Source organism: Leopardus geoffroyi, chromosome A2 (assembly GCF_018350155.1).
Source record: "Leopardus geoffroyi isolate Oge1 chromosome A2, O.geoffroyi_Oge1_pat1.0, whole genome shotgun sequence".
Lineage (NCBI taxonomy): Eukaryota > Metazoa > Chordata > Mammalia > Carnivora > Felidae > Leopardus > Leopardus geoffroyi.
Genome location: NC_059331.1, coordinates 117,451,758 through 117,523,846, shown reverse-complemented (window position 1 = coordinate 117,523,846; position 72,089 = coordinate 117,451,758). Strand labels below are relative to the sequence as shown.

The 72,089-nt window shown below is 38.8% G+C and overlaps 1 protein-coding gene and 1 long non-coding RNA gene across 4 annotated transcripts; one reads left to right on the top strand and one right to left on the bottom strand.

The window, feature by feature from the left end:
* Positions 1-17,293: 17,293 nt before the first annotated feature.
* LOC123606573 lies at positions 17,294-23,188 on the bottom strand. Of its 3 annotated transcripts, XR_006716343.1 has the most exons (4): positions 23,033-23,124; positions 22,307-22,924; positions 18,905-19,211; positions 17,294-17,443 (listed from the first exon to the last, which is right to left on the bottom strand). It is a non-coding gene; the product is annotated as an uncharacterized LOC123606573 (long non-coding RNA). The 3 variants fall into 3 exon arrangements; XR_006716342.1 differs by having other exon boundaries at positions 22,307-23,188; XR_006716345.1 differs by having other exon boundaries at positions 22,695-23,188.
* Positions 23,189-23,285: 97 nt separating this feature from the next.
* Positions 23,286-67,891, top strand: CA2H7orf31 (chromosome A2 C7orf31 homolog). Its single transcript, XM_045495116.1, has 10 exons — positions 23,286-23,387; positions 24,050-24,202; positions 34,678-34,854; positions 45,917-45,988; positions 48,038-48,067; positions 51,105-51,286; positions 55,606-55,694; positions 63,018-63,192; positions 63,485-63,576; positions 67,010-67,891. The coding sequence occupies exons 2-10, from the start codon at positions 24,069-24,071 to the stop codon at positions 67,829-67,831; spliced, it is 1,773 nt and encodes a 590-aa protein (XP_045351072.1). The 5' UTR covers positions 23,286-23,387; positions 24,050-24,068; the 3' UTR covers positions 67,832-67,891.
* Positions 67,892-72,089: the final 4,198 nt, after the last annotated feature.

Here is a 72,089-nt window from a genome sequence, read left to right as displayed (position 1 = left end):
CCAACGCGGAGCTCGAACCCACGAACCATGAGATCATGACCTGAGTCAAAGTCGGATGCTTAACAGACTGAGCCACCCAGAAGCCCTGAGGCTCATTTTTATACATGAGAAGTAAGCTTAGAGAGAACTTTCTGAAGAAATGTGAGCTAACAAGTGGCCAAACCGAGATCTGTCTGACTTCAAAGTTTGTGCTCTTCCTTCTCTATCCACCATCCCGTCCACCACCACAATCACCTTCAATCCGGACCCCAAACATTGTAAGCATTCAGGAAACATTTGTAGAATTAAGCTTTAAAAAAGAAAACATGAGTGCACTGGATCTCAGGAATAAATCCAGAGTGTTTTATGTACAGATTTTATAAAGAGGGAGGGAGGTAGGAAGGGAAAGAAGGAAGGAAAAAAGACCAGAGATTCCGGGACAGCTTTCACTTACTTGTTCCTTAAAGTATCTACCTTAAGAATAGGTAAGGAGGTGCCTACCTCATCACTAATGAATGACTATAAAGGGTAAAAAGATCACAGAATAAGTTCTAAAGAAACATTAATTATTATTTTTTTCCCCCATAGCAGACCAAGTGCTATTGTTGATGACAAAACTCAACTACCAGTTTCTGCTTCAGTGGGAGAACCGAACTGGTCAAGAGAGCTGCTAAAATATGTACTCATTGGCAAGTGGACTGGGGGAAAAAAGTATTGGTAGGTAAACTCATCCTGATAGATCTTTCACTCCCTAGGCTATTTGCAGCCTCTTACAGATCTCATTCATTAACTGGGACAAAGCAGTAAAGGCATTAAAATTAATCAGAAGGGGGGCGCCTGGGTGGCGCAGTCGGTTAAGCGTCCGACTTCAGCCAGGTCACAATCTCGCGGTCCGTGAGTTCGAGCCCCGCGTCGGGCTCTGGGCTGATGGCTCAGAGCCTGGAGCCTGTTTCCGATTCTGTGTCTCTCTCTCTCTCTCTGCCCCTCCCCCGTTCATGCTCTGTCTGTCTCTGTCCCAAAAATAAATAAACGTTGAAAAAAAAAATTAAAAAAAAAATTAATCAGAAGGAAGTGTGCCCTACCCTACCAACATGAATCATAGGTATATCCGGGTGTTACAAGCCTTCCCCTTCCTCTCACCTAGACTGATGTTTGTCACTAATCACTTTGCTTTTTGGAGTTCGGCTGGAACTAGGAAAATATTATGCAGTGAATGTCTGTCCTTCTTTATTATATCCAATGTTTATTTGAACTTACTATGTATTAATCTGGCCCTGAGTTCCTAAAATGCTTATTAGATATTACACATTTTATTCATTGTTGTGAGAAGTATTAAAAAAAATCAGGGAGATTTTCTTTTTCTTGTGGTAAAATGTACACAACATAAAATTTACTACTTTAAGCATCTTTAAGTGTACAATTCAGTGACATTAAGTACATCTCAAAGGTGTCTTTTTAAATAGTCTAGCACTGGGGCGCCTGGGTGGCGCAGTCGGTTAAGCGTCTGACTTCAGCCAGGTCACGATCTCGCGGTCAGTGAGTTCGAGCCCCGCGTCGGGCTCTGGGCTGATGGCTCGGAGCCTGGAGCCTGTTTCCGATTCTGTGTCTCCCTCTCTCTCTGCACCTCCCCCATTCATGCTCTGTCTCTCTCTGTCCCAAAAATAAATAAACGTTGAAAAAAAAAAATTAAATAGTCTAGCACTATTCTCTAATTATACTCACACTAATAATACCTAAATAACCGCATCCAAAGCTTTAGCATGGCTTTGCCTACCCAAAAAAACTCCCATCAACAATAAGGTTGATGTTTTTAGAGATGCTGACTCTGACAAACCCTTATATTATTTAGTAATGTCGCATTTTTCACCAGAACATTGAGTTTTTTCTACATTCCCATTATGCTTGTCTTGAAAGGAGGCAATTGTTGCTAATCTTTTTTTTTCCTCCTGATCTACTTTATCATCTCACCAACTCATAACATATATGTGTTCTGTCTGGGGCCAGAGCTAATGCTTCTCTGCAAATACCTGAAACAGTAAAGGTCTCTTTTAGCAGTCAGGTATGAGGAAACATTTATTTCAGAACAATAATGAAAATGAAGAGTTTGGTTAGTTTAATTATCTTAAGAAATAAAGAATGGTCAACAACCATTCATATGCTTGCTATTTTATAGCCTTTTTCTTTGAACCTCAGGGCTCTAGCACATTCTTCCTAATAGTCTATTTTTCTCTTTCGTATATCATGAAGTTTTCCTCTGATAATATAACACTAATATGTATAATTCTATGCTTAGGAAGTGGGAAGTATTATCACCCATTATTTTCTTCCTTAATATAGGAACTATGAAAGAAGTAAAACAGGAAAATAGCTGTTAGAATCAGGAGTGGAATTAAATTATAATGGGATCAATGTGAAATTAATACTCTCTTCATAGAGGTAGAGAAATATTACTTTAATCCAGAAAAAAATTATCTCAAAATTTATTTCTCACCAGATTTCCAGGAATTGGTATATCGTGGTCAATAAAACATAAAATTATTATTTCTCCTTCTTAAAATATGCAACTATAGTAACTGGCTACAGAAATACACCCACATAATTTTCAAACCGCTTTTTAAAAAAATTTTTTTAATGTTTTTATTTATTTTTGAGACAGAGAGAGACAGAGCATGAGCAGGGGAGGGGCAGAGAGAGAGGGAGACACAGAATCTGAAGTAGGCCCCAGGCTCTGGGCTGTCAGCACAGAGCCCGACACAGGGCTCGAACTCACAGACTGTGAGATCATGACCTGAGCTGAAGTCGGACGCTTAACTGACTGAGGCACCCAGGAACCCCTCAAACTGCTTTTAAAGTACCATGAAATATAGGGGCGCCTGGGTGGCGCAGTCGGTTAAGCGTCCGACTTCAGCCAGGTCACGATCTCGCGGTCCGTGAGTTCGAGCCCCGCGTCGGGCTCTGGGCTGATGGCTCAGAGCCTGGAGCCTGTTTCTGATTCTGTGTCTTCCTCTCTCTCTGCCCCTCCCCCGTTCATGCTCTGTCTCTCTCTGTCCCAAAAATAAATAAACGTTGAAAAAAAAAATTTAAAAAAAAAAAAAAAAAAAAAAAAAGTACCATGAAATATCATGTAGCTTTTCTCATGTAATTTAAAGCTCTGAAATATAACTGATACTGCAAAATTACTTTTAACCACTAGAGGGCAGAAAATGCTCCACACTGTACATAACTATTTTCGTCTCATTTTATTTTATAAAGTTTATTTATTTTTGAGAGAGAGAGAGAGAGTGAGGGAGAGGGGCAGAAGGAGGAAGAGAGAGAAAGAGACAGAGACCGAGAATCCCAATCAGGCTCCACACTGTCAGCACAGAGACCGACACAGGGCTCTATCTCAGGAACCATGAGGTCATGTCCTGAGCCAAAATCAAGAGTCAGATGCTTAACCAACTGAGCTACCCAGGTGCCCCTTAACTAATTTTAAATTCTTACACCAAAACAATAACCACCACCACCACCACCACAAAAAGTCCTTAAGAGCCTCTTGTTTTATACTGTACAGTATTCTGTAACTTAAGACTCAGTTAACTTAAACCTAACATACAACTTTAACCTAATGTAAGACCACCTCAATTCAACAGTTTTTAGGAGGCCAAAGTAAACAGATTTCCAGCCTCAGTCCAGCTATGAGTTAAGGATTATTAGCAACAGAGAATCCATACATCCTTAAGGAAAAGGAAAGTCCTAAAATAACAACAAACAGAGCCAAGAATCAGCAAGATTCTATGTTAAAATACCTGCAATGAAATGCAAAGGTTGTATTCATTATAAAATTGAAATAGTCACTGAAGTCCCAAAGTGATCAAATATTAAAATATTTACATTAGGCCATTTAATATCTATATGTACTTTCTTTAGCCACAAACCGACTGTAGATCTACTTGAGGCAAAAATGTTTTTAGTCTCTTCTTAATATATCTTTTGGATCTAATTAACTTTTGCTTCCCTCCCAATTAAGCCATTTGCATTTCAGTAACTAAAGTGTTACTTTGTTTGATTAGAAACCATAACCTCTTCACTTTTTCACTCTCATTAATTAAAATGCATCATGCTGAATTAAGTCATTTGGATTTCAGTCTGAGTGGGTGACATTTTAACAACTGCCCCTTCAACCTTCTCTCTCTGTCAATCTTGGCCATGTCCTACATCATAGGACAGCGGGAGGGCAATGGTGGCAGCCTGATAGAGGATTGGGGCAGGCACGGAGCCAGGGATTATACATCACTCAAGTCAGTGATTTCTCTGATGCATGAGCCTTTCACTTGCCAATCAAACCGGATAAGGCTTTTACCTTGTAGGATTATGCATGACCTTACTCAAGACACTAAATCATTTCTCAAGTCTTGTTTCTTACCCTAAGCAAACCTGCTCTCCCCACCTTTCAGGTCTATGGGCACTGATCACTCTAACACTAATAAGCAGAGCACAGTGGTACAGAAAAGCTGAGGGGTAAGTCAGGGTATAGGTGTTACTTCTTTTAAACTAATGAAAGCAACACACTTCTAAAATCGAGGCTAGTCAGAGAAGAGAAAGGCTTCTGTATTATTGCCTATTAGTGGAAGTTACAAACTGGTAAGTATGAAAGAAGCTTCTAACAAGTATAGCTGCCCAGTAATTGATCTGACGGATAGGGGCCATGGAAAAGTGTGTAAGCAAAGACTGGATGATTAAACACCAGGAATATCACAGGTATCATTTCTGCATGGACTGTCAAGTTATACTAATTGGCTTCCAAATTTTGAGTCTTCTTTTAAGATTAATTATATGTTTAGAAAGAAATAGGTGGACAAAGTTTAAGAAGTCAAAAGAATTCTACAGGATTTGTAATTAGGGTGACTGCATCCCCGTTTTCCAGGGATAATTCTAATTTAGGTTTATTATCCTTGTGTAATTTTAATAGTGCCCCCCTTTCACTCATAAAAGAGCTCCAGCTGGATGAAGAATAACTGTTCCAAGCCCAACCTCATCCACTTCCAATTTCTATTCCTCAAAAGCAACTACTTCCAATTTCTTTAGGATTTTTTCTATATGTTGTCAAATTTCCAAACAAACAAGCATGATTATAGTATTTGCATCAATTAAGAAGTACCTGTGGGGGCACCTGGGTGGCTCAGTCAGTTAAGCATCTGACTTCGACTCAGGTCATGATCTCCTGGTTCATGGGTTCGAGCCCCACATTGGGCTCTGTGCTGATAGCTCAGAGCCTGAAGCCTGCTTCGGATCCTGTGTCTCCCTCTCTCTCTGCCCCTCGCCTGCTCATGCTCTGTCTCTCTCTGTCTCCTAAAAATGAATAAGAATGAATGAATGAATGAATGATTTTTTTTAAAAGTGCCTTTGAATTCAAAGATGGGTGAGGTGGGTGGTATCACTGACTTAAACAAATTGAAAGAGATTCTGGGGAGGTTTGAAGACTTATTAATCAAAGAATGACTTCTCTTCCTTCACACCGTTGGGATTTTATATCCATCCAAACCCTCAACGAAGTGCAGGGATAAGAAAAGTAATGACAGGCCATGTGCTCCATAGCTCCCCAGAGAGTTAGCCAAGGTTTTGTCAGGCTTGAGACATAGGCAGACTTCTCCCTCTGCCCAGTCCTGCTTCCTTTCCTCCCTTCCACAGGTGTTGATTTTTAACAGACACCTTGTACCCCAAACTCCCTCTCAGCATCTGCTTCCAGAAAACCTAACCTACAGCAAATAGGTAATATGTTCAAAATTCAAAGGGTACAAAAAAGGAATATGGTAAAATACCTCCCTCCCTCCACTGAGTTTCAGTTACTAGTTCTCCTTCCCAAAGTCAACCAATGTAATGTTGCCCGGGTTCTTGTGCATATTTCTAGAAATACTTTGCATACGTAAGAAATGTTATGTGTATTTGCAACTACGTGGATGGAACTGGAGGGTATTATGCTAAGTGAAATTAGTCAGAGAGAGACAAAAATCCTATGACTTCACTCATATGAGGACTTTAAGAGACAAAACAGATGAACATAAGGGAAGGGAAACAAAAATAATATAAAAACAGGGAGGGGGACAAAACAGAAGAGACTCATAAATATGGAAAACAAACTGAGGGTTGCTGGAGGGGTTGTGGGAGGGGGGATGGGCTAAATGGGTAAGGGGATTAAGGAATATACTCCTGAAATCATTGTTTCACTATATGCTAACTAATTTAGATGTAAATTATAAAAAATAAAAGATAAAATTAAAAAATAAATAAACATTAAAAAAAGACATGTTGTGTATACATATATGTATATATACATGATTTATAAGAAAATACATAATTTTCTTTCATTGACTAACAAATAGCATACCTTGCAACTGTTCTACACTTAGATTTTTCCTCCCTTCAGATAGATCTCAGAGATTGCTTCAAGACAATAAATAAAAAGTATCATCACTCTAAGGGTGCCTGGGTGGCTTAGTCATTCAAGTGTCTGACTTCAGCTCAGGTCATGATCTCACAGTTTGTGAGTTTGAGCCCCATGTTGGGCTCTGTGCTGACAGCTCAGAACCTGGAGCCTGTTTTGGATTCTGTGTCGCCTTCTATCTCTGCCCTTCCCCCACTTGTGCTCTGTCTCTCTCCTCTCTCTCTCTCTCTCTCAAAAATAAATAAATGTAAAAACATTTTTTAAAAAGTATCATCACTCTTTTTAATGGCTGCATGGTATTACATTGTATGGATGTAATATAACTTGGTTGATGGACATTTAGGTCATAGCAAATCTTTTCCTGTTACATACAAGGCTGCACTGAATGCTCTGTGTGTGTGCTTGAGCCCTGTGTGTGTGTGCATGTATGCAGGAAAAATTCCTAGAAGAGGAATTCCTAGTCAAAATGCTATCAAATCACAATTTTGATAGATGTTGGTAAACTGCTTTCCATTTATGTTGTACCAATTTAAAATCCTGCTAAAATAAATGAGAGGCTATTTCCCCCATACACTTCCTTTATGCACACCAATGAATTAATAAAGTCCAGTATAAAATATAAGCAAAAGTAGAAATTTTAAATGTTGGGATAAAAAATATAGAGGTTCTAATATTTTTCCCATGCCCTATTGGATCATCTGGTTCCATCATGAAGATGCTTCACCCTTCTTTGGAATCTAAGTTACTAAACTGCAGATTTTCCGAGATCAAGGATCAGACATTTTCAGCTTTGCATCCCCTACGGTAAAAACACAGTAGTTGTTCAATTGACATTTACAGAATAACAGAAATAATGGAAAAAAGAGAAGTCTGGTAAGCAATAATGATATAAAACCTCTCATTTTAATGTGTATATTTTACCACCAATATGTGTTAAGAGTTGTGTACATATATATATACAGTTCATTCTTGAACAACACAGGGGTTGGGGTACCAACCCCCGCGTGGTTAAAAACCAAAGTATAGGGGCGCCTGGGTGGCGCAGTCGGTTAAGCGTCCGACTTCAGCCAGGTCACGATCTCGCGGTCCGTGAGTTCGAGCCCCGCGTCGGGCTCTGGGCTGATGGCTCAGAGCCTGGAGCCTGTTTCCGATTCTGTGTCTCCCTCTCTCTCTGCCCCTCCCCCGTTGATGCTGTCTCTCTCTGTCCCAAAAATAAATAAACGTTGAAAAAAAAAAAATTTAAAAAAAAAAAAAAAAAAACAAAAAACCGAAGTATAACTTTTGACTCCCCCAAAACTTAACTACTATTAGCCTACTGTTGACCAGAGCCTTACAAGTAATATAATCAATTAACAGGTACTTTGTTTGTCATATGTGTTATATACTGTATTCTTAAATAAAGTAAGCTAGAAAGAAGAAAATGTTATTAAGAAAATTGTAAGAAAGTACTGTGCTGTGAAACATTCTTATATAAGTGAACCAACAGTTCAAATCTGTGTTGTTCAAGGGTCAACAGATAGTAGATTGATATTGGTAGATGTAGTAGATATTGGGGAAGTGTATGTGTATGTGTGTGACATATGTGTATGACTAAAACACACGAGTAATTCTCAAATTCTTTTTACTAATTCCATTTTACACACACCACATTTTCTTTATCTATTCATTAGTCAATGAGCACTTACGTTGTTTTCATGTCTTGGCTATTGTAAATACTACTGCATGAACATGGGGGTCTAGTATCTTTTTGAAATCATCATTTTATTTCCTTTGTATATATAATCAAAAGTGGAAATGCTGAGTCATATGGTGGTTCTATTTGTAATTTTTTGAGGAACCTCCGTATCATTTTTTAGTGGCTGCACCAGTTTGCATTCCCACCAAAGTGCAGAAGTTTTCCCTTTTCTCTACATTCTCACCAGCATGTGTTATATCTCATCTCTTTGAAAATAGCCATTCTAACAGGTGTGAGGCCATTTCTCACTGTGGCTTTGATTTGCATTTCTCTGATGATTAGTGATTTTAACCATTTTTTCATGTACCTGTTGTCCATCTGAAGGTCTCCCTTGGACATAATGTCTATTCAGGCTCCTTGCCCATTTAATAAGATGATTTAGGGGGTTTGCTTTATTGTTGTTGGTTTTTGTTTTTGTTTTTGCTATTGAGTTTTATGAGTTCCTTATATATAGGATATTAACCCCTTATCAGATATGAGGTTTGCAAATATTCTCTACCATTACGTAGGCTGCCATTTTATTTTTTTTATCATTCCTTTTGCTGTGCAGACCTTTTTAGTTTAATGTAGTGCCCTTATTTATTTTTACTTTTGTTGCTTGTGCTTTTGTGTCATATCCACAAAATTGTTGCCAAGACCAATGTCAGGGAGCGCTTTCCAGGTTTTCTTTTAGGAGTTTTATGGTTTCAGGTCTTAAGTCATTAATCCATTTCAAGTTAATTTTTGTGAATAGTATATAAGGGTCCAGTTTCATTCTTTGTGAATATCCAGTTTTCCCAGCACCTTTTATTGAAGAGACTATCTTTTCCCAATTGATTATTCTTGGCTCCTTTGTCAAACAGTAACTGATGTATATGCATGGGTTTAATTCTGAGCTTTCAACTCAGTTCTGTTGGTCAATGTGTCTGTTTTTAGGCCTATACCACACTGTTTTGATTATATAGCTTTATAATATAGTTAGAAATCAAGACTTGTGATGCCTCTGGCTTTCTTCTTCTCAGACTTGCTATGGCTACTCAGGTTCTTTGGTCCTTCCATACAAATTTTAGCATTGTTTTTGCTATTTTTGTAAAAAATGCCATTGGAATATTGATAGAGATTGCATTGAATCTAGAGAATCTAGATCTACTTTGGGTAGTATGAATATTTTAACAATATTAGTTCTTCCAATCCACAAATATAGGATATCTTTCCATTTACTTGTGTCTTCTTCAATTTTTCATCATTGTCTAATAGTTTTCAGTATACAGATCTTTCCACCTGCTTGGTTAAATTTGTTCCTATGTATTTTATTTCTGATGCTATTGTAAATTGGATTGCTTTCTTTATTTCTTTTTAGATAATTTATTTCTAATGCATAGAAATACAAACAATTGGGTATGTTGATTTTGCTTCCTGTAATTTTACTAAAGTCATTTATTAGTTCTAACAATTCTTTAGTGGAGTCTTCAACATTTTCCACACATAACATCATGTCATCTACAAACAGACAATTTTATTTCTTCCTTTCTGATCTGGATTCCTTTTACTTCTTTTCTGTGCCTAATTGCTCTGGCTACGACTTCCATTACTACATTAAATGGAAGTGGTGAGAGTGGGAATCTTGTCTTTTTCCAGATTTCAGAGGAAAAGTTTTCAGTCTTCTACCATTGACTGTAATGTTAGCGTTGGGCTTGTCTTCTATGGCCTTTATTATGTTGAGGTAAATTTCTTCTATATCTAATTTGTTGCATTTTTAATCACGGATAAAAGTTGAATTTTATCAAATGCTTTTTCTGCATGTACTAAAATTATGATATGATTTTAATCTTTTATTCTATTAATGCAATATACCACATTTATTGATTGGTATCTGTTGAACCATTCTTGCATCCCAAAGATGAATCTCACTTGATATCATGGTATATGATATTTTACTAAGTTCCACAACTTAGCTTTGTAGTATTTTGTTGAGAATTTTTGCAATTATATCTATGAGGGATATTGGCCTATAGTTTTCTTGTCGTGTCCTTATCAAGATTTGGTACTGAGGTAATGCTGGCCTGGTAAAATAAGTTTGAGAGTGTTACCTCTCTTCTATTTTTTGGAAGTTCAAAAAGGATTCGTGTTAGTTCTTATGTAAATGTTTGGTGGAATTCACCAGTGAAACCATCTGGTCCTGGGTTTTTCTGTGTTACAAGGTTTTTGATTACTGATTCAATCTTCTTACTTATTATTGATCTTTTCAGATATTTTACTTATTTCTGATTCAGTCTTGGTAGTTTGCATGTTTCTAGGAATTTATCCATTTCTTCTAGGTTTTCCAATTTGTGGTTGTACAATTATTCATTCTTCATTGTAGTTTCTTATGACCCTTTGTATTTCCGTTGCATCAGTTATAATACCTCCTTTTTCATTTATAATTTTATTAACTTGGGTGTTCTTTTTTCCTGGCTAGTCTAGCTGAAGGTTTGTCAATTTGGTTTATATTTTCAATGAACCAACTCTTAGTTTTGTTCATGTTTTCTATTGTTTTTCTATTCTCAATTTAGCCCATTTCTGCTCTAATGTTTATTATTTCCATTCTTCTGATTACTTTGGGCTTAGTTTGTTCTTCTATTAATAGTTCCTTGAGGAACTAGTTAGGTTGTTTATTGAGGTGTTTCTTTTTTCTTGATGTACTCATTTATTGCCATAAACTCTTAGAACTGTTTTTGCTGCATATTATACATTTTGCTAATGTTGTGTTTACATTTTCATTTGTCTCAAGATATTTTTTATTTCTTTTTTATTTCTTTTTTGACCCATTCATTGCTCAGAAGTGTACTTTTAATTTCCACACTTAGGAATTTTCAAATTTTCCTTCTACTATTGATTTCTAATTTCATACTATTGTCATCAGAAAAGATACTCAATATGATTCAACTCTTCTTAAAGACTTCTTTTGTGGCCTAACATATGATCCATTCTAGAGAATATTCCATGTGCACTTGGATGAAATGTTCTTTATATGTCTGTTAGATCCATTTGATCTACAGTATTGTTCAAATTGCTATTTCCTTATTGATTCGCTATCCATTGTTGAGAGAGGGATATTAAAATTCCCAGCTATTATTGCATTGTTGTTTATTTCTCCTTTTAGTTCTGTTTGTATTTGCTATATGTATTTAGGGGCTCTGATGTTAGTTGCAAAAATATTTACACTTGTCTTATCTTCTTTTTTTTCCAGTCTTTTTTTTTTTAAATCTATACCAATCTACCAAAGTTCCCTCTTCCCAGATTATTTTGAAGCAAATCCCAGATGTTATATATTTCATCCAGAGATCTTTTAACATCTTTTCTCTGAAAAATAAAAACTCTTTTTAAAAATTAAACATAACCACCATATCATCATATTCAAAATTTAGAAATAATCCCTTAATATCAACTATTTACTAAATGTTCAACACTCTCCATGTTATATAAAAATTTTTATATACTTTCTTTATTCACCTGAGCATCCAAAAGGAGCTATATATTGCAATGAGTTGCTATTTCTTCTAAGTCACTTTTAATGTATGTTTCTCTCCCCTCTGTGCCTTCTTTTTTTAATTTTTTTCCTTATAATTTTCTGTAAAGAAAGTGGGTCTTTGCCCTACAGCATTTCCTAAGGCCTGGTTATTGCTGATTGTATCCCCATGGTGTTATGTAACATTTTCTTCTGTGTCATGCATTTTCTGTAAATTGGAAGTTGGATCTAGAGCAGTCGTTCTCAAAAGTAGCCCATGGGAATCATCTAGAGGAGATCTTAAAAATCCTGAAGCCCAAGCAAGTTCCAGACCAACTACATCAAAGACTCTGGAAGTGAAACTGGGACTCTGGGATTCTTTAAAACTTCTCAGATGATCCCAATATGCATATACTTATTATATCTTCTTGATGAATTGACACCTTTCTCATTTTTATAATGACCTTGTTTCTTTTGACCATTTTTGGCTTAAAGTCCATTTTGTCTAAGTAAAGCTATGCCTACTGTCTTTTGATTATCACTTGGTTAAAATATCTCCTTCTAGCCCTTCCCTCTCAGTCTATGTGTGTCCTTAAAGCGAAGTGAGCCTCTTGTGAGCAGCATATCACTGTATCTTTTTTTTTTTTTATCCTTTCAGTCATTCTATATATTTAGATTGAAGAATTTAACCCATTTATTTAAAAAAAATTTTTTTTAATGTTTATTTTTGAGGAAGGGGCACAGACAGAGAGGGAGACACAGAATCCAAAGCCTCGAGGCAGGCCTGAGCTGTCAGCACAGAGCTTGACGTGGGGCTCAAACCCATGGAACCACGAGAACATGACCTGAGCCGAAGTCACATGCTTAACCCACTGAGTCACGTAGGTGCCCCTAATCCATTTATCTTAAAAGTAATTATTGGTAGGTAAGGACTTACTATTGAAATTTTGTTATTTTTTTTTCTCTGACTGCTTTGTAGATTCTTTGTTCCTGCTTCCCTTCTTACTGTCTTCCTTTGTGACTTGATGATTTTTTTGTGGTAGTATGCTTTGACTCTTTTACCATAATCTTTTATGTATCTATTATAGGTTTCTCTTTGTGGTTACCATAATGCTTGCACAAGATATCTTTAAAGCATCCTATTTTAAGCTAATAACAACATAACTTTGATAGCATACAGAAACTATACTTTTACTTCCCCCACCAGCCTCACATTTTAGGTTACTGATGTTATAATGTACATCTTTTTATGTTGTGTATTCAGTAATATATTATTGTAGTTATGGTTATTTTTAATATATTTTTTTAACTTTTAAAGTAGACTTATAAGTAAATTATGCACCACCATTACAACGTTAGAAAATCTGACTTTGACTATGTATTTACCATTACCAGTGACTTTTACACATTCACTTGTTTTTATGATGTTAATTAGCAACCTTTTAGTTCAGCTTGAAGAACACCCTTTGGCATTTCTTGTAAGTCAGTCTAATGTGATGAACTCCCTCAGCTTTCATTTCTTAGGGGAAGTCTTTCTTTCTCTTCCCTTTATAAAGTATAGCTTTGCCAGGTATCGTATTCCTGGCTGGCAGTTTTTTCTTTGAATATTTTGAATATATCATACCACTCTCTCCTAGACTGCAAAGTTTCTGTTTAGAAATCTGCTTATAGTTGTATGGGGCCTCCCAGGTACATGACAAGTCATTTTTCTCTTGTTGCTGTCAACATACTCCATCTTAAATTTTGACAATTTAATTATAAGGTCTTAGTGTAGCCCTTTTTGGGTTCAACCTATTTGGGGTTGTTTGGACCTCACGAATCTGGCTGTCCATTTCTCTCCTCAAGTTTGGTAAGTTTTCAGCCATTATTGCTTTAGAGAGACTTTCTGTCCCTATCGCTTTCCTTTCTCCTTCTGAGATTTCCATTTTACTGTTTGTTTTGATGTCATCCTGTAAGTCACATAGGCTTTCTTCACTTTTTTTCATTTTCTTTTTCTCCTCTGACTGGATAATTTCAAATGCCCTACCTTTAGTTCACCAACTCTTTCTTCTGTTTAGTCAATTCTGAATTGAAGCGCTCTATTGAATTCTTCAGTGCAGTCATTATATTCTGGTTCTAGGATTTCTGTTTGGATTTTTTATGGTTTCTATTTCTTTGTTAAACTTTTCATTTTGTTCATGCATTGTTTTCCTAATTTTGTTTAACTGTTTGTTCTTATATTTCACTGAATTTCTTTAGAGGGTTATTCTGAATTCCTTGTCAGATAGTTCATTGATACCCATTCCTTTAGGGTCAGTTATTGTTTCCTTTAGTTATGTTTCCCTGATTCTTTGTGATCCTTGATTTCTTGCATTAGTATCTATACATTTAAATAAGTAGCCTCTTCTCTATACTTTACAGGTTCAATTCAGCAGAGAAAGACCTTCAACAGTCAGCTCAGCTTGGACTGAATGGGTCAGCTGGTACAGACTGTGAGCAGATGGGCTTACTATCAGGGTCTCTAGTTAAGCGAGGCCACTTCTCATGCTCTGAGGTTGGCTGGCAGGAGGGTGCCACTGGTTGAGTTCTAGGCTTGGGTAGGCTTCCTTGCTGGACTACATATTAAGCAAGGTAGTTGGGTGGGCTCTCTTATTGGGTGGGGCTGTTGGCTGTGCTTCAGTCAGATGTGGTCACTAGCTGGGCTCTACAATCATCTCTGGTAAGGTGAGGTCACAGGTTATGTTCCATGGCAGGGTGATGCCACTGGTTGAACTCCACAGTCAGGCAGGGCTATGGGCTGAGCTCTACAATTGCTTGTAGATTGTAGATTAGATCTCAGACTGTTCTGTCCAACTGGATGATGCTACTGACTAGACTCTGTGCTCAGGTGGGAATGCAGGCAGAGCTAAATAGTTGGTCAGGTTTCAGGCTGGTTCCTGTGATCAGGCAAGGCCATAGGCTGTGCCCTGAAGTTGGGCAGGACAACAGGTTATGCTTCATGATTAGGTAGACTGCTGGCTATGCTCTCTGATCCAGAGAGGCCTTGGCTGTATCCTGCAGTAGGATGGGTCCAAATAGTGAACTCTGAGGTCTGGCAGGTTCACTGGCTCAGTTCCCTGCTGGGCAAGGCCATGGACTTGGTTCAGCAATTGGGTTGGGCTGTAGGCTGGGCTCTGCAGCTGGATAGTAATGTAGGGTTGGCTCCAAGCCTTGCCAGGGTCACTGTTCACGCTCCCTGGTTATGGGAGCAGATCTATACTTACTTACTCCCTGCCTGGGAGCCTCCCATCTCTGCATGGCTGTAGGATAGACTCTGTGGCTGCCTGGATTTCCTGATCAGGCAGGAGGCTATACTCAGCAATTGGGACTGCAATGTTGCTTCCCTGCCTGGGGATTAAGGGGCATAGAACAGGCTCAACAGCCAGTAAAGCCTGTTAGCTCAGGACCCAAATCAAGTAGAACTGCCAACAAAGTTCCCTGTCTAGACTGGTTTGGCTCTGCAGATGGACAGAGCCACTGACTGGGATCTTTGCAAGCAGGAATAGAGTTTGCCAAGTTCTGAGCTTTGGCTGCTGTAAGCCCCACCATCTTCTCCATCTCTATCTTATCCTCAGATTCCCCCAGTGATCTCTGTGAGGTAAGACCCAAGTGGGCTTTCTGGGAAGCATCCCACAATGCTCAGAAGCTGGATGTCCACCTTGGGTTCTATATTTTTTCCCACTGGAGAAACTATAGGCCCTGGGGGGACATCAGTGCAGCACTATGCCAGTGAGAGAAAGACAATACAGTCAAAGTGCAGTCACTCCTACTCTCCTAATGTGGTTTTTCTCAATCTTTATGGACATGGGAGGTGCTTCAGCCTTACCCCTGGGTTCTGCGATTTTTACAATGGTGTCTTGTCTATGGATAGTTGCTAGTTGGTCTTCTTATATGGGGACTGAGGTTTAAAATGGCCTATTGATTATGTCACTCTGTCTGTATTTAAATAAATGGTATGGTGCTTTAGATCTCACTGTGTTTCTTACTTTTTTATTCAACAGTTTTTTCTTTTCTATGTGTGACACAATATGAATAGTTAGGAAAACAGAAACCAAACTAGGCATTTCAGCAGAGGGAATTTAATATAGAAAAGTGATTACACAGATGTTAGAGGCCTGAAGGAGCAAAAAAGAATAGAAAAATAAAAAGAAATAATAATGACAATAAGCTAGGGAAGCAGAGGAAAAATCAAGGGTTATCAAATCCTGGAAGCTCATGAATCTTAGACTCAGATCTATGAGGGATCTCAAACACACAGCAAAACTCCAGGAGCACTAGCAGAGAACAGCTGCTGAGGACACAAGAACTGAACAAGGATTCTGGACACTGAACAGTGCCAGGAACACACTGGAATTCAGGCTAAGCAAGAGTGGAGACTTTGGTGAACACTCTGGCAATTCAGCTAAGGCCATTTCATAAAGGGCAGGGGGGGGGGGGGGGATTGAAATAGACCCACCCTAAAAAAGCACTCTAAAAAAGCATAAAACCAAGCCTCATATATGCTGGTAATTTAACTCCTGCTAGAAAAAAATTCAAAACTCTTTAAATACCAATAACATAATCCACAGGATGATTCCAAAGTTTCTTACTTGAAAGACTAACAGAAGTAGGAGCACCTAAGTGGCTGAATCGGTTAAGCATCTAACCCTTGGTTCCAGCTCAGGTCACGATCTCACAGTTTTGTGGGTTCAAGCCCTGCATCAGGTTCTGCACTGGCAGGACAGAGCGTGCTTGAGATTCTCTCTCACCCTCTCTCTCTGATCCTCCCTCACTCAACATTGTCTCTGTTTCTCTCAAAATAAATAAGTAAACTTAAAAAAAAGAAAGAAAAACTGACAGAAGTAGAATTTGAACCTAAAGGAGATTTAACGGAATGGCCAACAGCAGAACCTATCCATGACTGTGAACTAAAATTGTACCATTTTATGATGGGCTAAATGTTTTTTAGGAATCAAACCTTTCCTATGCACAAACATATAAAAGAGATTTTAAATTGACAGTTTCCTATCACATTATGGTGTTAATAAATAAACCAAATTATAAAATAAAATAAAAACAAAAAAGGCTTTCCCTATTCCCAATATTCAACAAGACCTTACTAGCTTATCCAATAGTAAATACTCAACCCAACTCAAGAGATTTACTTAGCACCTACCTATATGTTTCCAGAGTTATCTAGCTCACTGACATTGGTTTCAAGGAGGGGACATCCAAATAATTACTCTTTTCATGAGTATTTAAGTACTAAGTACTAAAGGTAGGCACTGGGAACCCAAAATGAAACAAAAAATACGATTCCTGCTTTTCAAGGTCTCCTACATTACCGAGAGAGGTAGACACACAAACCAAAAGGTACTGCAACATAAGTGCTGTAATACAGAGGCAAGTACTAAGGGGGGGAAGATAAGAGGGCACATTTAACTTTCCACAGAGAAGAAAAGAATATCAGGATGGCAGAGAAGAGCATAGCTTTAATGTCCAGACAAAAGTGGATCATTTTTTGTATATGTCAAATGAGGATATCTACTTCACAGGGCTGCTGTGGGTTTTAAAATTATGTACACCTACAAACACACACACACACACACACACACACACACACACACACACACTCTTCTATCACAGCATCTGGTACACAGTGTATGTTAAATAAATTACCATTACTAGGGTGTGCAAGTTATCAATTTATTGGCTCTCCATTCCAAATCCACTCTTCTTTGCCCTGCACTTTGTGATACTGGACTTGGATCCTGCAAAAAGTTCTCCGTCATCAGGTGGCAGAATTTTAAGTTTCATCAATAGAAAGCACTGGAATGACCCCCTGCAAGGCAATGATAACAGTAAGACACTTCTGTTTCAGTTACTGATCCCTTATTGTTATTATTCATCACTAGAGCCTGGCATCCACCTAGAAGCGTTCCAACTGGCCATTAGACCACTCTCTCTCTCTCTACCAGCAGCCATATCCAGCACATACCCTCCAGCAATGGCAGGCCACTTCCAGAGGCCAGTCCTGGCCAACTCTCATCCTCTAAGACGAGACCACTTCTAGAGAACAGTGCTAACCTACACCTCTAACAGGTTTCTTCTCCATCCGAAGGCTGTGTGTACCTATGACAGACACTCTGTCTTCTAAGAAGTTTAAATCTCCCTCTTTTTGTAGTTAACCAGCCTCTACTAGTTAATAATCCTTTATATTAAGTTTACCCTGCTCAAATAATAAGCATGGTTTCTGCTCCTTACTGCAAGTAAGGTCAATATAATTGAAGGGTGGGCTGCTGTGGGACAGGATTGAGAAAGATTAGATTAGGAAAATTTTTTTCAAAATCAGAAGTCAGCCTTCATGCTGTGAATAACAGGGGTCCATGGTGGATTTCAAGCAAGACACATGTCAGATTTGCATTTTACAAAAATCTCCCAGGTGGTAGTATAGAGAATGATAGGGTGAAGGTAAAACTTGGAGGGAGGCAAAGTACTAGAAGAACACTGTGACTGACGTTACTAGAATTCATTAACATTTCCCATTCCCTAGACACTCAGGAACACGACATATTGCAGGCCATGCCCTGCAATTTCCTTGGCCATAGGAATGTTTATAAACTGCTGTGAATCACTTGTGAGTAGAAACAGCTAAGAGCTGGTGCTTAATTACCTACACTCCCTTCTGCTGCTGCAAACCCTGAGGCCCCACATTGAAATGGCAGAGTTAGGAGACAGCAGCCCTTGAATGACAAGGTGCAGGGTCCCCTGCAGTACTGGTTTATGGAACATAAGGAGAAACAAGCCACTGAGATTTTAGGCCACTTAGATTTGGTGGTTATGTGTTACCGTGGCATCAACTAGCCTATGCTCTACTCCTTTGACCCTAAGGTATCCACAGACACATTTCTACCCATATTTAAATGTCAATGCAACAATTATATGGCATGCTTCCACCTAAATGATGAAATTATTCTTCATACAAATGAATATCCCATCACTCACTCCCCCACTCCTCAGGTGACCCTAACAGTCACTATTTCTATTTTTGGATGATGTTATTTCGTCTCCTAGTTTAGTTACAATGCCATCAAAATATTCTGCATCCTAAATACTACATTGTGAAGTCAACCACCAACATTCTAACTAACATTAAAATATTAAAACATTCTAATATTTAGAAAGGTAAGAAAGAAAACAAATTATGTAGTATGTACAAACATTATACAATAAGTGGTTATCTATCACTGCACAGGAAACCATACCAGGACTTGGTGGTTTTAAAGAACAACTATTTTATTACCTCTTGTGATTCTGTAGGTTGTCTGAGATCATGTAGGCAGTTCTTCCACTGGTCTCACCTGGGGCTTCTCACCTGGTTGCAGTCGGGTGACAGGTGAGACTGGAGTCATCTCTTCAGATAATGGGGACATTATGACAACAGGATCCCTCTCCCTCTTCACGTAATCTTCCCACAGGGTCCCTCTGGTAAGGTAGTCAGACTTATTTCATGGTGGCTCAGGTCTCTCAAAAGTAAATGTCCGAAGAGCGAGAAAGTGGAAGCGACCAGTCCTCTTAAAGACTAGGTCTAGGATTGGCAGAGCATACTTCTGCATTCAAGTGGTTAACACGAGTCACAGAGCAGCTTATACAGATGTAGGTGGGAACTACACATAAGCATTAATAGCAGGAGCTGTGGTTCATTAAGGGCCATCTTTAGAGCCCAGTCAACCAGAGGCCAGGAAGAAAATATCCAATATTACTATAGTCCTTATTTCCATAATTCTTGAGGCTAGAAGTGCAATGGGTGCCATCTTTAGAGGCTAGTCTACCAGAGGCCAGGAATAAAATATCCAGCATTACTGATTTCCATAATTCTTGAGGCTAGAAGTACAAGGGTGTTTGCTTCCCAAGGTAGCACCTACCTCATTGGATCGTAACTGTTTCCTGTTCCATATCCCCAGAGATTGCAGGCACTGGGGCAATCCCTGACACACTCTGGGCAATTAGGGATTATTTACCAAATAAGGACATTTTATAAATATCTGCACCTATGTCATTGCAATGAGTACACAGTTCCTTAGCTACTCAAGGCAAAAAAACCTCAATTTAATATTAAAGTGTCATTAAACTCATTTGTAATCAGTTTAATTTTAAAGCCAGAAGAATATGTAGTTTTAATTATCATCCTAGTAAGTAGGATACATACATTGGAATCAACGAGGTTTTAAGTTTTACAGTTGTTTTTTAATGTATGTTTTAAAGTCATCTTCTAGGCAAGGAATAATACTCAAACTTTTTCCATTTAAAAAATACTCATGAAGTATGCCTGGGTGGCTCGGTCAGTTAAGCGTCTGACTCTTAGTTTCAGCTCAGGTCATGATCTTGTGGCTTCATGGGTTTGAGCCCCACCTAGGGCTCTGTGCTGACAGCGTGGCAACAGCTTGTGATTCTCTCTCTCTCTCTCTCTCTCTCTCTCTCTCTCTCTCTCCCTCTCTCTCTGCCCCTCCCCTACTCGTGCTGTCGCTGTCTCTTTCAAAATAAATAAACTTTTAAAAAATATATTAAAAAAACTTAAATATTCATAAAATCACTATGTCAAAGAGAGATCTACACCCCATGTTCACTGCAGCATTATTTTTTTTTTATTTTTTTTTAACGTTTATTTATTTTTGAGACAGAGAGAGACAGAGCATGAACAGGGGAGGGGCAGAGAGAGAGGGAGACACAGAATCTGAAACAGGCTCCAGGCTCTGAGCTGTCAGCACAGAGCCCGACACGGGGCTCGAACTCACGGACCGTGAGATCATGACCTGAGCCGAAGTCAGACGCTTAACCGACCGAGCCACCCAGGCGCCCCTGCAGCATTATTTATAATAGCCAGACATGGAAACAACCTAAGTGTCCATCTACAGATGAGTGGATAAAGAAAATGTGGTACACGTGTGCTCACGGAAAAACTATTCAGCCATAAAAAAGAAAGAAATCTTGCATTCCTGACATGTTTGGATCTTGAGGGCATTATGCTAAGTAAGACAGAGAAAGATAAATACAGTATGATCTCACTTATATGTGGAATCTAAAAAAACAAACTCATAGAAAAAGAGATCAGATTTGTGGTTGCCAGAGGCAGGGGGTGAGAGGTAAGGGAATCAAGCGAAGGTGGTCAAAAAGTACAAACTTCCAGTTTATGAGATAAGTAAGTACTGGGATATAATGCACAACAGGATGACTATAGTGAACAATGCTGTTTGGTATATTTGAAGTTGCTAAGAGAGCAAATCCCAAAAGATTTCATCACAAGGGGAAAAATTCTTTTTTGAAACAATATGAGGTGATAGATGCTAATAAATAAAATTTCTGTGACAGCCATGTCATAATATATACATATATGAAGTCATTGTGTTGTACCCCTTAAACTTATGCAATTTTATACGTCAATTATGTCAGTGAAACTTCAGGGGGTGGATTAAATACCCATATCTGCCAAGAAGTATGAGATCCCTCAAAACTTTATTTGGTTCATTATCAAATACCACTTTAATTAAAAGTCTTTATAACAGATTTAAAATAAAGGTTATAGAGTATAGCTTACATTATTATCTACTTCCTGTATATTATCTCCTTGAAGGCGAAAGGTCTAACTTTAGCGGTTTGGAATTTCTGTCAACCCAGACACAGTATTCTATGCATACATTTTTTTCATTCCCAAATTTCATCTTCTCTGCTGGCGGGATTACTAGTGACTCAAAGAATACATTAAGGTAAATGAAGTGGTGACGGAGAGAACAGTATGTCAGGAGAGATAGAAAGGTGATCTGACTCCACAGGAAGTGGTGACACACCTAAGAAATCAGTTATTTTGAGCATCCCAAGGCAGGTGCTCACTTTGGTTGGGGTCACATATACATGATCTGATGGCTGAGGAGCGCGGTCAAGTAGACCCAGTTCTGACATCCTCAAGAACCTTTCAGATGGGGAAGCATTTCCAAAGAGAACACTTGTTTTACAAAGATCTGACAATGAATTTTTTTTCTTGCCTATAAATTTTATTTGGAGATAACAAAGTTAAAAATAAGTAATGCTATTTTCCTACTCTTTACACCCGTTTGACAGAAAATAAAATTTCAAACCCACTAGAACCTGGAGACTCTCACCACATATCCTGGGTCCCATTGTGGCCCTAACTTCCCTGGTCTCACAACCATCCGCATACATATGAGCCCATGGCTTGTGATGCAGCTTCAGCAGATATCCCTGATTAAATCTATTGTGTTCAATTATTACCACCCAGGAAGAATCAAGCCATGAGGAAATGGAACAAAGGTCAAGCACAAGAGAAAGGTGGGATACAGAAATTACTGGAAGGCTGGGCACATGAAATAGGCTAAGTTGACAGGGAATTCAATGGGAAGGAATTTAAAAGGAAATCGTGAAAACCCTAGAGCAGCAAAAAGGCAAAAAAAGATTAGGATGGACTTCCATGAGAAGTTATTTGGGGGGGAGGGGGGGGATAAAAGGTATAAAGGAAAGATAAGGGCAAACTTCACCTAATTCACAATTCTGTCTCCAGCAGTATTTACTCTTGCAAGCTTAGTGGAATTGGGGGAGAGGTGCAGAGACTATGAAGTTGACCAAGAATATAAAATCCCGACCTTGCCGACTCCGATGCACCTTTCTTTCTCGCATGTCACCTAACACTCACCTAGAAAGCACAGCACAAAATGAATATCCACTGGTCGGCTGATTAAAAAGCTGTTTTAAGAGTCAGAGAACAACTCCCTTCGCAGAGGTGATCTCTCTACCTCCGCATCCTTCTGTGTTCCTACAGGCTCAGTTCTAGCCTCTCTCAAAATGTAAGCTTCCCACATCCCGGTCCTTCGGGGGTGGGGGGTGGGGGTGTCTCAGTCATCACAGAAACTCAGGGCTCTGTAGGTGCGGAACCGTGTTCACATTAGCTTCTGGGGGAAAGGGGATGGAGGTGGGAGGGCAGGGGTTGCGGGTAACTGAGGTCATCAAGGTGGGGCTAGGTCCTTGGGAACTGGGTAGGTAAGCCGCAGCCAGACCTGCCTGTTTGCCATGTCCGCACCCACCCGAGGAAGGAAGAGCCAAGTCTCCCACAGGGCACAACTCCGGAGCACGCGTGCAGAGTCCAGCGAAGCCACCTTCAAAGCGGCCGCAGCCCCCCATTCCAGCAATAGGAGGCGGAGGGGGAAGATGGGCAGGATGCTCTCGCCTCACCAGGGTGTCCTGCCCTACATCCTGGCGCTGAGCCTGTCCTCCGCCCAGTCCACACTGGGAATGCTAGGGCCGGAGAAAAACCCTAGGACAAGCCAAGTTGAACTAGATCTTCCACCAGAGGACGCCTGGGGGCGGGGCAAGATGTGGGGGCGGGGCTGAGGGCCTGGAGCCCCGGAAGAGCCCCTTTCACCTCTAGACTGGGCGTCTTGTCCTCTCTCTACACTTAACAGTCCCGCTTCGGATTACTACCAGTCGCAAGGCTCCTAGGCTGGCTTCCTGCGAAAACTCTAATAGCCGCCTGCCCCTCCGCAAGAATGCATTACCTAGTGCCACGGTCACGGTTGCCGTCATAGGCACCCTCAACCCCACCCCTGGCCTGCCCGCGGTCCCTCTCTCTCCCCACCCGCACCTGCCCGTAACCAGCAAGCTCCCTGGGCCCGCAGGTGTGGACAACGGCGGGATTCCACGACCCGCAGAGGCCCACCAGCTCTGGGGAGGGCAAGGGGAGACGTGATCCGGGGCCGCCCCCCAGGCTGATGTCCCAGGTGCGTCCGAACCCCTGAGTCACCGCTAGGCAGGACGCTAATGGCCTGGGAGGCCCGCGGTGCCAGCCGGGGTGCCTCCTTGGCTTCCTCGTCCAAGTCCGAGGGAGGGAGCGGGATTCTAACCCTTTGGGGTCCTGCTGCACCACTGCTTCTGCACCTCTCTGCAAAGCTCTTCTCTCATTCCGGATCCCTGAAACCCTTAGAAGCACAGCTGCTGATTCTGCTATGTGATTCTGCCTGCTTTTAAGAAATATTATGGGGATGGGGTGGGGGGTCAGCTGAGTTTTCTTGAATAGTTATGGTAAACTTTGAGGCAAAAATTTAATCTCAGTCGATGTCCATGGAGGAGTGGCCTTGTATGGATATGACCTGTCGTTCAGTAGTGTTTAGATTGTCCTTAAGAACGTCTTCCACTTCCACTTTCAATTTCCCTTGAAATTGACTTCCATAGAATTTAAGTTACTATTTATTACTGATGTGATATATGAGGGTCCACAGATGGTTTCTTGGTGAGAAAGGAAACCCCTGATTTCTATGCAATGTTGAGTTGAACAATTTAGCAGTATAAAGTACGTTTCCTGCCTGCCCTGAGGGAGGGCCAGTGTGATAGTGACCAAGTCAGTTGACTATTGGAACCAACTGTGCCCTTCTTTTCTTTCCAGTCTGTGCCTTTCAAGAAACATGGAGGTAATTCATGGCAGGCCCTACTATTGCAGAGAGCTTGAAGGAGCTGACCTATTGTCAAACACCTTTTACTCTAATGAATTGCACACTCCATTACAAACAGCTACTCGCCCAACTGCCTCCGAGGACAGGTAAAACGTAAATAATTACAAAACGTACAAAACGTAATTACAAAACGTTACAAAACGTAAATAATTACAAAGGGCTTTAATATATTAGTTTATTTTTATATGTGAGAAAAAAAAACACTCAGATAGAGGGCTCTTCTGTTTATCACACCTTAGGGATGGCATAACATGACAATTAACTAAACTGTAGTGTCCACATCTGTTAGGAACTTGATCAAAAGTAAGTTGGTGTGCATCTTTACAAGGCACACATCAATTTCATTCACAACATTCTAAAATTCCAGAATGATCACTTCCTTCATTTGAAAATTAATCTGTTTTGATCAAACTTTTTATTTTATCAGGAGTAGTATAAGTGGTTCCCTATCATCCCCTGACACCATCTGTTCAAAAACACTCCCAGAATCCGTTGTTCAAGGTTGCCATTTAAATCTTTGCTTCACCAAATTTCCTGTAACACACTAATTACAAATTACTATTTAAATTGCATCTAACGTATGTTGATTGATTGCTGTAAACACTGTGGACACTGTACCAAATGCTTTGTATATAGCGATTCTTTTAATCCTCACAACAACCCTATGAGATAAGTACTATTATTTTCACTATTTTACATATGAAGCAACAGGTGCAAACAAGTAATTTTCTAAGATCTCAGTGCCAGCTCTCTGTATTGTATTTATTTGAATCATTTTGAGGAAAAAGAAAAAAATCTCAAAACACTTAGATGGTTAAAAAAAAAAAAAAGCGCCTGTATGGTTATTTTGTTCAGTTTGGTTTGGTTTTATTTATAATTTCACTTGATCAAATCTCTCGTTTAAGAATTCCTTCTTTAAGAAATCATACAGAAAGCCACCCAGCCTCAGTTTACACTTCCAAAATGGGACATCACTACCACACAGGCAGTCCATCCCAATTTTGAATGCTATTGGTTATCAGATAATTTCTTTCTACTGAGGACATTTTTCCTCCTCATAATTTCTACCTGCTGACCCTGGTTCTTCTCTCCATGCAAAATAAGAATAATCTACCTATCATCTCCATGACAGCAGCCCTTCAAGAGTTCAAAGATCTTTTTGGCTCTGTAAGAGTTCTCTTTGCCAGGCTAAATACTGCTGCTCTGCAAACTTAACTCTTCCTTCTTGAATCTGGGCTTTCACCATCTTGATCAGACTTCCATGGATCCAGTCCAGTTTGTAAACATGCTCTTTATATGAAAAAAGAAGCTTTTCTTTTCCTAATTATAAAACTAACACATTCCTCATAAATAATTTAGAAATCCTGGAAATCCACAAAGAAAACAAGTTTTCCATTTTTCTAACAAAAGGAAAAGCTATGAAATTAAAACAAAAGGAAGAAAACCTCTGTACTTCCTTTATCCAGAATAACCACCGTTAACACCATGATATGTGTCTTCTCCATTTTTTTAACCTAAAGATCATATTTAACATATTTTGTAAACTGACATTTTCATTAAATGAAAAGGAATATTTTCGTATTTGTGGGAAAGAGGACTCAGCTCACTTCTACTAAGTCAGTCCTTGCTACCCATGCTCTTCTGTTTCCTGATTCCCCAAAATGGCTGTCGGTCCTAAATTCCTACTCAGCTCCAAGAGTCATCAGAATCGGACAGGCTTCCCTTGAGTCAGAGGAAACTCTTAGCAGATTGTTCATGATCTGGGGATAGACAACTGTCCCTGGCTCAAAAACAGCAACATAAAATTTTATATTTGGTCAAAAGGAATCTGAGTAGGAATTTAAGGCTGTCCTATCTGACTGAATTCACTAACAGCATGTATATAAGGCTTTTCACTGAAATTATCTCTTCTACCTAAATGGTCCTATGGTTGGTTAGTAATTGGCCCCAAAACCTTTTCAGTAGCATGAAATTTAAGAGAAGCATCTTTGAGGGGTGCCTGGATGGCTCAGCTAGTTAAGCATCCGACTCATAGTTTTTGCTCAGGTCCTAATGTCAGTGAGTCTGAGTTCTGAATTGCGATGACAGTGAAGAGTCTGCTTGGGATTCTCTTTCTCTCTTTCTCTGCCCCTCCCCTGCTCTCTCTCTCTCTTTCTCTCTCTCTCAAAATAAACTTAAAAAAAAAAAAGGAGAGAAGCATCTCTGAGAAAATATTGCTTTTTATTAACTGCCTATAAAATTAAATACAATATATGTTCAGTTACCTGCAAACTACAATAAGGTACTCCTTGAAGCAGTAGGTAGGTACAACCATGTTCCTGACTCCTAATAACTAAAATTTGCTTTCCCTTTTATTCCATATGAATTCTTTCCTATCATAGTCCCCAAATGGGAAAGCCAGGATGATCATGCATTCTCAGAACCCCGTTTTTTAACCCCCTCTTAAAAAGCAGCTGGGCAGCATACAGAAGTTCCCTTTTTCTTCTGAACTGCTCTGAAAAGTGTCATCATGGTAACATTGGAACCTCTACTCTGTCAATGCTGAGGCTTACTTCTTCAGAGGAAGTTCAGGGTCTATGGCTCCCAACTCAAACCTCAAGGTATCTCAAAGCAAAACACAACAAAAAGCTCCTGGCCTTTAGGGTTTACCCTTCATAATGATAAGGATGAACATGAGTCCTAGCATATGTTAGCTCTCAGCAGTTTAGTTTTCTAAACTTGGATGTACTTAAAGGGATGCCTTTTTAAAATATCATAGTGTATTCTGAACTCTGTAATTTTAACAGCAACACAAAATGACTTCCTCACATCAGTGTACTTTTTCTTTTCAGAGTAGGCAGCCTAGCTCCAGTGTTATCCAGCACTGGTATGCAGACAGAACACATCAGAACTACCTGAGCAGCTTTGTAAAAATAGAGAGTCCTGGGCTCTGATGTGAGTCTAGGAAATCTGCATTTTTAGAAGTTTTTCAGCTTACTTGGAGAACCAGTGGGCTAACAGAAAGCACTGAAAACAGTAAGAAAACCAGGACTATGGTTGTAACTTCCCCACTGACCAAAAGCGAGTTACTCTTCATACTTTGGTTACTTTCTTCACTGGTGTATTTTAGAACAAGCATAGTAGTCACTATTATATATACTCTGACTTGATCTCTTTTAAAAGTATTAATAAACAGATGGTATTCTTTTGTATTTCTTCCACTGAAAATTTAAGAATGGCTGATACTGCTATTTAGAATCATGACAGAGGTCTATCTCCTTTTTCCATTCAGTTGGCATCTCCTTATCTCTAGCAAGTTCTCTAGCTCATTAAGCAAACAAACATCAATTAGAGAAGTGCCTTGAGAATTGCTTAAGATTTCATCATTGGTTCTCATTTGTTTCTGAATTCATTCCACTGCTTTTAGATTCTTTAACTTTTTTGTTATTGTTACTACTAGTTCTCTGCCAACTAAAAATGAGAAGATGTTTGTTCTGAGCTTCCTTTAATCATTCCTTCCAATAATTACTGGCTAAATTCAGCTCCCCCAAGTAGAATGTAATACTCAAAACTCCACAGTGACTCCAAAGCAAGATGCTGGTTCATCCTTAGGAAACACATCTTTCTCAAAAACAAGTAAACATTTAATTTTATGTGGTCACAGATTGCAGTACTAATCATTTATTATTATTTTCTTTGTTATGGAGACATGTATTATTTAAGCTTTCACATTACTTAATCCTAAAACTTCAATATTTATGTTCCTAGTTCCTTCTATACAATGCTGTCAATATTAAAGCTAAGGGGGGAAATGTGAGACCCTAAAATAAAGGAGAAACAGGACTTATTTTTGCATTTGCCTTCTATTTTAAATGGATTCCTACAACTTACTGGCTTTAGATGGATACCAACCCAAATGATTGATTAACATTTTCTACTGGCTCATCTTCCTAGGACAATGTAATATATGGAGGTCAGATATTGAGAAATTGACTCATCTAATTTAAATATAACTTTTAAAACTTAGATATTAAAGCTCAGGTTGTCATTAATCAAATGTACTTAAATATTTTTCACTTGTCATGTCCTCCAAACCGTGTCTACTGATCATAGCCATAAAGCTGGTGAAAGCCTCAGAGGTCTGAGAGCTGAATACCGCCATCCCTTCGACAGCACCCTAAATCAATGGTCACCTAGATTCTCCTTGACGAGCAAGTGCAGAGATGGGCAAACTTATTCTGTAAAGGGCCAGACAGGAAATACAGGTGGCCATTGAACAGCACAGATTTGAACTGCATGGATTCACTTATATGCAGATTTTTTTCCAACAAATACAGTATGGTAATATAAATGTATTTTCTTTTCCTTATGATTTTAACACTTTCTCTAGTTCACTTTATTGTAAGAATACAATACATAATACACATAACATACAAAATATATGTGTCCACATGTGTGTACACTATTACAAAATAGTGTAATCAACTGTTTATGTTATCTGTAAGGTTCTTTGGTCAACAGTAGACTTAATAGTTAGGTTTGGGGGGAGTCAAAAGTCATACGCTGATTTTCAACTGCATGAGGGGTCAGCACCCCTAATTCCCATGTTATTCAAGGGTCAACTGTACTTTAGGCTTTAAAGTCTCTGTCGAACTACTCAACTCTTCTATGGCCAAAAAAACAGCCATAGACAATAGACAATATATAATGAATGGTTGTGGCTGCATTCCAACAGAATTCTACTGACAAAAACAGGCAGCAGGTTGGATTTGGCCTATAAGCCATGGTTTGCCAACACCTATCTAGTGACTTTATGAGATAAAGCATTCCATTTATAAAAGACAGTGTTAGTTCTTCATTCCATTCAGCAGATATTTACAGGGGATTACATTAAGCCAAGTGCTATACAGGTACAAAGAAGTTCCACAGTCCATACCCCTCTCTCTCTGAGCTCCTCTCCCGTGTTTCTAATTGGATCCCACTGCTCAGACAATACAGTCCAAAGGGCTTACAAGGCCCAGAGGCTCTGGTTCTTGTTTTCCTCTCTTGCTTTATCTCTTACCATAGCTCTTCTCTACTGTGCTTCAAATTCCTGAGTTCTGTATTATCTCTACTGATTTGGCCCAAAATTCCACTCCCATTTGCTCAGCCCTTAAGATCTGGATAAGTTCCACTCAAATCTTTATACCTTCTGAAAGTCCAAAGCCTTCCTCAAAACTTTACAAATTCCCAGGGTGGGGTGGAGGTGATCATTACTGACTTTCTGACTTTGGTTTTTCCTTTGGTTCCACTTAATACTGCTTCTGTTCAACAACACTTTGACCCAGACGTGAAACACATTCTTCAGTTTCCTCCACAGACCTCATCCACACAGAGCATTTGTGAGCCTGGTAAACTTCCCTGATCAGTTATAGGTCAAGAGGAAGAATCACATCGCACCATACAACACATAACTTAAAGTCCCTTCTTAGCTGTAACCTCTGTATTCTTAAAAGTCCCTGAACTCAGTTGTCACTAGGGTTCCTCACTGACTTTTCACCCAAGTGCAGTGTCCAGTCTCCTAATATCTTGATGGCTTCTCCCTTCATCTCCCTGTAACCTCTCATCTTCCTCTCACAAGAGCAAAACACCAAATCCCTCCCACAGCAGAGCAGCTTAGTCAGTCTTAGGTGGCTTGGTATCATACTGACACCCATATTCATGGAGTCTCTACATCTATATCAAGTGGCCTAACAAAATATTTTATCAAACAAAACAGATCCTTTCCTAAGAAGGGTTCTAGAGCCAAGGCTGTCAGAAATTTTCAATTCCATAATCTTTTTAACCTCTTAGCCTTTTGACATGTTATTCCCCCACCTAAATGTCTCATTCTTTAGAACTCATTCCCCCAACAATCTTTCCTCCAAAAAGGAATCTTGTTGGTCCTGAAGGTACCTGGGGATATGCTACCTATCCTGGACCACTGAAATCCAAGGTCAGGTGGTGGGCAGATGAAAATTTGGACAGAAGATAATAAGAGGGGTGGTTTACTTCTAATTTAGCTCTAATATGAGATAGTAATCTTTTGGAGCTTATTGTAGAGATGCTTTCCTTTAGATTTCTCACCTGACTGATTTCTGTACTGCTCACCCCACAGCATCCTTAAAACAAAAATGAAATTGGAAACAATTGGCACTGCCTTAAGGGCAAAAGTGGCTCCTGTGCTTTTTTACCTCTCTGTAGCCCTATTTTCCCTTTTTTTTCTTTTTAATTTTTTATTTAAATTCCAGATAGTTAACATATAGTGAGTATTGGTTTCAGGAGTAGAATTCAGTGATTCACCACTTACACACAACATCCAGTGCTCATCACAAGTGCCCTCCTTAGTACCCATCACCTCACCTGTCTAGCCCATCCCTCACCCACCTCCCTCCATCAACCCTCAGTTTGTTCGCTATCTTTAAGAGTCTCTCATGGTTTGCTTCCCTCTCTCTTTTCCCCCCTCCCATATGTTCATGTTCCTTAAATTCTACATGAGTGAAATCATATAGTATTTGTCTCTGACTGACTTATTTCACTTAGCATAATATACTCTAGCTCCATCCATATCATTGCAAATGGTAAGATTTCATTCTTTTTGATGGCTGGGTAATATTCCATCATGTGTGTATGTATGTATATGTATATATGTATGTATATTTATATATGTATATATATGTGTGTCTATATATGTGTGTGTATACACACACACACACACACACACACACACACACACCCCACACGTTCTTTATCCATTCATCAGTCAATGGACATTTGGGCTCTCTCCATAGTTTAGCTATTGTTGATAGTGCTACTATAAACATCAGGGTACATGTACCCCTTCAAATCTGTATTTTTGTATCCTCTGGGTAAATACATAGTAGTACGATTGCTGGATCATAGGGTAGTTCTATTTTTGAGGGGCAGGGGCCTCCATACTGTTCTCCAGAATGGCTGCACCAGTTTGTATTCCCACCAACAGTGCAAAAGGGTTCCCCTTTTTCCACATCCTCGCCAATATTTGTTGTTTCCTGAGTTGTTAATTTTAGCTATTCTGACAGGTGTGAGGTGGTATCTCACTGTGGTTTTGATTTGTATTTCCTTGATGATGAGTAATGTTGAGCATCTTTTCATGTGTCTGTTAGCCATCTGGATGTCTTCTTTGGAAAAGTGTCTACTCATGTCTTCTGCCCATTTCTTAACTGAATTATATGTTTTTGGTGTTGCATTTCATAAATTCTTTATAGATTTTGTATACTAACCCTTTCTAGCTATGTCATTTGCAAATATCTTCTCTCGCCCTGCAGGCTGCCTTTTAGTTTTGTTGATTTCCTATTTTCCCTCTTATGGATCTCTGGTATTCCCTATCTTGTTAACAACTAGTCACTTTCAAAAAAGTATTTTTCTTCTTTTCTTTTCAGCATTTTGTTTTGTTTTAGTCTGTCTCCTCCAGGTAAATCAATAAGGTCAGACAGAAATAGATTTTAACTTCTCTAAGAAAATTTAACCCAAAAGTGTAATTGCTTCCCTTTTTAAGATCTTCATGTCATTGTCTGCTTTCCAGGAAAACCACCTAGACGATAAATATCTGTAGCCCATCATATATTTGCATTATATATTTGCAAGACACTTTATCTTGGGGATTTTGTGGTGAGTATGGCAGAGTCCTTGTCTACAGTGACTTGTCCTTTTTGCTGTGCTATGGAAACTGTGATGAATCAGTGTTCTTTGTTCTCTACAACATCATACTGTTCATCTCTTGGCAACAGATTACCAGCTTATTATAAAAGGATAAAGCTTTGAAACAGCTAGGTGAAATACATGCATAGGACAAGCTATGTGGAAAGGTACCCAGAACTTCCACGCTCTCTGAGTGCACTACTCTCCCCACGTTGCCATGTATTCATCAACCCAGAAGCTCCCTTCTCAGTGCTTTTGGTTGTTTTCAGTGGGAAAGATATTCCAAATAATCTAGACAGCCATAACTGGAGACTTAAGTCATTAAATCCTTACTAATTAGGAAGCAGATTTTTTGTCACGTATTCTTAAGTGTTTTGTAAGGCCTTCTTCTAGGCAGAAGCTTCCATTCTTGTGTCAATGGCTACAGTCCAGGAAACGAATCCATCTCTCTGTCTTCACTCATGCATGCACTCATTCAAAAGACATCACTGGATATGTTCTATAAAGCATGGTTACAAGAGTGAACTGGTTAGAGTCCTTGCTCTCCACTTCCTTGTTAAGAACGAGCAGGAAGAGCCATGTGAATTACCAGTTTTTAAGATCAGAAAACCCTACCAGCCAACTTATGAAATTTCCACATCTCCAGCCCACTGAATGGCACAGTTATAAGGGACGAGAAACTTTAGCATGCATAACAATCATCTAGAGGGCTTATTAAAACAGATTACAGGGGCCCACCTCCAGAAATTGTGATTCCTAGGTCTGAAGCAGAGCCTGAGAATTTGTATTTCTAGCAAGCTTTTAGAGAGATGCTGATGCTTGGTCCATGGTCCACACTTTGAGAACCACTATGAAAGGAGCTCTAGATAAAGCTTAGGAGCAAATGCTTCTGCTCCTTTGCAGGACTCTCCATTTTTAAAAATCAAAAGATAATCCATAGCCAAAACCATTCAAGGGGGAAACAATATTCTTTTCAACAAATGGTGCTGGGACAACTGGATAGCCACATGCAAAAAAAAAAAAAAAAAAAAAAAAAATGAAGCTGTATCCTTATCTCACACCATGTATAAAAATTAACAACAAATCAACATGGATCAAAGACCTAAAGATAAGAGTTAAAACATAAAAACTATTAAAAGAAAATAGGGGTAAATCTTCATGATCTTGGATTTGGCAGCATATTCTTAGATATGACACAAAAGCACAAGAAATAAAAGAAAAATTGATAAGCTGGACTTTATGAATATTAAAAACTTTCATGCCCCAAAGAACACTATCAAGAAAATAAAAAGACAACATATAGAATAGGAGAAAATACTTGTAAGTCATATATCTGAGAAGGGACTTTATCTACAAGTTTTATACCTCAGTAATAAAAAGAAAGCTCAGGGCCCCTGGGTGGCTCAGTTGGTTAAGCATCCGACTTCGGCTCAGGTCATGATCTTGAGGTTTGTGAGTTCGAGCCCCCATTGGGCTCTGTGCTGACTGCTCGGAGCCTGGAGCTGCTTCAGATTCTGTGTCCCCCTCTCTCTCTGCCCCTCCCCTGCTTGTGCTCTGTGTGTGTCTCTCTCAAAAATAAATAAACGTTAAAAAAAATTTAAAAAAAGAAAAAAAAAGCCCAATTTGAAAATGGCAAAGGACCTGAATAATACACATTTCTCCAAAGAACATACATGAAATGGCCAATAAGCACATGAAAAGATGCTCAACATCATTAGTCATTAGGAAAATGCAAATCCAAACCATAAAGAGATACTACTTCACATGCCCTAGGAGGGCTATACAAGAACCTAGAGATGGACAGGGGCGCCTGGGTGGCGCAGTCGGTTAGGCGTCCGACTTCAGCCGGGTCACGATCTCGCGGTCCGTGAGTTCGAGCCCCGCGTCAGGCTCTGGGCTGATGGCTCGGAGCCTGGAGCCTGTTTCTGATTCTGTGTCTCCCTCTCTCTCTGCCCCTCCCCCGTTCATGCTCTGTCTCTCTCTGTCCCAAAAATGAATAAACGTTGAAAAAAAAAAAAAATTTTTAAAGAACCTAGAGATGGACAGAAAGTAGATTAGTAGTTGCTTGGGGCTAGGGTGGGGATGGGCAAGTGTGGAAATAAACAATGGCTAAAGGGCACAAGGTTTCTTTTTGAGGTGATGAAAATGCTCTAAAATTATCGTATGATGGTTGTACATATTTGTGAATATACTAAAAACCATTTAATTGTATACTTTAAATGGATGAATTGTATGGTATGTATATTATATCTCAATAAAGATATTTAAAAGAAAGAAGTACATGGAGTACAACTACAAATCACCATCATCGTCATCATCATCATCTGTAGGCCCTCAAAAATGTAACCTCTTTCCTTCAGCAATTCGAGGATGCCCAAGTAACCAGTATCTATCATAACGTACCCAACACTGAGAATTCTGTGTTTTAATAATGTAATCTAAAAATAATTTTAAAGCTATAGGAATTTTAGTTGTTTGTCTTAGTGTGTTCGGGCTGCTATAACAAAGTCCTCCCGACTGGGCGGCTTCTTAGAAGCAACATTGATTTCTCACAGTTCTGGTCCAGGCTTGAAGTCCAGGATCACTGTGCCAGCATGGTTGCATTCTGGTAAAAGCCTTCTTCCTGGTTTGTAGCTGGCACCTTTTTGCTGTATCATCACATGGAGGAAGGGGCTGGCAAGCTCTCTGAGGTCTCTTAAGAGCATGAGTCCCATTCATGAGGGCTCCGCTCTTGACCTAGTCACTGAGTAAAGGGCCCACCTTATACCGTCACACTGGGCATTGGGATTTCAACACATGAATTTGGGGGACACAAACATTCCGACCATAGCATTCCATAGTATTCCATGCTGAAGTGATTTCAAAAGTATCTCTTTTTTCACAGATATCAGGAATTAAGGGAGTCATTCCAACAATGTAGACTTCCATGGGGTGCTGACAGAGAATATGGTGGGGTAATACCCATTTCACTCCCTGAGGAGCACAGGCCAAAATGTGAACCTCCTCATGTCATGGGCAAAGGACATCAGCATTATGGATTTGGTGGAGAAACCTGGCCAAGGTAAATAAACTTCCTGCTCCTTACATAGAGATCTTTATTTTGCATTTTTCTTTGCTCTTTGTTTCCATTGTGAGTCTTGTTGTTAACTTAAATCTACCTCCAAATTTATTTCTTTTACTATTTATGAAAAGACACAGATGGAAAAACTAATTATATAATTTCTAATTGTGAAATCTGTAAAAAAAAAATCTGTTTATGGATGTCTTTGCTATCCTGAGAGATGTTCAATTATTGTGATCAGAAATTTTGATTAATTCCCTTGCTAATCACATTTTATCTAAAACTATATGAGAATATTCCAGAGAGATATTAAATTTAAAATGTTTTTGCTTGAACAAATAGCTGGCCTCATTTGTATACATGTTGTTGATTTTTGGAACTTTTGATTTCTAATTTGTTCATCAATCTGTAGTCATTAGAATCTACTGGGCATTGTTTTCAAGTAATAAAATATTTCAATAATCACTTGTAACTCTTAAAGTCACTCTTTCAGCGACTTTATTCAAAACATATTAAAACTGAAGAGAAAGAAAAAAAAATCTGAGCAGCAAATTAAATGTCACATTAACTATTTACTAAAAATATGAAATTTTAAAAAACTATGAAATTTACTCAAAGCACAATCTATCAAACCTTCCCACAGAGCCTACCTACTCCTGCTTTATCCAACAATGCTGCTTACCTGGTTTACTAACAGTCTAGCTAACTAGTTTTTTGTTCTAAAGCAGTTTCAAAAAATACATTAGGAAAGACAAGCTGCAGGTAGAAAGAGAAACAATAATGACATGTGGCAGCTAACGACCTTACTGAATAAAAAGCAGACAAATGAAAAGGCCTGTCAGTCCAATGGGAAAGCTGCAAATACTGACATATTACAGATAGCAAGGACCTCAAGATCATGAATTCATCCAACAGATTTCTTCAAGTCCCCACTCTCATGGAACTTACGTTCTAATATAATATAGAGAGATTTATAATATCGTTGTACAGTAGCCACATTGTTATCCTGGTTTTACAATACATGGAGACCCAGAAGATTCAGTACCTTTCCCTGGATCACACAACTGTGAAGTTGTGGAACAGGGACCGGAGTCCAGATTTATTTGACCCCAAAGACCAAGTTCTTTTCATCTGTCCATTCTGTTCATCATTCACTCCAGCTATTCATTTATTCAGCAGTTTTGAGCATTGTTCTAGACTAGGGTTGTATGTATCTCTTTACGGACTCTGCATCTATTGTCCTCAAAGTTTACATATTAAAAAAACACACAACATTCTAAAAGGATCAGAACTGTACTCACAGAATTCAAGAGTGTAAAAGAAGAGCCAAAGACAGGTTTCTTAAGGGACATCCAGTTTGAAATGAGAGGTTTGTGTCTGGTGCCTCACTGAATGCAGCCCTAGGCCACTGGGAGATAAAGTACTTGTTCCAATTAGAATGCCCATCATCCCTGGCTCAGAAATGCAGGTTGCTGTACTCTATTCTCTTCACAACTATGTTAAACGTTATCACTTTGGCATATTTATCTCTTAAAAATATATTTAGGACAAAGTCCTATTTTCTGATACAATGCACATTACTTGGCAAACAACTACAGAATAGGTTTTACTTGTCTCCTAATAGGGAATAACTTCTGTCACAATATTTTCCTTTCTCCCCAAAAAGGGCCTTTTGTTTAATAACAGAATATTTTCCAGCTCTCTGAGGGGTCAAGCCTCATCCCGGTCCATATAAAATCTTGCTCTAACAATCACACCCTACCACCTTCCCTAATGGGGATTTTCAGTGGGGTGCTGTGGTGCCACACATTCACCCCATCCTCACCCCTTTGCCTCGCCAGCCCTCCACTCATATGACTTTATAAATTGAAAGTACCTGCTTCTTTTTTTTTTTTTAAGTTTATTTATTTATTTTGAGAGAGAGAAAGAGAAAGGGAGGGAAAGGGAAGGGGCAGACAAAGAGGGAGACAGAGCCCCAAGCAGGCTCTGCACTGTCAGCACAGAGTCTGACATGGGGCTCAATCTCACTTTGTGAAATCATGACCTGAGCTGAAATCCAGAGTTGGACACACAACCCACTGAGCCACCCAGGCGCCAAGTACATACTGCTTAGGAAAATGTCCAGTGAGAGGTCCTATGGTATGTCGTGTGAGGTTAAGAAGTTAAAAGAACGTGGCTTACTAATGGCAATATAATCATATGCATTTATATATGCATGTTCCAATGTAATGTCCCTGTCAACATCAGTATTCCTTCCGGCATTTCATGACATAACCTATATCTAATTAAAACACTTTTAAAGGAACTTAAACAGTATCTACTTAACCCAGCTTCGGAAATTCAAAGTGAAATTGTCATCACCTAACTCAGCATCCATTCGCTTAGAAGAATGAAGTTACAAAGTAATAACAATTTATGCTTTGTTTTCACTTCCATAAACACTTCTTCTTATAACTTTGATAAAGTAACAAAGTTTTTACTTTGTTTAAGAAAAAGGAAATGGGGGGCGCCTGGGTGGCGCAGTCGGTTAAGCGTCCGACTTCAGCCAGGTCACGATCTCGCGGTCCGTGAGTTCGAGCCCTGCGTCGGGCTCTGGGCTGATGGCTCAGAGCCTGGAGCCTGTTTCCGATTCTGTGTCTCCCTCTCTCTCTGCCCCTCCCCCGTTCATGCTCTGTCTCTCTCTGTCCCCCCAAAAATAAATAAACGTTGAAAAAAAAAAAAAAAAAAAAAAAAAAAAAAAAAAGGAAATGGGGGCACCTGGGTGGCTCAGTCGGTTAAGAGGCCCACTTCGGCTCAGGTCATGATCTCGCAGTCCGTGAGTTCGAGCCCCGCATCGGGCTCTGTGCTGACAGCTCGGAGCCTGGAGCCTGTTTCAGATTCTGTATCTCCCCCTCTCTGACCCTCCCCCGTTCATGCTCTGTCTCTCTCTGTCTCCAAAATAAATAAACGTTAAAATTAAAAAAAAAAAAAAGAAAGAAAAGAAAAAGGAAATGAATCTTCCTCTAACAACCTGGCAAATGTTAAAAAGCTATTCAATAGATATACAGTGGTCTGTGAACTAACGAATACTTTGAAACTCTTGCTAACCAGCACCTTTTAATGATGACACAAGTAGTAGTGGTGGTGATAATGCCTGGAGGTTAATGCTTATGAAACAAAATCACGGAATATCCCTCTCCTGTTACCTAACAGAGAAATAAACAGGAAATTCACCAGCAGCCCCCAAATAAGAAAAGAAGAACGACTTTATGCCATTAATTTTAATGTTATGTCAAGAAAAGAAAATTCCATGTCATTTATTCCAGTTTGTAACCAAATGTTTCTCAAGAGGGCATCTGGAGCAGGACAGTTCTTTGTCCCGTACACTGCAAGATATATATCATCTCTGGCCCTCAACCTGTAAATACCAGTCTCATTCATTGTGACAACCAAAATAAAACCAGACACACATATTTCCAGACCCCTGGAAGTGCTGCAGGTCCAGAGAGAAGACACACTATTGGTTGAGAGGCATTATACCTAACCCCATCCCTATATTCCAAATGCATACTGAGACGAGTCAACAAAATCCTGATAATTCTCCAATTTGAAGAGAAGATTAAAAGACTGAGCAATCCTAATAGGTAATCCTATTAGAACTGAAGAAAAGCCTCAAGAGTAGAAGCCTCTATTTTAAAAACAACAAGATCTCAGGGCGCCTGGGTGGCTCAGTTGGTTGAGCGTCCAACTTTGGCTCAGGTCATGATCTCACAGTTCATGAGTTTGAGCCCCGTGATGGGCTCTGTGCTGACAGCTCAGAGCCTGGAGCCTGCTTCAGATTCTTTGTCTCCCTCTCTCTCTGCCCCTTCCCCGCTCATACTCTGTCTCTGTCTGTCAAAAATAAATCAACGTTAAAAAAATTTTTTTTAAATAAAAACAACAAGATCTCAAAAGAGATGAAGTTGTGCAGAATGTGTGCTCTTCCAGAACACTGTGTTGACCTGAGGGAATGAGCAGAAGCCATGGGTATGGCTCCTTCCCTAAATGAAAGGAATGAGCCTTACAGAGGACATTTAATAGGACCTTAGACAGCAGTACCAAGAGACTCGGATTCCATCTGACACAGTCTCAGCACTTAACTCTCTGTCCCCTCCATCCCATCAGGCTAAAGAAATATGGAGAGAATAATATTCAGTCATCAAGCTTGTAGCACAGACAGAAAGGCAAACTTATTTCAGATGACAGGATCAAGAATTCACCCACACTAGATCAGAGCAAATAGCTGCATTTAAACAGAGCTGTTCAATTAAATACATGTAATATGAGAAGAAATGATGAGGCACCAGGAATATAAAATTTATATCTATATCTATATCTATATCTATATCTATATCTATATAGCACATTAAGAAACTAGTCTGAGAAAAAACATAGCCCAGGAAACAAAAGTAGATTCTCTCTTTTTTTTTAAACTACATTCTTTATAAAGGGACTAAATAAGTATGTGAATCTCATAAAAGACAGGATGATTAGAAAATAGAATATTATAAAAGGAAAGACCACAAGGCTTAGGGAAAAAATAAGAAAAACACACAAAAGCACTCACAAATCTAGTAAAAAAAAAAAAAAAAGAAGCAGCAAGAAACAGAATGGATGTGACTGAAAACTGATATAATGGCATAAAGACAATAAATCACAGAGAAAGCAGAGGGAAAAGATAAGGATATTAAAGCAATAAAGGAAAAAGTTATGGCTATTAAGAACAAGCATAATTATCGTAAGGAAAACTGATGTCCCAAATGCAGAGGATCTAACAAGTAAAACAAATAATAAGTAAATCTAACAGAAAAAGGTATTCAGAGATACATAAGAAAATTCCCTTGAAATTAAGAACTGAATCTGAAAATCAAAAGCATATACCATATAATGGCAAAAAATAGAGTGGAAGTACTGACATTGAGATACAACCTGGTTATTTTAGCGAGAGAGAGAGAGAGAGAGAGGGGGAGAAAGAAAGGAAGACAGAGAAAATGTGAGTGGGGGAAAAGAGCACAGAGAGAGAGAGAGAGAGAGAGAGAGAGAGAGAGAGAGAATCCTAAGCAGGCTCCATGCTCATAGAGCCCAATGTGGAGCTCTACCCACAACCCTGGGATCATGAGTTGGGCCAAAATCAAGAGTTGGACGCTCAACCGCCTGAGTCACCAGGCGCCCCAATATTATTTTATTCATAAAGAAAGAGTTCTCTCAACATTCAAGCAGGAAAAGCAAGGCACCTACAAGGAGGAAAGAAGGCTGGCCTCAAGCATCTACAGCAGCATTCAACTCCAGAAGACCTATCTTCAAAGGTTTGAGTAAAAGTAAACATAACCCAAAGATATTGCATAACAATTGTCAATCAAGCATAAAGACTACATACAGGCAGAATTTAGAGTAATAGCACCCAATGAGCCCTTCTTAAAAAAAAAAAAATCTGAAAATGAAATTCAACAAACCAAAAAATAAGTCAAAATAAAGAACTCAAGAACAGAGATACTGTGATAAAAGGGTTGATGATGAACAATGAATCCATTCAAGCATGAGATGTCTGGACACTAAATGGTGAGCCCTGAATCCATTCACATGGTTGGGAAAATTATCATCATACAATTAGGTAAATGTTATAAACCTTGGCAAACTACAGATTAACTAAACAACCAAAATGGAGAGATCAGAGAGAGAAAGCAGAAGCGAGTGAAATGGTCTCACGCCTGAGAGTCAAAATTACCTAAGAAATAATAATGATTCCCAACATCCTAAATGTTTCAAAAACGTTTTCTTACTTTTACATGAATCCTTTAGAAATTTATGTCTATGTAGTGAAGAAATATACTTATGGTTCAGGAATTCCTACAGTTTCACACTGCCATCTGTTAAGTGCTAATTAATTTTTTTAATTTTAATTTTCTTTTAGAAATTGAATGAACATTCATCCTATTCTTGAAACTTTGATTCTGACTACAGCTGTCCATTCCCCCATTCTTATTTCCTTACATCTACTTTTTAAAGAGAGACAGATATCTAGAATCATGTTTTACATGGTAGTATTTATATGTACTTTTTTGTAATTACTTAAACCTTTAAAATGAGAATGATGCCATTTCCATAAAAACAGAAAACAATCTCTTTTTTTTTTTAATTTTTTTTTTAACGTTTATTTATTTTTGAGACAGAGAGAGACACAGCATGAACAGGGGAGGGGCAGAGAGAGAGGGAGACACAGAATCGGAAACAGGCTCCAGGCTCTGAGCCATCAGCCCAGAGCCCGACGCGGGGCTCGAACTCACGGACCGTGAGATCGTGACCTGAGCTGAAGTCGGACGCTCAACCGACTGAGCCACCCAGGCGCCCCAACAATCTCTTTTTTAAACAACAGCATTAATCAAGTACTTGTACTTGATTAGCCACACATTGTGCTAACTGCTTTATAGACATTATCTCATTTAAATTAAATTACATTTGACTTTTTCACAGTAAAACCACTTTTGTTCTTTTTCAAATTAAATGTTAATTTCACAAGTTATCCATTTGTATGTGTCAGGAGTTTTAGTTGCAAAAACAGAATCGGTTCTGACTAGTTTAAGAAGAGGATCTACCAGAGGATATTAGGTTAACTCACAAAACTGTGGGAGGGCTAGAGAAATAGGCTAATTGCTAAGCTTCCGGGAATAATATCCAGACTGATTCTCGAGACTCGCCTCGTCAGGGAAGAGCTTCTGCTAAAACTGGGCGGCTCTGCTGCTACCTTATTAGCAATATGGATGCCCCTCTTGAAGCCTGTGTTTTTAGGCTACTCACATTCAAATCAAAGTCTGGTTGCAGATATGGATGACTGGCTCGCTGGTTGCTCAAGGGGCTGGAAAGTGGATTCTTCCTGGGCAAGTGGGATATTCAAAATGTGAAAAACTAACAGAATACCGAGAGGGTACTGTAAAGATGTCAGCCACCTGTCCCAGTTGACAGTCACACTAAATAACAGCAGCAAAAACAGTATCATGCTTTCCTATTCAACATGTGGTCCATGCACCAGCAGCATTGAGTACCATCTAGAAAATGATAAATGCAAAATCTTGGACCCCACCCCAGATTGACTGAGACAGAATCTACATTTTAATAAAATCCCTCAGGTAATTCTAACATGCAGTGAAGTTTGAGAACGGCTGCCAGTGTAAGAAAATGTAAGATGTTTTCATGAAAATGCACTCACCTCCCCCAACGGGGAAACCCAGAGTCTCATCAGTGCCTGCATCCAGCTCCAAGTCCAAGATCTCTGGGTGATGTTCTCCTCTAGTTCAGTCATAATCTTGCCCTGACAGTTCACAGCTACACACTTAATGAAGTAAACCGTCACCAACACCCTATATAGAATAATAAGGAAATAAGGGAAAAGGGTGAATGAAAAAATAAAACTAGTTAATATATAAATATATTATATATAAATATATTATAAACTTTGTAGTAATTATATATTACGGTATATAAAAACATATAGAAAAATATATTAAGTGTGTGTGTATATATATGTATATATATAGTGTATATATATATACAATATGTATACAATATATATACAATATATATACAATATATATACAATATATATAGAATATAGAATATATTCTATAGAATATCTATAGAATATATAGAATATATATATACAGAATAACATAATTATATACATAGCCAAGTTCACTTGCCCTCAGCCAGCACCTGGGCTGGTAGAAGTTCATTACAAGTGGGGTACCCCCCAATGTTGTTCCTGAGAGATCTAAGCAATTAGTGGTTTTACCTGTGTGAGGCTGCTCCAGTATTCCATTAAATTTATGCCACTAGAGGCAATAATAAGAGGTGTCCAAAAGATTCTTTAGGTTCTAAAAATACTTTTCCCCATGACTGCACAGCAACAGTCCTCTTGCCCTTGACATTCAGAACCAATCATCCCAATCTACTTGCCTGTTTTCTCCAATCATAAGGAGCCTCCAATTACCACATCATCAATTCAGCTTCCAATTCAGTGGGACCATTGTGTCTTCTCATGGTAGCATTTCTCCCTTGACCTCAAACCCAGCAAAACTCAAGGGGGTTGGGAAGGAAGTAACATTTTTCTCAAGTGTAACAGTAAGTATAATAGTGAGAGGTTCCACTCCGACCCTTTGCTTTTTAGACCATCCGTTCTGGCTATGAGAGACACCACTTCTTGGCCACTGGTTCAGAGCATGTGCCACACTCTTTAGGACAAGCTGCAGCCACAAATGAATCTTCAATAAGCTATTCTACATTCTGTAAATAGGAGACCAGTAAATCCTTTAAATGCAATCATTGCCTTATTTCTTTTGTGGTAAATTGAGTTCCTTAATCGAAAGTAGTATTTTTTAAGATAGCATGCAGTGAATAAGGCATTCAGGAAGTCCACTGGTGATGTAACTGGCAGAAGTATATAGAGAAAGAAAGGGAAATCTGTCTTTAGAAGTGTCTACTCCTGTGGGGATAAATCATCTCTTTCACGATATAATCAACCTCCCATCAGGTGGCTGACTAGTATACCCAGGGAGAGTTTTCTCTATGAAATACTTAGGGTTAGGGGCACCTGGGTAGATCAGTCAATTAAGTGTCTGACTCTTGATTTTGGCTCGGATCATGACCTCACCGTTCATGAGTTCAAGCCCTGCACTGGGCTCTGTGCTGGCAGCACAGAGCCTGCTTGGGATTTTCTCTCTCCCTCTCTCTCTGCCCCACCCCTACTTGTACTCTCTCACTTGCTCTCTCTCAAAACAAATAAATAAACATTTGAAATACTTGGGATTAGTAACTTCCACTGGCAAACTCAAATGTTGCCAGGTCAGTTTGATGAGAAGTTCACGTTGTTGAATCTACCTATAACTTCTGTCCTGCCTCCATGGTAATTTAATTTATGAAGCCACCAAGCAAGCACTGTGATGACTGGAGAAAGCCTGACACTCACAGAGTTGGTCACTTTGTTTGCCTAATTACGAAGCACATCCTCAACTGTAGGACTCTCTTGGGTAGGACTCTCGTGGGGTACAAATAACCCTCACTACTCTAGGGCCATTCTCAAAGACCGAGAAAGCAAGCTTTTTAGAACTTTGGGTAGATGAGATAAAAGACGGGTGTTTAAAAGATACCTGGAGCCACAAGCGACAGTTGAGAACTACAATGTATATTAAAACACTATAAGCACCAAGAGCAAAGGCTAATGTAAACCATGAACTTTAGGTGATAATGATGTGTTGATGCAGGTTATCAGTGGTAACAAATGTACCACTCTGGTGAGAAATAGTAAAATGGGAAGGCTAAGCCATGTGTGGGGATAAAGGGTATGTGGGAAATCTCTCTACCTTCTCTCAACCTTGCTGTGAACCTAAAACTGCTCTAAAAATACATGTCTTTCTTAAAAAAAAAAATTAAAAAAAAAAGTCAAAGACAAGATCCAGTCTCCTCTGACCACTGTCCCACCAATTCCAGTTTCCTTCCTAGAAGGAACCATTGCTGTCACTTTGGTGTGCATTCTTTCACACCTTCTGCACATTTATATAATTATACATGTGCCCCTTGAAAATATATGTATTATACGGTTTAAGTGTGGAATCGCTGGATGTATAGTATTAGGCAACTCGGTTCTTTTTTCGCTCTCTGCAATCTCAAGACTGTAAACACAGATCGATCTAATTCACTTTAATTTCTCATTGTGTCTACAATACACATGCATCAGAGATTATTTAGCCATTTTCATATTGTTTCCCTTTTTTTGACATTAACTATATGTAACGAATATCCTTCTTGTACAGTTGTACAGGCCTCCTTGAGCTCGTGCACAAATGTTTCTCTAGGGAAAATCCTAAGTGAAAGCTATGAGTCACAATATATGAATATTTTTAATTTTATTTTTTTAACGTTTTTTTTTTTAATTTTTTTTTTATTTTTGAGACAGAGAGAGACAGAGCATGAACGGGGGAGGGACAGAGAGAGAGAGGGAGACACAGAATCGGAAGCAGGCTCCAGGCTCTGAGCCATCAGCCCAGAGCCCGACACGGGGCTCGAACTCACGGACTGCGAGATCCTGACCTGAGCTGAAGTCAGATGCTTAACCGACTGAGCCATCCAGCCGCCCTGAATATTTTTAATTTTAGAGATATGGCCCAAATGCTTTATATTTTCATGGTAGTGTGTAAAAGTATCTATTTACCCACACTCCTGGCCAACTGTGTTATATTATCAAACTACATAATTTTTGCCCATCTAGTAAGTATAAAGATTATCTGGTTATCAAAATTCATTTCTCTGGTTGAGTACTTATGTTCATGTTTTCTTATGTATGGTCATTTACATTCCCTTTTCTGTTCTTACTCTTTGCCCATTTGTACTGTCTTTTAGCTATAGGTTCTTACTAATTATATTCTAGATAGTAATCCTTTATATATCTTTATTGCAAAAATTTCTTCCAACCTTTGTTTTATTTGAGTTTTTTGTTTTTGTTTTTTTTTAAAGTAAGCTTCATGCCCAGCATAGAGCCCAATGTCGGGCTTGAACTCACAACCCTGAGAGCAAGACCTGAGCTGAAATCAAGAGTCGGACGCTTAACCAACTGAGCCACCCAGGCACCCCTATTTCAGTTTTATTCCATCCCGTATTCAAAGGTTTTCTTCTGATGTCATAAAATTTCCTTTTGGATTTTGAATTTAAAAGAAAAATCTCATTTAAAATGTTTTCCCCACCACAAAGAAAAAAATACATTCTTACATATTTTATTTTAATATTTGGATGTTTTCCCCCAAATATTTAGATTTTTAATCCATCTGAAATTATCTTTATGCATTAATATGAAATGGAAATTTACTTTTTTCCAAATGGCTAGTGATTTTTCCTGCATTGTTTACTGAAAAGTAAATCCTTTGCCACTGACTTACAATGTCCCCTTTTCATATACTGCATTTCCATAAATACATGGTTGTTAGTCTATTCATCTTTTTACTATCTGATAATCACTGTATTAATTTAAAAAGATGTTCTATTTAATCTTTCTTTTCAGAAAACTTCCTATTGAACAATTCTATTATTTGACACAGAACAAAAAAAGTGACATCTATGGAAATGATTCTTTGTAAGTTTGGGGTTTCTATTCCTCATAATGGACCAAATAGCTTTTTTAAGTGAAAATGTGTTATATGAGAAATAAAAAAGCTCCCAAATGGGAACTTTTAGAAAAACAAAAGTGTTCTTTTATTTTTCCAACAGAGATCATTAATAATAGAAACAAAGACCAAAGAAATAAAAATTTAAAAAATAAACCAAAACCCACTTATAGTTTGTAGCAATTAAACAAAGAAAAAAATACGAAATATGGAATAGTAATTTTCGAAAGAATTCAAACAAGTCATCTGGGTCCATTTCTCTGCCTTTGACCTAGTTAATCTAATAAGAATCTGTTAAATTTCTTAAAAGTTTCACAGGAAATGCCCCAGCGCCCTCAGCAAAATTTTTCGTCAGGATATTATGAGGGGAGAGGATTATCATGACAATTTACAAATAATTTGTAATAAAGTTACTCCCTAAGTCTCCTTTTTGGATAAGGAATATTTTTTAATTTATCCTTTGCTTAGAGGAATTACTTTCCAGCATATTAAATTATCTTTCCTCTCTGCAGTAGTCTGTTATATATATTTAAAAAGCATACTTCTTAATTTTCAGATAAAAAATAAAATACTGACAACACTGAAGCAACAAGGAAAATATCACTTCTTTACCTTTATTAGAATTGTGAGGAATTTGTGTAGATAAGAAGTTAATATAGAGTTCAGCCACAAGAGGGAGCCAAAAAGACGTGAAATTTGTGGTGGCTACTAGGTCCTATTCATTTATCCATTTGGGATCTGTACACTTTGAAAAGTAAATGTAGAGTGCAGCAGTAAAATAATGGACTGGTTTAGGTCAAGGGCCTGGGTCTCTGAGCATTTTTAATTTACATTTTATCCTTTCAAACTTGAACTTTTTAAAAAGTTTTCCTTTTTAAAAATGTTTTCAATTTTGAATCCAACTGATTTTAGATATACACTTGTCAATATCATAGCTAAATTTGTCACATGAGAAAAATTTTAGATGCTGATTTAACATTTCATATATTATAGCCAATCTAGTAACTCGGAATTCCTTGGATTATTAATATTCATTGCCCCCGCCTTCCCCAAATCAACCATAAATATAACTGGAAGACATGTTTTTTGGTTTTGTTTTTTAGTCCCAAGCCTGCAAACTTGGAGTCCAAATAAAGAAAGACATAAACCTGTTAAGATTCATCTGAATTACGTGTTGATAATACACTGTGGAATCAAAACATAATATAACTTACGTACCACTTTCTAAAGAAACATACAAAACTTAACCAGCACACTCCATTTTGTTGACCTCTGCTATCAACAGATAACATTCTATTCACTTTTTTATGCCTGAAATATTTCAGAAATATCTGCATAGGCTGAAACTAACTGTTGAATCCAATAGAAGTAGGTGACAGGCCTGTAGTGTGGACTTTGTTCCTGGGCTTCAGTATTATTTCTTGGTAGGCAGGGCTCAGGGTAAATAGTAAAGACGTAACTTTCAAATGAACTGATTCAGAAAAGACATGCCTCCAGAAACGTGTTCAGGTTTGTTCCAGCCTTTCTGTCAACGGGGCAACATTTATGATCGTGATAGATCAGCAATCCTGGGCAAAGGGACATAGCACACACAGTACTTCTATATCTTGTCCCACCAGGCCACACTGAGGTCACTTGAGGTCATGTAATTGCACCACATGCATGGTGGCAGGCTGCCTGCAGCACTTTGGCTACTGCCTGATTATGAGGGTGAATGTCAAAATCAGAGCCGCATTATCATTGGAAGCAGTCAGTCCTGCACCTGCACTGCAAACAGGAAATGCAAAATGGGTGGTGAGTGGGACTGAAGTTAGATTGATCAACAGAACTGAGATATGAGGATATCATCCCTCTGACTGGTATTCAGTGTTTCAGAAAGTCAATCGAGAATGTTATCTTAAAGACACTGTAGTTTGAAAATGGGATACATCTTTATTTTTAAGCAAATTTCTAATAGGAATGTAAGCTTTGAAAAGTCCTTAATATAAATTAGGATTTGTTTCCTGTTTTTACTCTAGGATGCCCAAACCACCTAATGCAACAGTACAGTAAGTATATACTTAACATTTTCCTTCCATGTTATAGTCAGGTAAAAAATGTTGGCAATCCATGTCTCAGTGTGAGTACAAATGTGACTTTTCATGAAAGACTTTAACAAGTGGGAGAAGAGGATGGTATTATATACTCTGCTAATCCTTTCTTAATAAACTTTTTAATTTAGTACAGTTTAAATTTGCAGAATTATTTGAAAAACAGTACAGAGTTCCTATATACCTCATACCCAGTTTCCCTTATTAGCAATATCTTACATGTAGGGTGTATTTGTTACAAATTCATGAGCCAAAATTGATGTATTGTTATTAATGAAAATCCATACTTTATTCAGATTTTTAACAAAAATAGCCTTTGTACTATATATATAAAATATTGAATGAAATCCGATACATAGATTCAAGACAGAGTCCATAGCTTTTGAGTTTTAGAGTAAAATATGTTTTGCTAAATCATTACCAGATATAACTTAATATTATTAACTAGGAAATAGTTTCTAGAATCTGAGGGGGAAGAAAATTCTGCCTCAATCCCAAATGATCAGAATTAAGTGGGCCTCTCCCTGCCTTTGTAACTTCCACCTTTTATCCCTTCTTCTCAAAGCAAAACCCTGGCCACAGACAAAACCAGAAAGACCCAATAACTATGTATACACGTTTTGCAAATTTACTTCCTATTAGGCGGACCAATCCCCAGGAAAAAAATGTCTTACGAAATTCTTTTGGTTCTGTTTTTGTAATTTAACGTGATCTTGGCCTTTGGAATTTGTATTCTAAATTAAGAAGTCAATCTCTACTTTCTGGTCATGTCTTTGTGATGAACAAGATACAAGATACAATGAAAACCAAATGCCTTTGTTGGGCAGTCCTAGCCAACATCAGATTAGTACCAAATAGGGCCACCCTGCCCTGGCCTCTGGGTGCATGCTAGCATTTAGCCTGTTGAATGATTCTCTGATAAAGAGGAGAGATAAAGCAGTTAGCATAAAGCCAGGAACATAAATGCTTTATTGTTGTAGTTATTGTTGTGGTTAACAACATCTCAAGGCAATGTCCCCTGAGTATAATTCCTGCTCCTGTAGTAGTTACAATGTCTCAGGACCTCCCACATTAACCACTGAGATATTTTCTAGGGACAGTGGACAGACATGACCATTTTATGAAATATTCATACCACATTTCCTTAAACTACATCATCAAGTCTAGGGGAAATGGCATTGAAAGTTCAAAAATTAATCCCACTGATTTGCCATTCCCACCAATTCTTACATCTCATCTCAATCTGACACATACTGGGAAAAATCCAAGAAAGTCAAAATTAATCTTATTCCCAGGTAAGTTAATTAGCATAGACTGAGACAATCATTATACTGTATTTACTCAGCCATTCTTTCTAGTATGATTTGTGACTAAATGTCTCTGTTGGACAATATTTGAACCCTGGACTTTCTCATTTCATTCTTTACTGTCCCCAGGGTCTCTATCTTTCTTACCTAGGTCCCCTGCTTTCTGACTACTACACCTGAAAGTGAATGAAGCAAACACTCAAGGCTCTGAATGTACAAGAACTTCTCTTATAACATGGGCTTTTTACTAGACCTCAGTAAACTCTGTCCTTTCCTAACTTAAGTAGACTGGACATTCTCCCCATGAGGAAAAATGTGTTCATTCCTATTTTATTCACAGTTTGCTCAAACTATAAATGATCGTTTATTTTCAAGCAAATTTATAAGGGGAAGTTAATTTGAGGGAGATGGTTAACTATAATATCCACTGAATTGGACAATGGAAATGTTTATTTAGAATAAGTGGAAATCACTGTGTTGTATATAAAAGGAAGTATACCCAATATTGCTTCAATGAAAGCAGTTACTAGGCTAGTGTTTTTATGACTCTGAGGTACATCAGTGAGTTGGAATTCAGGAATGAATGTCTTGATTCTGTGTTCTAATATCATCACGGAGTTGATGACCTCGTGCCTTGTACCAAGCCATGTAGCCATTGATGTGGTGCTTTTTAAGCAAAATAAATACATCAGAAAAGTTTAGTGATTCACAATAAAATGATGCCATACCCAATGCAAAAATGTGTTCAACTGAGGGAGTTTGTGACAAGGGCAAGAAAACCAAATCTTTCCACAAAAACAGAACGAGCTGGCCTTCATAAATGACTTTTGCTTGAAGTCTAGACACTTTCTCTTACAAATCAGCCTTAACTTCTTGCGGTATCTATGAGAGATCAGGAACTTGTTAAGAATCTTGGACTGCTAGGTATTTCAGAGAGCCCGTCATGATGACAAGGCTGCTGAATTCAGTACGGATTTGCATTAGCGGGCCGAGTAAGCAGTAAGGGGCCGGGATCTGGGCCTGGGCCACCGCTGATTGCCAGCTATCAGCTCTCACAAATCTCTGCTAGTTCTTTTAAAAACTCTGCTAGTTTTTCAAATCATAGTAAAATTGTATCCCCGTGGTCTTTTTAACTTGTTGGTTTTTATTTTTCCCATCAGTTTATCAGCTATTTTTGGCTTTTTGATTTCTAAACAGTACTGTGTACATAAACAGGCAGTATATTTTGTTGATTGACTGCTTAAAAGAAACAGATGGCCTAGGTTGAAAGTTCAAGATGGTTGGATATCACTTTGCATACTGAAGCTGAATGCCCAGAAATGATTCCATAAAATAAAGCACTGGGATCCTGTTAAAACAAGAGGCAGGAATTGAAAGCAACTAGAAAAACTACAGATTTCATGTATCTTCTGCATTAGTTGTGAAAATTATTCACAGATAAAGAATTCAGTTATGATTTATTTTAAAAAGTAATTTTTATTTGTCTAGCAAAATTAGGAAAATATGTTTCGTGGCACATATTCCACCAGAAAGCTAACTCCAGGAGTATAGGGGCCTTGGCTCACTGTCATATCCTCAGAAATAGAACAGTACCAGTCACAAAGAAGGATCCCAATAAATATTTGATGATTAATTTTTTTCAATTGCATTTCTTTCTATTCTGTTTTGTTTGCTCAACTAAATCTCAGAGAAACCTGCTTCCCATATCCGATTGAACACCCCTACCACACACACATCTCACGTGGTGCCATGTTCCCGACCTTTACATCACCTAAGGATCCTTACACTGGCATTAAAGCCCGAAGCCAACGGCCGTTTCCTCCCACTGTGCCAACGAAGGCTTACGATACGACGGTTTTGAAAACAAGAGGTAAAATGTGATTTGGTATCAGAACAGTATTAATTCTTCTCATATTTGAATTTTATTCAATTAATAAAATCAAAGAAAGGAGGGCAAAGGACTCAAGACACAAAAGTGTGACCCATCAGATGAGGAAAGTTGTTCCTAACTGTGGCTGTGCTTTAGAATCACCGGGAACCCTACCACAAACCAAGTAAATCAGATTTTCCGCAGGTGCTCTTAACTTTTCTTTATACAGCCTTCCATGCTAGAAGCAGAAACCAAACATTGTAGAATTAGTTGTTTTTATTCTACCTGTTTTTTTCTATTTTTATTTCCTTCCTGCTTTCTCTTATGGCTTAGCTTTTAAAAATTTTATCCTAGCTCAGGTAATTAGCACAAGGGACAATATTTGGTTCAGAGCATCAGGGTCTAGACATAGGTACAGCAGTTGTGATGAAACTGAAAGAATGTCATTGAAACAAGACTCAGAAAGTAATAGGAACAATTTGTTTAGGTCCTCTTAACACCTTGGGGCATCTTCTTGCAAAAGCAAACCCTGGGGTCTTTCCAGATGTGTTGTATTAGGATGGTAAGCCCATTCACTAGTCATCAAGTTTCTCCCACACTAGATATCTTAAAACAGAGAAGAAACCTATGGAGAAAGACTGAAAATACTACAGAAGAGGTAACTGAAGGTGACAGAAAAGGTGCATGTTAGGCAGAGAGAAACATTTGTTGAATGAATTTAGGCTGTGACGTAGGTAAGACCCAAGAAATGTCCTATAATGCAGTGCCACTGTACATAAATATTTGGACCCAAATGTTTGCCATCATTAGTATCAACCTCCGTACCTTACTAGGAGCCAGCAGTAATATTTTGAAAGACAGTATAGTGGAGTGTTTAAACATGGACTATGCAGTCAGATGGCATGGGTAGAATTCTAGCTCTGCCACTCTGCCACTTACTCCCCATGGACCGTAGAAAAGTTTCTTAACTTCTTTGCCTCCACTTCTCAATCTATAAAATGGGACTATGAGCACCTACTTCATAGATACCAGAGATAAGTATTAGCAGTTACTGCTTTATTACTCTCTACCCATATAGTGATACCAGTATGTGTGCCACATACTGAATTTCTCCATTACCTCTCAGTCCAGTCATGGATAAAAGATAGTGAAATCTGTATCAAATATACAGATATATAGACATCTACATACATATAAATACACTCAACTCTAAATGATACACATACATACATATACACATGTAAATACATGGGAGGTTGGGGTGGGAAGAACTGTGCAAAAGAACTACAAGATAGGATGCCAAGCAACTGAAATTTGTATGATCTTATTAGGCAAAGTGTTAAAGTTCATTTATTTTTTTCAATCCCTGAATTAGATAATTTCTAAAATTACATTAAGTGCATAGAGTTAACAAGAAATCAGAGAAATGTGTGCAGAATTTATAAAAACACTTTTCAGCGCAGTTGTAGGTCACAGACTAAAGTAAGTTACCACCACCATTACCCACTCTTCCAAGCATCCACCTGTTCTGACCAGTTAGTCACTCTTAGAGGACCTTAAAAAGATGAGTATATTGGGGCGCCTGGGTGGCTCAGTCGGTTAAGCCTCCAACGTCAACTCAGGTCATGATCTTGCAGTTGGTGAGTTCAAGTCCTGTGTTGGGCTCTGTGCTGACAGCTCAGAGCCTGGAAGCCTGTTTCAGATTCTGTGTCTCCCTCTCTCTCTGCCCCTCCCCGCCTCATGCTCTGTCTCTCTCACTCTCAAAAATGAATAAATGTTAAAAAAAAAAAAATTTTTTTTTAAATAATAATTACAAGGCAGGCTAGCAAGTTGTGAAAAATATCTAGGACCAAAAATGCAAAATTTGTTCTGATATGTAAATATTTTATAGAAATCCGCAAGAAAACACTAACATGTTTATCAAACAATAAGCAAAAGACAAAGGATGACAATTTAATTACAAAAGACCGAAAGAAATGTTTTTAAAAAAGAAGCAAGTTCAGGGGTGCCTGGGTGGCTCAGTCGGTTAAGCATCAGACTTCGGTTCAGGTCATGACCGCACAGTTTGTGACTTTGAACCCCGTGTTGGGCTCTGTGCTGACAGCTCAGAGCCTGGAGCCTGTTTCAGATTCTGTGTCTCCCTCTCTCTCTGCCCTTCTCCCACTCGCACTGTCTCTCCCTCTCTCCCAAAACTAAACATTATTTATTTTTTTTTTTTAAAGATGAGTATATTGTAATAACCCTTCTAAAAGACCTTTCCAGGGGCGAATGGGTGGCTCAGTTGGTTAAGCATCTGATGTCGGCTCAGGTCATAATCTCACGGCTTGTGGGTTCAAGCCCCTCATCGGACTCTATGCTGACAGCTCAGAGCCTGGAGCCTGCTTGTTATTCTGTATCTCTTTCTCTGAGCACCCCGCCCCCCATGCTCTCTCTCGCGCGTGCTCTCTCTCTCTCTCTCTCAAAAATAAATAAACATTAAAAAAAAATTTTTTAGGGGCGCCTGGGTGGCGCAGTCGGTTAAGCGTCCGACTTCAGCCAGGTCACGATCTCGCGGTCCGTGAGTTCGAGCCCCGCGTCAGGCTCTGGGCTGATCGCTCAGAGCCTGGAGCCTGTTTCTGATTCTGTGTCTCCCTCTCTCTCTGCCCCTCCCCCGTTCATGCTCTGTCTCTCTCTGTCCCAAAAATAAATAAACGTTGAAAAAAAAAATTTTTTTTTAAAAGACCTTTCCAAAAACTACTATACTACCACATTAGGTTTTCTACACTTATTTGAACTCTTCTTTAATAGAAAGACATAGAAGAGTGCCTTAGTACCAGATTGCCTGAGTTTGAATTATTCCGCTTACTAGCTGTGTGATCTTAGGCAAATTGCTTATTTTTGTTGTGCCTCAGTTTCCTCATCTGTTAAAGTGGAAGTAACTGTACCTTACAAATAGCAATGTGAGTGTATACATAAAACAGTACACAGTTTTATGTACACAGTAAATGTTCAATATATGCCATCCTTTGTTCTTATTACATATGAGGATAGATGTTCAGAGCATTCTTTTTTTTTTTTTTTTTAAGTTTATTTACTTTGAGACAGAGAGAGAGAGAAAGAAAGAGACAGAGAGAGACAGAAACAGAGACAGAGACAGAGACAGAGAGTAAGCTGGGGAGGGGCACAGCAAGAGAGACAGAATCCCAATCAGGCTCCACACTGCCAGCATGGAACTCACAAACCTGACCCACAATCTATAGTCAGACACTTAACCGACTGAGCCACCCAGGCGCCCCAGAGCATTCTTTAATGTGGAACTTCTTACAGGACCAGAGGAGACCACGCTATATCTGATAAAGCTTATCAAAGCACCACTAATACCTAAGAAGCTACATTCTTTAAAACGTTCTCTTTCAGTACCTTTTTGGTAAGCAAATAGTAATTCTATTTCTTGATATTTAGGCAGGGAAAGCCCAAAACAAGTAGTACAGAAATGTATTTACTAAGCCTTCAGAGACCAAAAGAGGACCCAGGAAAATTTAAACTTAAAAGTTATAACGTACCGGGGCGCCTGGGTGGCGCAGTCGGTTAAGCGTCCGACTTCAGCCAGGTCACGATCTCTCAGTCCGTGAGTTCGAGCCCCGCGTCGGGCTCTGGGCTGATGGCTCAGAGCCTGGAGCCTATTTCCGATTCTGTGTCTCCCTCTCTCTGCCCCTCCCCCGTTCATGCTCTGTCTCTCTCTGTTCCAAAAATAAATAAACGTTGAAAAAAAAAAATTTTTTTTGGGGCGCCTGGGTGGCGCAGTCGGTTGAGCGTCCGACTTCAGCCAGGTCACGATCTCGCGGTCCGTGAGTTCGAGCCCCGCATCGGGCTCTGGGCTGATGGCTCAGAGCCTGGAGCCTGTTTCCGATTCTGTGTCTCCCTCTCTCTCTGCCCCTCCCCCGCTCATGCTCTGTCTCTCTCTGTCCCAAAAATAAATAAACGTTGAAAAAAAAATTTTTAAAAAAAAAAAAAATTTTTTTTTAAAAATAAATTAAAAAAAAAAAGTTATAACGTACCTAAGAATCCCTTTCGTTAACAAGAAAGGTACATTTCCATTACCCCCTCATATTGCTGGCAACACTCGGGTTAGAGACTCATTCTTGCTCTGTGTGGCCCACATGCTGCTCATTAAGGGGAGCAAGAATTCAAGCAATGCTCTAATACACTAGCTAAAATATGCATCCTCGTTCCTCTCTATCTCCTATCATCTTTTTTCTGTTGATTGAACCCCAAAATCCCATTCATAGAAAACTGTTATTGCATATTCAGAATAACAGCACTCTTCCTGAAAATTTCAGGTAACCCTTACAGATATGAACTGCTTGATTTTCCAATGGATTCAAAGAAGAAAGCCTTGAATTGGCCAGGTCAGGGTGTATATTATGATGTAAGTATCTTTTAAATATGTGTTTAAAACAAAGTAAAAATGTTTTTACTCTATACATTTATGAAAACCCAAAAGATGGACTGTTTTATTTTCTATCTGCTTAAAAAACTTGAGCTTTTGACCATGATTCATATTTTTTTGTGTGTGTTTCCTTAGCTGATTTCACATACTTTGGGCAGTAAAGTAACATTTCCACAATTACTAAAAAAAAAGAAAAAATGCTCCCCACTGAAAGAAGGTGGAAGGCTGCATTTCACTCACTGTGTATCCCCCAACCCTATTCTTATAATTCACAGCATATTAAGTAACTCCAAATATACATAGGATAAATGAAAAATTCTCAGAAAGGTTTACAATTATTATCCCAACCATTATATTTGTGTAGAATCAAAGATAAAAACAGTGGCCATTGTGTACTGAGAAACTGCTACACAATGACCATTCTGGATACAGTATGTCACTTAGCCTTTATAATAACTTAAAACGGTTAGTATCATCATCCCCATTTTATAGATGAGGAAACTGGGTCTCAGAGAGTTTGTGGCTATCTCATAATCATTGAACTCAAGCTTGTCAGACTCCACTCTCTGCTCTTAAGCTCTGTACCACGACTCCACGTGGGCAGGGAGAGAAAATTTTTAATCATGAAGGAAAAGATCCGGACATTTGAAAACTATAATAGCCAACATTCATTGACCAATTAGTTTGCGAGAGGCAGTACCAAGTGTTTTCGATATATTATCTTCTGGCATTTAACAATCTATGAGGTAGGCAAGAAATAACTATGCAAGGCTAGAAACATTTGAATTTTAGTTGGGATAACCATTGTGGCAGACCAGAGAGTGGTCACTGCGGTGTCACACAGTCATCTACGAAATACACAATTTCCTATTTGTTTTTTGTAAAGTTATACATCAGGAAAGATCCTTGCAGAATCATCTATCATACTGGACCTCTTTAATTCTTTCAAGCAAAATCTATATCAGAGTATATGAAGAAATATGAGAAGTCATTCAAGAGACCATTCCGTCAATACACGTTCTTATGGCCAAAGTCTCCAGTTCAGTGGTTTAGTTTCTTCTTTTAATCACCCTCACTTCCTCCTGCTCATGAAAATGCCGCTGTCCTCATATCTCAGCCCTCTGCAACAATCATGACTAGCTCTCCGTTACCTAAGTGTAAATTCCAAGGGTTAACTGAGCTCCGAAGACCCTTCGGAGTCTGGCCTTCCTTCCTTCCTGCAGCCTGGCTCAGCTCGCTGGTCCTTGAATAGGTGGATGGCCATCTCCCACTCTTGGAATGCTCTCCTTCCACGGCCTCTCTGCCTATGCAAAACTTGTTCATTCTTCAAGGCTCAGCTCAACTCTGGTTGTTTCTGCTGCAGAGCAGAAAGTGAACCAAATAAGGAGACCTGCATTCTAGCTATTCCTATACCTGCCATTTGTTCTCTTGGTAATATTAGCAATATCATTTCTGTTCTTTGAGTTTACATTAATATACCTGTATAATTTCACTAAAATCTGTCCAACAGATTTCACAGGATATGAGGATTATATGAAGGCTATAAAAGCACTTTGAAAAATGGAAAGTGCTATAATTTATAAGCATTATTACTCCAACAGAAGTGATTTCCCCTCTTCTGAGTTTCTACAATTATTATAACCAATAACTTTTTACATGTATTTTATATCTTATCAACTCAATTACAAGCTCTCTGAAAGTGGAATATTTTATAATATCTATATTCCCCACAGCACTTTGTACGTAAATATTTTTGACTGATTTATCTGACTCTTCATCCAATGATTAATCCAACTTTCTTAATCTCTTCTAATCTTAATTTTCAATCTTTTAGTTATTCTTCTGGTTTATCCCTAATCCTAATCAAGTTTTGTACTTCGCTGGACAGAAAAATAAAATAAAAATAAATTTGATACTGGGCTTGAAGGCAGTTATCTCATGACTCATCCATTTTTCCCCCTTTAGGATAATACCTATTCTTGTCCTCCTTGCGTTTCACCACTTCACTGGGGAGAGTGGCCAAGGGGTCTTCAACTTTATCTGCAATGTTCTATCTCTGTTAAAGGAGAATATTTTGTATAGTATTTACCTTTCCTGTTGTTAGAGCAGTGGTTCTCAACCTTGGCTGCACATTAGAATCACCTGGGGTGTTTTCAGAAATCCCAGTTCCCAGGCTGTACCCCACCCACATTATAATTGATTACATAATTATAATCAGCATTCTCTGAGGGTGGGAGGAGGCAGAGGGACACTAAGAACTTAAGTAATTCCAGGGGTGCCTCGGTGGCTCTGTCGGTTAAGCATCTGACTCCTGGTTTCAGCTCAGGTCACGATCTCCCGGCTTTGTGGGTTTGAGTCCCGCATCAGGCTCTGTGCCGCCAGCACAGAGCCTGCTTAGGATTCTCTGTCTCCCTCTCTCTACCCCTTCCTCACTTGTGTTGTCTCTGTCTCTCTCAAAATAAATAAATAAACTTACAAAAAATAACTAATTCCAGAAATATATCTCCTGGTTATAAAAAAGAAAACTTCCAGAAACCATATTTTAGTACTTTCTATCTAAGCTGATAAGACAACATGTATAACATTTCGTAAAGAGTACAAATTTTGGGGTGCCTGGCTGGCTCAACTGGTTGGGTGTCCAACTCTTGGTTTCAGCTCAGGCCATGATCTCATGGTTTGTAAGTTCAAGCTCCAATTCAGGCTCCATGCTAATAGCATGGAGCCTGCTTGGGATTCTCTCTTTCCCTTTCTCTCTCTGCCCCTCCTCTGCTCTGTCTGTCTCTCTCTCAAAAATAAATAAACTTAGGGGCGCCTGGGTGGCGCAGTCGGTTAAGCGTCCGACTTCAGCCAGGTCACGATCTCGCGGTCCGTGAGGTCGAGCCCCGCGTCGGGCTCTGTGCTGACAACTCAGAGCCTGGAGCCTGTTTCCGATTCTGTGTCTCCCTCTCTCTCTGCCCCTCCCCCGTTCATGTTCTGTCTCTCTCTGTCCCAAAAATAAATAAACGTTGAAAAAAAAATTTTTTTTTTAAAAAAAATAAAAAAAAAAAAATAAATAAACTTAAAACAAAAAAATTTTTTTAAAGTATAAATTTTAAAGTGGCTCAGCTCCTGGTTCTAAAAATGTGTCAACTGTAGGGGTGCCTGGGTGGCTCAGTCAGTTAAGCACCCGACTTTGGCTCAGATCATGATCTCACGGTTTCTGAGCTCAAGCCTTGCTTCTGGCTCTGTGCTGACAGCTCAGAGCCTGGAGCCTACTTCAGATCCTTTGTCTCCCTCTCTCTCTGCCCCTCCCCTGTTCACGTTCTGTCTCTCTCTCCCTCTCAAAAATAAATAAATAAATAAATAAATAACATTTAAAAATAAAATGAAATTTTTAAAAAAGAAAAAATGAAATAATTTATCAATTGTATAACCCTTGATAATATATTTAATTCTTCAATACCCCAGTCACCTCATAGATAGAACAGGAATAATCATAAACTCTACCTCATAGGGTTGTCTTGAGAATGAAATGCATGTAAAAACACTCAGCACCATATTAACAGAGAGTAAGCTTATAATAAGTGTAACCTTCTGTCAATGTTATTATTCCAATGATTACAAAACTTTGTTGACCTAGAACATTAAGAAATGGGTGGTCTTGGAAAGGGGAATATTCTAAATAAGAGTTTAACCTTTTAAAAATAAAGTTCTGGGGGCGCCTGGGTGGCGCAGTCGGTTAAGCGTCCGACTTCAGCCAGGTCACGATCTCGCGGTCCGTGAGTTCGAGCCCCGCGTCAGGCTCTGGGCTGATGGCTCAGAGCCTGGAGCCTGTTTCCGATTCTGTGTCTCCCTCTCTCTCTGCCCCTCCCCCGTTCATGCTCTGTCTCTCTCTGTCCCAAAAATAAATAAACGTTGAAAAAAAAAAAATTTAAAAAAAATAAAAATAAAGTTCTGGGCCTTAATTTTAACACTATTTTATTTTTTTTATTTATTTATTTTTTAAAATTTTTTTAACGTTCATTTATTTTTGAGACAGAGAGAGACAGAGCATGAATGGGGGAGGGTCAGAGAGAGAGGGAGACACAGAATCTGAAACAGGCTCCAGGCTCTGAGTTGTCAGCACAGAGCCCGACGCGGGGCTCGAACTCACGGACTGCGAGATCATGACCCGAGCCGAAGTCGGACACCCAACCGACTGAGCCACCCAGGCGCCCCAATTTTAACACTATTTTAAATGTCATTTTGCTTTCATCCTTTTACATTCCATATATATGAAGCCTGTACCCTCAAGAGTCACAGAAATCTAGGTACCTCTTTCCCACCCACTCCCCAGAGCCACCCTACCTTTTTATCTCTTTGGCCTGACCCAGTTTTCCCCACCAGAGTCACTAATCATTGCACTGTCCTTACTCTAGCCAGGGTCTCTCCTCCTACCATTCTCTTTCCTCAGTAACCTCTTCTCAATGGCCATTTCTAGACATTATGCCAATCAGAACGTTCATTTTCCTTTCATAAATGGCAAACAGATAGGTTCAAATATTTGACTCTTCTGGACTGATTTTCTCTCTTCCTCAAATGGCCAAAGACTTTTTGTTCTATTTCTCAAGAGCCAAAGCATCTGGTCTTAGCTTTTGCAATATGAAAATATTCTTTGGGATAATATCTACCTTGTAATCATCTTTTGAGTAAGATAAAATATAATAACCACAGAGGTCAAGTGACATAAACTTCCCTAACTCTGGACTATCTGAAATATTGTAACGAACAATTTTAAAAGCCTAACTGAGCCTACTATCCATTATTCCTTATCTGTAAATATTTGGAAAGACCTTTGGCTTCTCTTGCAAAGAGGATCCACTTATATCATCCTTACAGAGGAATGTGGTTTCCTTCTTGAACCACCAGCCCTCTTTCTAATCTAAAGTGCCCATCCCCCTCCTAGAGATATATTTCTCATTCCTAGGACAGTTCCATCTCTATATTGAAAACTGGCCAACTCTTCACTTCAAATATCCCTGACTCTTTACACTCTTCCAAAACACCACAGGTTACAGTACAATTTCCCATTCCCTATTTTCTTCCTCTGTGCCCTTGCCTGCATTTTAGTAGATCACTGCTGTTGCTTAAACTAGATTAAGACACAAGATTAATCCAGCCCCTCAGAACAATATTTGAAAAAAGTCCTTATTTCTAAGCTCGCTTTGCAAATCATTGTAAAGATAAAGAGAACAGAAAGGGTTTTCTTTAGCCCTGAATAAGCAAACCACATATTAGTTAAAGGTTTATAGAGGTGGTTATTGAATACTTGAGACAGTTTTCTAACAAGTGCCTTTTACCATGACTATTCTATATGTGGAAAATGGGGAGCACTCCAACCTCACAGAGTTGCTATAATCAGCATCACCCTTAGGTCCAGGAATTTTAGAAGGCCCCATGCCTTTAGGGCCCAGCTCTGGCCTTCCTCTGGCTATACCCCTCCCTATGGGACAGGATGTTTATGGGAACAAGACAATCTGTCCATCTAGAGCCCATGCTCCCCAGGCTCCCACCCCAGACTGATGTTACACTGCAGAATTCCCTAAAAAAAATGGCTTTGAATGCAGTACTAGGGCCTGCATGAGGGCTCTTCCCCAGGTCCATCCTCCGAGGGGTTGACAGTGCTCCAAGCCAATATCTACCACAGGGCCAAAGCAGTTGCCAAGTGATGGCTGTTTGCTGGAAGTAGAGGTAATAGGTATAATGGAGCTTGAACTTGAGGGCCAGGGTACCCTTATATATAAGGCACTTCACCATTTGGGATGGAATTGGGGGTAGGAAGAAAGCAGCAAGTGATGTTGAGGCCAGGGGCCAGCAGCTAGCTCTTTTTGAACCAGTGTCCCCACTGCAGTCTAATAAGTCTAAATTTGAACTTGGTCTTCCAAGTTGTCATGAAGGTATTTTGTCAAGGTAGGAAAATGGAACATATTTATTTAACAGCTTATTTGCTTGATTTATACATTAAACTATTTAGGAGCACCTGGGTGGCTCAGTCAGTTAAGTAGCCAACCCTTGATCTTTGCTCAGGTTATAATCTTGAGGTTCATGGGACTGAGCCTTGCATTGGGCTCCATGCTGGCAGCATGGAGCCTGCTTGGGATTCTCTCTCTCCATCTCTCTCTACCCTCCCTCCTACATGCACACATGTACATGCTCACTCTCTCTCTCTCTCTCAAAATAAATAAACTTAAAAATAAAATAAAATAAAATAAAATAAAATAAAATAAAATAAAATAAAATAAAATAAATTTAGACTAATGGAATGTAGGGTCTCAATATAGCCCCAGGACCTGCAAACATTAAGCATAGGCTTTGTTCAGGACAAGTGCATAGTGTTCATGAAAGTTAATTCCATACTTTCCACCACCATCCATACCTCTGCTCTTGCTGTTCCTTTGGCCTCCCTATCTCTGCATGTCCTTCAAGGCCTATTTTCTGTGGTATGACATAACATGGGCTTTTGTCTCCTCCATTCTTCTCTGCTCCCCACCTTACTTTCCTGTTCAGTTAGAATCAATCTCTCCCTCCTCAGAACTTACCAATACTTCTTTCTTGACCCCGTTTATAACAGTTACTTTTCATCTTAGAGTCATTTATGTTCATTCCTTCTCTCCTCTTCTAGCCAATACATCCCTGGATGACTTGTTTCTGGTCCATCCTTGTTCCCTGCCACTACCTTGCATATATAGGTGCTCAGTAAATATTTACTGAGTACACTCAATCTGAGAAAAAGGCGAATTTCTAAATACCCAAAGAGACTTCAATGAACCTCATTCATTCATTCACTTTTACATACACCTCCTTTTGAAAATACAAAATAAACTCCATTGTAAAGTTATATTGATAAAAGGAAAAATTTTATTTGAATTTAAATGACTTAAACTTCATCAGAAATCCATAAAATATATCAAATGGTGCCATTTCTGACAAGGAAAGAGAAGTGGGAGACACACAATTTTGGCTGAATTTAGCCAAAGGAGTACCTCAGAACACTTATCTCTAATAAAATTTTACTGGAGGTAGAGTATTATCAGGGACATTTCTCCAAGGTATGTTATCAGATAGAGTCCCTGCTAAAGCAAAAAACTCATCATTCATGTGATAAAATACTGTGTTTAACTCTAAATATGGTTAAGTTGCAGAATATTAGTGACTAATGAAGAAAAAAATCATATCTGACTTCAGCCTAGAATTTCCTTTATGCTCCTTCTTGCTAAGATAGTGAATCAGCCCTATTCTACTAGATGGCACTAATAACAATAAACTTTGATGTTCATATTCTAGTTTCCTAAATGTGTTGGAAAGTACAAGCCAGTGTTCTACCCAAAACCTCCTAAAACCTTCGCTCCTAACACTTCTTTAAATTCGTGGGACCCGATTAACTCTGTAAAAGAAGCCAATATACAAAGAAATCTTGAGAGGTCCCACTGGATCACTTCATATGCTCATGATTTTACAGGTATGGGTTTACTTTAATACAAGTAAAAAGAAGAAAATTAGAATATTTGACAAATGCTGTTACCAGCTTGCATCTTCTAATATTTTCCCCTGTTTCTTAACCTGAATACTAATAGAAATTAGGGTGGGTAGTAAGCTTCTCTTAGCGGGAAACTGGGAGGTAAAACTGTTTTCAATTTATTCATTCTAATTATATTACAAAGGGAAATGGGTAAGTTTTTCTATAAAATGTCATTTAAGAGCCATCCTTCATTTACTCTAACAAAGTAATAAGATGTGATGTTTCCATTAAGGTCTGGGGCCCATGAACCCCCTTGAACTGGATGATTACCATGAAAAGGAGAGAGCAGAGTTAACTGGACAGATAGGATTTGACCCAGAGCCTGTAAGTAATTGCAGTCAACTCGCAGATACTTAGGGGGAAAGTATCCGAGTGTTAGGCCCCTTCTTGCTTTACCCACTTTTTATTTGCTTCATGAGTACTGGTGACCAAGCTAACAAAAGGAAAATTTAACTCATTATAGAAGTTAGTTTTGAATTGATCTGAACTGCTTTAAATACCTTTGCCCACTATTTCAAAGAACAAGCGAGGTTTCTTTTCCTATTCCCAGTGCTGGTGTTTTGAGGGTTTGGTTTTTTTTTTAAGTTTATTTATTTTGAGAGAGAGAAAGAGCATGAGAGCGCATGAACAGGGGAGGGACAGAGAGAGAGAAGGAGAGAGAGAGAATCCCAAGCAGGCCTGCAGTGTCAGTGCGACCAATGCAGGCCTCAAACTCATGAACTGTGAGATCATAACCTGAGCCGAAATCAAGAGTTGAGAGGCTTAACCAACTGAGCCATCCAGGCGCCCACTGAAATTCTGTTTAAAAAACAGATTTTCTACTATGCTACTGTTGCTAAAATTTACAAAGGAATAGGTTTACAAATGCTTACCCTTTAATGAGATTCTTAATAATTCTATGAATGTTTATATACTTGTATATCTTGTACATTACCACTGCTTTTGAAGAGATAAAGCCTGATATTCACAATTGAGAGTTGGCTAAATTGCAATCGAAAGCCAATAAATTCTCTGCAAATATCAATACAAATTTCTTAATTGATTATGTGAAATGGCCTGAAAGAAATGATCAAGCCCGTTAGTGACAGAAATTATAGTCTGTTGGATTACTTATATACACATGAAATAAAATAATTTAACAATAGACATATATGCTGTTTTATTTGGGGCCTAGATTTTATCCTCTAAAGCTACATGGTTTTTAAAACAAAATTAGTATTTCCAAAGATATAAACCGTAGAATTTAGACTGAGCTGAACACATTTACTTTACATTAGCTTTGGTATTTCCCAAGGTGATAAAAAAAATCATAACACCTGAAATAGTTATACAGACTGTGCTTTATCATTCACTGAAGGGTTTTTTTACTTTTCACTTGCAACAAATATTCTCTAAGGCTAGAAAGCACTATACATGTACTCCAACATTGTCAAGTGTGTTCATCAGCTATCCAGATTTCCACAGATTTGACCCTGTAGAGTCCAGCCCTTCAGGAAGCAGCTTTATCATTTTTACAAAGAAATACATGTACAGTTATATAAAGAATGTTTGCCAAGTATATTATATGCAAAATTATTGTGCAAGTAAACCATCAACTAAATTTTTATTAATAATAAGATAAAATATGCCTAAAATAAAGTTTAAAAGTTTTAGTGGTGCCTGGGTGGCTCACTTAGTCGGTTGTTTCCAGCTTGGTTTCAGCTCGGGTCACGATCTCACAGTTCATGGGTTCGATCTTCGCATCAGGTTCCAAACTAACAGCACAGAGCCTGTTTGAGATTCCCTCTCCCTGTCTCACTCTCTGTCTCTCTCTCCCCCCATCCACTCTCTGCCCCTCCCCCACTTGTGCATGCATGCATGTTCCCTCTCTCTCAAAATAAATAACTTTAAAAAAATAAATGAAAGTAAGTTTTAGTGCCTCTTTCTGGTTTCTGACTAAGACATGAATAACAGACTCTGGGAAGGCATGTTTTAGTGGTAATAAATGTATGAAGTATTTTGTTACAGTAGAATGAAATAAAGATACTAAAAACTGCTTCTCGCATAAAGGGGTCCTGTCCAAGGAGGATATGATATACCCCACACTTTTTTGTTTATGACAAATTTAACAAAGTATTTTAAAGAGCTGGGGTTTCTTCTAGTATCTACTGAAACCTAACTAGCTAAAGGTTATAACAGGCTTGTTAATAATAGACGGAAATTCCTCCAACTCTGAGAAAATTAGGATCCAGGAAGACACTCCTAACTCCGTTTTGTTTTCTACATCCAAACTCGAGTTACTGTTTTCTCGCCATACTCATTTTTATTGCCTCTGCTATCAATTCCATTATCACCATCCATCCATTCTGTTAGTTTTTCTTCAACATACTATCTTAAAAATCTTGACAGTTATGGAACATTGAAATAATTTTACAACTAACATCCATGCACCCGCCACCGAGATTCTACCATCGGCATTTTGCTATACTTACTTTATCACATAATCTATCCATCTTTCCATCTCTTCAGCCACCCATCAATACACTTTATTATGTTTTATGCATTTGAGAGAAATTGCAGACACTAGGATACTTCATCCTTAAACAATCAGCATGCATATCATTAAACAGAGTTCAATCTGTTGCAGCTTTTCTTTTAAGGCAAAACACACATTCAATGAAATTGCCCATATTTTAAGTGCATGTTCACTGAGTTCTGACAAACGCGTACACCTTTGTAACCCAAACACCTATCAATACATTAAATATTACCATCATTCCAGAAAGTTTCCTCATGCCCCTTTCTAATCAACTCCTCCCTCTTATTCCTATACCACCACCGACATATATCTATTGGTAAACTTGTAAATACACTACTTTTGCAGTTACCAGACATGATTCATAATATCTGTAAAATATCTCAAAAAGCACAGATAGAACAAGCCCCCTGCAGACTGCTGTTTAAGCACAGCACATCACTGGTCTCAGCATCACTCAAGATGTTTGTTACAAAAGCAGATTCCTGGAGCACCTGGGTGGCTCAGTCAGTGAAGCGTCCGACTCTTGGTTTCGGCTCAGGTCATGATCTCACAGTTCATGAGTTCAAGCCCCACATCCTGCAGTGTGAAGCCTGCTTAGGATACTCTCTCTTTTTCTCTCTGCCCCTCACCCTGCTTGTGCTCTCTTGTTCTCTCTCTCTCAATAAATAAATAAACTTAAAAAAAAAAAAAAAAGCAGATTCCTGAGCTCCACTGCAGAATCACAGTCTCTGAATCACAGTCTCAAGTGGATCAAGCTTAGGAATCCCATTTTCCCCAGCTCCAAAGCTGATTCTGATTCAACCGAGGTTTAAGAACCCTTGCATTGGAAAGCTTTCACTGAGATTTAAATAACCACACATAACCTTCAACATCATCTGTTGGGGATGGCAGAAATTCTGCTCAAGTGATTCTTTTATATCTTTGAACATTTGAAAGCAAAGAGTTCCTACACAGAGGAATTTTTCCATAGCCAAGTAAAAACATCCCCTTTCCCTATCAGCAAAAACCAGTAGAAGAGAAAAACATGTGTTTATTAGGACCCAAATGTCAATGTCTGTAAATAAATAAATAAATAAATAAATAAATAAATAAGCAAGCAAACATTGCAATGTGCACTCCTACACCCATTCTACATTTACTCAGTGAAAACAGGTACAAATTTGACCTGCCGTTTGTGGTGATACCCTTACAATGCCAGATTTATTAACTGATTTTCTCCTTTTTATCCCACCACTACAGCAAGAAAAATTCCATCCTGTCTTAAAACCTCCAAGACCCCTAGCAGGACGAATTGCTCGACTGATGCAGAACCGACGGCCTCTGGAGGCTGTTGTCCAGCAGAGACCACATTCCTGTCCAGATTGTACCCCTAGAGTTTTGTGTAATTTTCATACCTTTGTACCCAGTTCTACAGAAATGATGGCACTTAGTGATAACACACTGGCAGGTGTCACCCATAAAAAACAGGAAATTGAAGACAAGATTAAGGAAGAACAAAGTTTGCTATCTACCTATGCATCCCCACCTTGTTACCCAACAAGAGATCTGACTAACGTTTGCGACATAAAAATATCTCCAAAAATCACAGATACTAAGAAGATAAAAGATTTGTACTGGAGACAGCTGGCATTAAAACCCCAACCTATACCTTGCTATAGCCCAAACCATTACATTCAGTATGAGCTTCTAAAACCTGCCATACGTGACCCGTGTACTATGTGTCAAAACTCTGTTAGCTTTAGTAAGCCTACTATTTTAGAAAGTAAACCAGACTTGGAAGCTTTTGATTTCAAACATTTTTTAAGTAAGCCAGAAGAAAGGCTGACCTTGAACACAGAAAACAATGAGGAGACAAGACCCATTCTGGGTTGGATTCCTAGAGCTGGAGTGGCCAAGCCTCAGACTGACCTGCTAGGGCTTAAGAACTCTTTCTCAAAAACTGGTGCACAAAAACGTTTCCATAAATCAATTCTAGAAGACCATAAAGACCTCAGGGATAAGGAGCATTCAGGGATGAAACACCAATTCTATGGCTATAATTCCTACTATTTCTATAATTGAGATTTTCATCCTTTCCTTCAAAACCCAGCCTCTTGCAAGAAAAGTAAAAATTTAACAGAATTTCTTCCATGTTGTTGGATTCTGTTTTCTAGAAAAGCCATAATGACCTTGTTATGAAGTTTATGTTTTCAGGAATTTTAAGTTAGGATCTAGTCAGAGGAACCCATAAAAAGGGGATGTTCTTACTTCCTGAAAAGTTTAACAATTCAGCAATAAAATATTAGAACCAGAAAATTTTATAGTCTTTAATCTCATTTTCAAATTATACTCCAAGGTAATTTTCCAAAATCATGAAAAACAATGTGTATGACAAAGTTTACATCATTGTTTTCCAGAAATGAGTATTTCAAATTCATATGCCCAGTAATTGACAGATGTCTATACAAACTATAGTACCTTAATAAAATAAATATGTGAACATTGTCCCCTTTTGTAAATGTTTGTACAAACTAACATCAAATACAAAAGACAAAATTCAAATGCCCAGTGAATTGAGAGATGGGCAGCTCTATAAACTACATTACCTTAATAAATTAAATATATGGGCCCTTTTTTTTACGTAAACGTGGACAAATTAAGTCAGTAGAAAAAACGAAACCCAAAATGCCTTGCATGCACACATTCAAAGTTGGATGTTTCTTTTCCATTAACCTTCTTTTTTTTTTTTTTTTTTTTTTCAACGTCCACCTATTTTTGGGACAGAGAGAGACAGAGCATGAACGGGGGAGGGGCAGAGAGAGAGGGAGACACAGAATTGGAAACAGGCTCCAGGCTCTGAGCCATCAGCCCAGAGCCCGACGCGGGGCTCAAACTCACGGACCGCGAGACCGTGACCTGGCCGAAGTCGGACGCCCAACCGACTGCGCCACCCAGGCGCCCCTCCATTAACCTTCTGATAGAGAAACATAACCAATTTTTTTACGCAGGAAAAAAATTTTATTGTAAAGGTCTAGCAGTGGCTTTAATTAGTAACTGGTGAGTTAATTGTGGCAAGAAAGGAAGGCATCTTAGTCTACTTGGGCTGCTAAAACAAAACACCATAAACTAGGTGACTTATAAACAACACTTATTACAGTGCTAGAGGCTAGAAGTCTGAGGTTATATAGCACTGGTAGATTTGGTGAATGGGAAGGATCTGTCTCTTCCCTGCAGCCATCTTCTCACTATAACCTCACATGGTGTAAGGGGCAGGGGATCTCTCCGGGGCCTCCTTTATGAGGGCACTAATCCCATTCATGAGGGCTGTCTTCATGAACTAATCACCTCCTAAAGGTCCCATCTTCTAATAAACCTTAGGCTTTCAACACATGAAATGTGGGGGGACATAAACATAGACACCATAGCAAATGGCTTGATATCAATTATTCTAAAGCCAAATATCATTTTTGGAAGGTGTCTACCAAGAGGCTAGCTAACCGTCATATGCAAGCCAACTCATTTAATGTGCCAACAGGCACATTTTAGACATTGTTTATCATGAAAGTTCATAAGGAATTTCTATGAGTGTTTCGTTGAGATGTCTTTTAATTTTTATATTTCATGATCATGTCATTTAATTACACCTCCTTTCAAACTATTCTGGACTAGGGGTGCCTGGGTGGGTCATTTGGTTAAATGTCTGACTCTTTTTTTTTTTTTTTTTTTTTACTGTTTGAGAGAGAGAGCACGCATGCATGCAAGTGTGCACAAGCAGGGGAGGGGAAGAGGGAGAGGGAGAGAAAGAATCCCAAGCAGGCTCCACACTCAGCACTGAGCATGGAGCCCAACTCTGGGCTCAATCCCATGACTGTGAGATCATGACCTGAGCTGAAATCAAGAGTCAGACGCCCAACTGACTGAGCCACCCAGGTACCCCTGAACAATGTTCCTTTATATTCAACCACATATTTATCTATTTTGTTGCTCTTTATTTTTTCTCTTCATCTTTGATCTCTTAATCTGTAATCATTCTCCTTCTGTATAAAGAACACCCTTTAGAATTTCCTTCATTGTGGATATGCTGGTGACAAACTCAGTTTTTGTTTGAAATGTCTTTCTTTCCTAAGAGATATTTTGCCAGATGAAGAATTTAATTTGACAGCTACTTTCTTCCAGTATATTGAAGATATCCGTATACAGTTCCCTGACTTCCACTGTAGCTGTAGAGAACTCAGTGGTCAGTCTAAGAGTTCTTAGAATGTCAGTGTTTTTCTCATTTTGCTTTTACACTGTTATTGTACTTCTTCTCTTTTTACTGTATTAGTAATCACTGGAATTCTTGAACTATGGATTGATATCTTTCACTCAAATATAGTTTCTACCCCATTTTCTCTTCTCTCTCCTTCTGGGACTCCACTTAAAAGTACATTATACAGGGGCACCTGGGTGGCTCAGTCAGTTAAGCGTCTGACTTCAGCTCAGGTCATGGTTCATGGGTTCAAGCCCTGTGTTTGGCTCTGTGCTGACAGCTCAAAGCCTGGAGCCTGCTTCAGATTCTGTGTCTCCCTCTCTGTCTGCCACTTCCCTGCTCCTGTTCTATCTCACTCTCAAAATAAATAAATATTAAAATTCTTTTTAAACAGTACATTATACGTTATCTTGGTATCTTCTTCATTTTGATTATTTTTCAGTTCTAAAGTTTCTATTTGACAGGTTGTTCAAATCTGCCATTTTATTTTATGTATATACTTTCCAGTTCCCTTCTAAAATATTCAAGCCTGGCTTCTATGTTTAGAACACAAATATTTTACAGTCTGATAATTTTAAAATCTGGAATCCCTATGACCTTGTTCTTGCTTCTGCTAGTTCTCACTCATATCATGGAGTTAAAAATTATCTTTCTTTCTTTGCTGAACACTTTAAAAACTTTATTTGTAAGGGTGCCTGGGTGGCTCAGCCAGTTAAGCTTCTGACTCTTGGTTTCAGCTCAGGTCATGATCTCACAGTTCGTACATTCAAGCCCCACATCAGCCTCTGGAGAGCCTGCTTGGGATCCTCTCTCTGCCCTCTCCTCTCTCTCTCTCCCTCCCCTCCCTCTCTCTCAAAAATAAACATACATTAAAAATAAATAATTTGAGATTTAGGCTGACATTATAATCTTCCTGAATTTTCATTTGGTTCTGCCAGGTGCCTGAAGGCAACAGAATTCCTTATTCCAAGTTCAGAATTTGAGGTATCCTTGGCCAACCACTAAAGTCGGGCTGCAGACCTTGTAGGATCAGTGTTTCTTCCAGTTCACCTTCATTTCCAGGCTGCAGGCCTTTGAAGTGCTGACCTACAGCTAGGGTTGTTTACCAGGTACCAGGTTCGACAACCTCTGCAAGCCCTGAATTGATACTGTAGATATCAATTTTTTTTTTGAGAGAGAGAGAGAGTGCATGCAGGAGCAGGGGAGGGGCAGAGGGAAAGGAAAATAGAGAACCTTAAGCAGGCTCCATGCCCAGTACATAGCCCTACACAGGGCTCCATCTCACAACTGTGAGATCATGACCTAAGCCAAAACCAAGAGTTGGACACTTAACCAACGGAGCCACCCAGATGCCCCAAGACACATTTTCTATATACAGATACAGATAGCGATATATCTAACGACTAATAGTGGGTCCAATGATCCCTGCAGCCTAGTATTTACACCCTTTTGAAGGCTCCTTTTACATTGTACCAAAACCAATGACCAATAAAACAAGTATGTCACTTCTAAGATTTACAAAAGGTTATAAAGGACTGGCATCTACCTTAGCTTCTCTAGCTCAGTTTCTGGGAAGCAAGCTTCCATGGGGTAAGCGGTCCCATCCATAGGCCTCTAACCAAGAGCCAACAAGGAACTGAGGTTTGACAACCATATGAAATGAATTGGAATTGAATTCCCCAGCCCTATTTGAGCCCTCAGATAACTGTATCTCTGTTCAACAGTGTGACTACAAATTCAAACTCTGAGCCATAGCCAAAACCCAAACAAGCTGCTTCCAGAGAAGCTGTAAGATAATAAATGTTTTGCTTATCATATTGTATGTAATTTATTTCAATGACTATTATTTTTATTTCTACAAATCAGCTTTGGCTCTTTTTAAAATCAGCCTGGTTGTTTTGGATAGTCTCTTATTCATTGCAAATGCTTTTGTTCCCTGCTTTTGTCTAAATATTTTAAATGTTATTTCATATTACACATTGTAAAGGTAAATAAAAATTATTTTGTTTTTAAAAGAAAATAAGGCCATTTCTCTTCTTTCCCCCTTCTAGGAGTGTTTCCTATGAAAATCTAAAGGGCCAGAGTCCTCAT

Bases quoted from the DNA above. Each gene is read 5' to 3' on its own strand.
- CA2H7orf31 (XM_045495116.1), top strand. From the start codon at position 24,069: ATGGAGGTAATTCATGGCAGGCCCTACTATTGCAGAGAGCTTGAAGGA. The intron at 34,855-45,916 runs GTAAATAAACTT...CTTTCTTTTCAG, and splicing joins GGTGGAGAAACCTGGCCAAG to AAAACTTCCTATTGAACAAT. The intron at 55,695-63,017 runs GTAAGTATCTTT...TTCATATTCTAG, and splicing joins GTCAGGGTGTATATTATGAT to TTTCCTAAATGTGTTGGAAA.